Raw genomic sequence first — 71742 nt, forward strand, 5'->3', positions numbered from 1 at the left:
GAATGCTAGTTCATGATTTCACCCTTTTGATGGCAGATGTTGATCGAACTCCTTCGATCGATGTGTGCCGACTTTTTGGATACTCTGGATCATCTGCACAATTACTTGAGAGGCTGATGGATCTCTCTCTAAAATTTGGTGGACTCACGACACTCGTGGCACACCAATCTCACTTCCCGAACCCTAGGTAGAAACCCTAGGGTACACACCAAAAACCCTGCGCCCAATTTTCTCTCTTTTCTTTCTTTTTCTCTCGGAAGGTTTTGGACCTTCACCTTGCGCAGAAGCCTTCCTCACGCCCCAAAGTTTCTCTCCTAATTTTTCTACGCACGTCCCACCTTTCTCCTCTTTTTAAAACAACGTCGAACGTGTCTTATCGGCGTGAGAGGATAAAGACAAGATGTTACACATTTGAATTCAAATCAAATTTGAATTCAAACGAAAACCAACTTATCCCTATCCTTTTGGGCGTGAGAAGAGAAGGGGCGTGGCTCTTTGTGCATGAAAAAAGTTTCATGAGAAACCTTTTCTCGTGTAAGTAATATGGCGCACAAAATGGATAAGGATGAAAGGACAAGTGATAAGTTATCCATTCAAATTCAAACATGCTTTGAATTTGAATGGCTAACTAATTATTTTATCCATCCATATTGCACACAAATGAGGACGTGGGGAAGGGTTTTGCGTGAGAAAAATTTCATGAGAAGTTTCTTCTCGTGAATTCAAATGGGTGCAAGGAAGTTGGGTGACGCAGGGAATTTAAAACAAGGTGGTTTGATTCAAATTGAGCCAACCTAGTTTAAAATAGGTTGAGCACAATAAGACCAAATTAAACCCAACATAATTAGGCTTAATTAGGCTTAATAAAATTCTAATCAAATCAGGAATTAACTAAACCTAACCCCTGATCAAATCAGGGACTAAACCACCTTAGCGATTAGGTCAATATTTAACCTAATCGGGTCAATCCAAACTGAATCCAATTCAATTGGACTTGATCCAAAAATAATTACTCAATCAAATTGAGTTAATTAGTGGTTAAATCACTAATTAAACCTCTCATAAATGTTGAGTCCAAATCCGATGGGCAATCAGGCATCAGAGACCATCGATATGAAACCCTGATCAAAGAGTTCAAATTTCAAATTCAAAATTCGAAATTCAAAATTTTGACCCCGGTACCCAAAATGTGTGGAACTCATGATTAGAGAATCCTAATTCTCAATCATAGAGTTCCATATAGATAAGACTCATAATCAGCCATCAGATCAGAAAGGAACCTCTAATGTGTGTGACCCCGCAGGTTCGAACCTAAGCCGGTAGCACAGGAACCAATTTCTGTACTAATCGAAGTGACCATCTAGCAATGGTACCCGACGATCGGATAGGTCGAATAATCGCAATCGCAACATTCAGAACCTACGTGAATATGGTTACCGTATAATTCATCCCTTTTGACCCCTGTGTTTAGGATGACTCAGAGTTAAACTGTCAACCCTGATGATATCATCCGAATCGTGCTCAACTCAATTAGTCCTGTGACTCCTCACTAGGACTACCCTGGCCAAGGTTTTGCTAAATTGAAACACAACTGTACACAGCTCCTAAACTGGAGTGGTCAATCCCATCTTGACACACGCACCGACAAGTCAAGTACTTGACTACACCCAGCAACCTTCCGTCACTGAATTAAAAATTCAGGTAGTCCAGTGCCTAAGTACAGTGAGTTGCTTGCAAGTCACCGTGGCGGTCTCAGGTCGGAGGGACATTTATACCCATATCCCATCGGAGCAAATCTTGACAGCAGAAATAGCTCCGGAGTTGGTCACGTTCAGTGCAGATGTACCATTACATCTCACCTGTATGCCATACCAGTGTCTCCACACTCTTTGGTTATGAGGACAACCAACCCATATGGCACACAACGACCTATGCTCGATAAATATTGTCGTCCTTGGTAACAACGTATCATTTGGTCGCGAACATGTTTAAGGACTAAGCGACAAATCCTCCTTTGTCGAGTCTAAATAGTCCTAAGGACTTCACCACAACACAGGAGTACATTAGAAGATGAAACATTTGTGATGAAAAAATATCAAAATAACTTTTATTTATTTATAATTCATGTACTAATACAAAAGGAGCACAACCGTCAACAAGCTGACGATTGGCTTTGGGATACTATTCCCAACACTCCCCCCATCCGATCTAAGAGGAACCGGACCTTCGACTTTGCTCACGTTAGGGCGAGGTCCTCCTCCTGTCCCTAACGTGGCTGTGGGGGCACATAAGGGCGTTGTAGGGCCTCTCCCCCCATCCGGTCTAAAAGAACCGGGCCTTTGACTTTGCTCATGTTAGGGCGAGGTTCTCCTCTTGTCCCTAACATGGCTGTGGGGGCGCGTAAGGGCGTTGTAGGGCCTCTCCCCCCATCTGGTCTAAAAGAACCGGGCCTTTGACTTTGCTCATATTAGGGCGAGGTTCTCCTCCTGTCCCTAACATGACTGTGGGGGCGCGTAAGGGCGTTGTAGGGCCTCTCCCCCCATCCGGTCTAAAAGAATCGGGCCTTTGACTTTGCCTCTGTTAGGGCGAGGTTCTCTTCCCATCCCCAACATGGCCCAGGGGGCATCCAAGGGCCGTTATATGGGCCTCTCTCCTGATCCGATCTTAAAATAATCGGACTTTCATTTTGCTCATGTTAGGATGAGGTTCTCCTCCTGTTCCTAACATGACCATGGGGGCACTCAAGGGCCGTTATATGGGCCTCTCTCCCGATCCGATCTTAAAATAATCGGACTTTTATTTTGCTCATGTTAGGACGAGGTTCTCCTCCTGTTCCTAACATGACTTTGTTTTAATTATTTGAAGGGGTTGTCCCCAATCGTAACAAATCCATGCCAAAAGGGAAAGACATGCAAAGTCGAAAGGAATTTTGATTCAAAGCAAAGTCGTGAGCAGTATATTTACAGGTTTCTCGAGTTCCATGGTCGTGGAAGGTCTACTCCTCCTTGAGGTCCTCCGGTGATGGAGTCGATGGACCCGATTGGAGGCCGATCTCCGGGCTGCTCCTCCCTCCTTGGCGGTTCAGGTTGCGGCAGGGCCCTTGGCCGATCTTCTCTACCCTCAGGCCGGCGTCGAATGAACCTATCGAGTCAACCTCGCCGGATGAGCTCCTCGATCTCATCTCGGAGCTGGATGCATTCCTCCGTGTCGTGGCCGTGGTCGCGATGGTAGAGACAGAACTTGTTGGGATTGCGCTTCCCGAGGTGTGTGTGCATCCTCTCTGGCCTAGGAAGCTGCTCCCTGACCTCTATCAGCACTTGGGTCTTCGAGGCATTGAGGGGGGCGTAGTTGCAGAATCTTTCCGGTGGAGAACCCCGCCGAATCCCACGGTCCGGACTTCTCTGCCTACGTACCCGGGGAGGAGTATGGACACGCTTGTGCCCAGGAGGGATTCAAGAATGTGGCCGAGCTTCTCTCGGCCCTTTTTCGACTGCGGGCTTACTCGAGTTTCCCGCCTGCCGCTCTCTCGCAGTCTCCTCATCCTTCATTTTGAAGGCTTCTTCCGCTCGAGCGTACCCTTCAGCTCGAGCCAACAAATCAGCAAAATCCTTGGGGTACTTCTTCTCCAGGGAGAACAAAAAGTCATTTTTCTGAAGGTCGCCCTTCAGAGCGGCCATTGCTACTGATTGGTCCAAATTCCGGACCTCCAGTGCTGCGACATTGAAACGGTTGATGTAGGCCCGAATGGACTCTCCCTCCCTCTGCTTGATATTGATGAGGGACTCCGAACCCTTCCGGGGGTGCCGGCTGCTAACAAAATGGGCCATAAATTGGTGGCTCATCTGATCGAAGGAAAAGATGGTACCCGGCTTCAGCGCCGAGTACCAGTTTCTCGCCGCTTCCTTCAAGGTGGATGGGTAGGCTCGGCATAGAATGGCATCAGGTGCACCATGAAGCAGCATCATCGTCCGGAAGGCCTCCAGATGATCAACCGGGTCTGAAATCCCGTCGTAGCTTTCGAACTGGGGGAGTTTGAAGTTTGACGGGATCGGTTCCTGCATGATCATTTGAGAAAAGGGAAAGTCAGTGCAAATATCCTCACCATAAGCGGGGGGAGTGTGGCGGAGTTCTTCGATCCGTCGGTTCATCTCCTAGAGTCTCCGATCCAGAAAATCCTCTCGACTTCGGGTCTCGAGGGTCCTCTGGCAAAATGGGGGTAGAGATCTTCCAGGGGTGGAGTTGTGATCCGACTGAGGGCTCTCCACCCTCGGGTTCGTCTTCCTAGGAAAGATGGGGCGGCTGGCCCAAGTGGCCCGCCCTACCGTCGGATTCTAGTGTTTCGATGATGCTCTTTCCAGGCGCACTGATGCCTGCGACTGCTGCTGCTGCATGGCCTGCACAGCTTCAGTGAGGCCTCTGACCTGCTGTGCCAACAAATCAAATTACTCCGTGCCAACCGCCGTTGTCAGAGGAGGAGGAGGAGGCTGGAAAACTGGAGGTGAGGCCGGAGCCTGAGATCTGGCCATGGAGGTCGTGGATCGCCGTGTGGACGCCTTGCGGGGAGGCATCGGGCAAAGACTAAGTAGAGGAAGGAGGAGAGGGCATCGGAAAAGATGCCCGGGGGCAATCCCGTTGAGCGCTCCTTTAAGAACAAGGGTACTGCGAAGGCACACCCCTTCCTCTAGCGCCAATCCTGTTGGTGCAAAAATCTGCCTGCGCCGGAGAAGCTGGAGTTGTGGGGGTCGCGGTCGCCGCCGGGACCTGCAAAAGAAGTCTAAATCAGAGGTGGGGTTGCTCTAGCTCCGACGCTCAAGTTAGTTCTCTGCCTCAACAGGAATGGAGTGCTCGAACGAAAATTTTAGCAGAGTTTCTAGGTAAAAAATGAGAGCTTAGAGAATAACGTATCTGGGATCCTTCTTTTATAGGCGGAGGGGGCAACAAACTGATAGCGATGTCTGTAACCGTCTGGTAGTGGGCCGCCCAGAGTCAGGAGGAGTTTGTTGTGGAGAGTAGTGAAGTGGACCTGTGGCTATCACCGGGGCGTGCCACGTGGAGTCTGCCACAGGGAGCGGAGCGGCGTCCGTTGTCGCGACTTGCCAGAGAATGGAAGAATCGTGCGGTATCCATCGCAGGAAGTGAAGCAGGATCGTGGCCATTATTATGGCCTGTCAGGGAGTGATGGAGCCGCGTGGAATCCGTCGCAGGAGGTGGAGCAGAGTCGTGGCTGTTGCTGCGGCCTGCCAGGGGGTCCAGGCCTATCGGTCGGAGTTCGGCTGGGGTGTTTGGCGGAGAGAGGTGGCTAGCCACCCGTCTGAGAGGAGCTTGGAGTCCGGCTCTCGCAGAAGTCCGGATGGAGTCTTCCTTCAGTTGAAGTCGGGGACGAAGTCCGGCTCCCACAGGAGTCCGGACAGGGTCTTCCCGCAGCTGGGGCTGGAGACGAAGTCTGGCTCCCGTAGGAGCCTAGTCTACCTGCAATTAGAGTCAGGGGTGAAGTCCGGCTCCCGTAGGAGTCCAGATGAAGTTTACCATCAGTCGAGGTCGGGGATGAAGTTCGGCTTCCGTAGGAGTCCGGGCAGAGTCTTCCCGTAGCCAGAGTCGGAGACGAGGTCTGGCTCCCGTAGGAGTTTGGGCGAAGTCTACCTGCAATTAGAGTCAGGGACGAAGTCCGGCTCCCGTAGGAGTCTGGATGAAGTTTACCATCAGTCGAGGTCGGGGATGAAGTCCGGCTCCCGTAGGAGTCCGGACGGAGTCTTCCCGTAGCCAGAGTCGGAGACGAGGTCTGGCTCCCGTAGGAGTCTGAGCGAAGTCTACCTGCAATTAGAGTCAGGGGCGAAGTCCGGCTCCCGTAGGAGTCCGGATGAAGTTTACCATCAGTCGAGGTCGGGGATGAAGTCCGGCTCCCGTAGGAGTCCGGGCGGAGTCTTCCCGTAGCCGGAGTCGGAGACGAGGTCTGGCTCCCGTAGGAGTCTAGGCGAAGTCTACCTGCAATTAGAGTCAGGGACGAAGTCCGGCTCCCGTAGGAGTCCGGATGAAGTTTACCATCAGTCGAGGTCGGGGATGAAGTCGGGCTCCCGTAGGAGTCCGGGCGGAGTCTTCCCATAGCCGGAGTTAGAGACGAGGTCTGGCTCCTGTAGGAGTCTGGGCGAAGTCTACCTGCAATTAGAGTCAGGGGCGAAGTCCGGCTCCCGTAGGAGTCCGAATGGAGTTTACCATCAGTCGAGGTCGGGGATGAAGTCCGGCTCCCGTAGGAGTCCGGGCGGAGTCTTCCCGTAGCCGGAGTCGGAGACGAGGTCTGGCTCCCGTAGGAGTCTAGGCGAAGTCTACCTGCAATTAGAGTCAGAGGCAAAGTCCGGCTCCCGTAAGAGTCCGGATGAAGTTTACCAGCAATCGGGGTCGAGGACGGAGCCCGGCTCCCGTAGGAGTTCGGGCGAAGCCTTTCCGCAGTCGAAGTTGGGGACGAGATCCGGCTCCCGTAGGAGCCCGGGCGAAGTCTACCTGCAATCACAGTCAGGGGTGAAGTCCGGCTCCCTTAAGAATCCGGACGAAGTTTATCAACAATCGGGGTCGAGGACGGAGCCCGGCTCCCGTAGGAGTCCGGGCGAAGCCTTTCCGCAGTCGGAGTTGGGGACGAGATCCGGCTCCCGTAGGAGTTCGGGCTGAAATCTGGTAGTTGTAGGAATCTACCGTTGGAGAAGTTCAGCCGTTGGCGAAGTCCGGGGTAGTTCGGATTGGAGTTGAACCTGGTTGGAAGAAGTCTGGAAGGGATTCGGGGAGTAGCTGATAGTCGTAGAAAGTCGGCTGGCGGCGGAGCTTAGTGAGCGCTTAGGGCGGTTTAATAGATAACTGGGGGAACTCATGTTGAAGGAGCTCGGATGGTGTAGTGGGAGTTCGACCGTCGGGGGAATTCAGTCAGCACTGTGGGAATCCGGCTGTTGGAGAATCCCGGGGAGATACCGTTTGTGGTCGACAGCCGGAGGAGTTTCGGGAGGGTCAATCCTGTTAAGAACTTCGGCTGAGGGTATTTTATACCCAACACTTAACATATAAGTTGATTGATTAAAAAAGAAATATAGACTTACCTCTATAGTTCGGAGTTAGGAATACCACTCTTTAGTGAGTTCACCGCTCCCATTTTTAGCATTGTAGGACAGTTAGGATGACAAGCTGCCATAGTATATTTAACCAGAGCGACTAGGTTGGCTATGCCAACTTTTGTTAGTGATCCTGAACACTAATGTGAATCCAACTATCTGTTAAATTTTTTATAGCATTCCGAGCAGAAAATATCGAACCCGAGCTGGACTGGGTATTGACTTGAGCCCACCTTGCACTTTTATTGAGCCCTATTGTTATTTATACCCAAAACTGACTCAATATTTTCGGGCGAGGTCCAAAACCAACCCGAGGCCAACCTGGCCCAACTGGCCTCTGATCGGCCTGGGCCATCTACGCCCATATTCACGGCCCAATGTTTTCCGATGTTTTCCGGTACCCGTGAAATCGAACCATTTCGAAAAGCAAAGGCAACCAAAACCCCGTCTTCGGCTTCCCCTCCCCCTCTCCCCCTCTCTCTTCTCATCCCTCCCCAAACCCTCCCCGCCAGAAGATGGACTTGGATCCGGAAATCGCCCGTTGGATCCTCGAGTTCGTCCTCATCCAGCCCAATGTCGACGACTTCCTGGCCAACAGTCTTGTACTCGCTCTCCCGATCACGCGGCCTCTCGAGCCCCGCCTCAAGAAGACCATCCTTCTCCGGAGGATCATCTCAGAACTCTCCCGCGACTCCGTCTCCACCCGGACCCTCCACTCCCTCGAGCTTCTCGAGGAGATAGACCGCAATGGAGGCGTCGCCCCTTTGGAGTCCATGAGGGCTGCCTACTTTGAGGTTGCCGTGGAATGCACTGCCCGGTCCCTGCTGAAAAGCGACGAGCACTTTTTCAAGACGGTCGACCAAATCTGGAGCCGCCGTGTGGCCGATCTTGAACGGTCGGAGGCCGCGGGATTAGCGTGCAGCCGCCTGAAGAAATTTAGGAAGGAGATGGTGGAGGCCGCCCTACTAAATCCTGGCATTAGGGCTGACCTGTTGGAGAGGGGTACCGAAAAGATGACGTTTGATTCTGTTATCAGAGCCGAGCTGTTGGAGCGGGACACCAAAAAGGTGGCGTTGGATTGTGTTAGGGCTTATTTGGAGGACGCCATAAACATGATGGGTCCACCTCTTCTTGAAGTCACTGCAAAAGCTGTTCTTTCGGGGCGATTGGTGTTGAAAGAACAGTCTAGAGAACCTTCTGTTAGAACGGGCAAGAAGGAGAAGTGTGCGAAAGATGTATCGATCTCAATAGAGGAAAAGAGTGTGGATGAGCTGGGTCATTCAGAAATTGATGGAGGCACATCATCTCGATCGCATGTGATCAGTGAGTTGCCCTGCAAACTTAGTTAATATTCTCTTATGCCTTTTGAATCTTGCAAAATATCATGATAAAATTTGTGTTAGATTATGTAGCTCTGTTAAGATCTCTGTCTGACTTCTGCTTCACTCGTCTAACTGTACAATGCATATAGTGGAGGAGCTTGATGAGAGTGCAGCAGCTGGAGGACAAAATGTGCCCAACCAACTTGGATGCTTGACTACCAAGTCTGACCGACTGCCATCTCCAGAGGTTAACGGAGTGGTACAGGCTCTTAAATCAAGTTCTGCAGATCTGCACATGATGGTAGAAGACCCTCTTCCAAATGCAAGAACAGCTGCCGCTGAGGTAGTAAATAGCAAGCGTGGAATAATGATGAATCTTGAACAGGAGGAGCGTCAAGACCAGGGTGATCATATGGCACAACGTCTTGTAAGTGAAATGGGTTCTGAGGTTAAATGTGATAAGAGCTGTACTTGTCATACTCAGAAAAACAGGAACAGTGACATTTTTCAGTCAAAACTGAACCATTGTGGTGTGAAAGAAATGAAAGGAAATCATATTAGGGAAGAAGTGAATGCACCTGTTGGCGCTTCTGAGAAAGGGACCGACGTTTCAATTACTGCAGGCATTAGCAGAGGTGTTGAGATGAAGATAGGTTGTAATGTAGTACCAACACAACCTAGTTTGATGGATTGGAATTCAACTGCCCGTACTTATGAGGTGATCTCATAATCCTGTTGTCTTCTATGATTTATATGGTTTCTTTTTCATTATATGATGATAACATAAGAATTCTATTTTTGGTGAAGACTGGCATTTGTTGAAGGGTCGATAGATCTCCTTTTTCCCATTCTAGATCACATATGTGCTCAGTGGCCAAATTTTTTGCTGCTTTGTTTTACTCTTACAATTCATTTTGAGCTTGAAGTTTGCATCTCTGTTCCACACTTCTTTTGACATGACATGGATTTTGTAGTTGGCTTTTCTATTCTATGTTTCACTTGTAACATAAGTTTACATTTTTCTTGTTAAAAGATAAGCATAAGTTCAAATTTTTCTGTATGCTGAGTACAAATTCAATAATACACCAGTCTTGCAAGCTGTCTATAACAGTTGTTTTATTTGATAAACAATAGAGCTGTAAGCTAAGATGTTTCTTGTGGCAAGCTTTTAACTATTACATGTTTGATATCCCAATGAACACCTCAGAACCTTGCTAAAATGATACAATTTCTCTGATGCTAATCATACTATACAACCAATGCAATGCACAAACACTTTGTTGTCTTTTAATTGTGCAAATCAGGTTTGTCTCACCTAATAAGGGGTAGAGTCCCCTCCAGCCCCCCTTCTTTTTTTCGTATTCTGGGGCCTAGAGAAACCCACTAGGAATTTGCATTGCCCCCTTTTTCTTGTATTCTAGGCCCTGAGAAACCCACTGGAGGAGTTTGCACCACCCCCCATCCCTCCAAACTTCGATCGGAGGGTATTTTATACCCAACACCAATCCCCCTACTTCCGAGTTCGGGTTCCGAATGAAGGAAGTACATAGAAATTCTCACGGTCGAAGTTGCTTCCCTCGATTTCCACGCTCGATGGTTGTCAGATATTTTGACGTTCGGCACGCTGGTACTAGAAGCTTTTCGGAAAAGATTTCTTCTTTTTGGAATTCCCGTCGGAACGTGGCTTTAGGTATGGCGCAATAATGACTTTGTCAGCTGCCCGTCGTTTTCAACAGTCTGTCAAGGTGAGTGGGACACGCGACGAGTGCAGGCCGGTCAGAGGAGATCCGCAATCATTATTGCGCCGATCCTGGGGTCTATTTAAACATGTTCTTCTCCTTCAGGGGTCTCTTTTGCCTGAGAGAATCCCTCGGTTCCCCTCCTCTTCCCCGAGAGCTCCAGCTTCCTTTAGCATCCTTCTCGGCCTTAGGCGTCCTCCGGGTCGACTTCCATCGTCCTCGTCGTCTTCCTGCACTCCTGGGGCCGATCTAGGTTGGTTCCGGAACTCCTTGTCATTTTCCTATCCTTTCTTCTTCGTATTTTGTTCGTTTAGCTTCCTTGAGGGCCTGTTTGCTATTTTTCCTGATTTTTTCGGGATTTTGTGGCTTCTATTTGATCCAAAATGTCTTCTGATATCTCCTCTTCTAATAGTTCTAGGAGTTCGTCAGCTCCAATTCCCTAAAGTTCTGGTACCGTAGACGAACCCGTAGGTAAGACCGAACCTTGTTTGGCCTTTGCGCCGGACACCATCCCCGGCTCCTTGACTCTGGATGAACTCTCACTGATAAGGATTCTTCAGTATGGAGTTCCTCCGGAGTACGAGCTGGAGCTTTCCGGGCCAACTGACCGGGCTAGTGCCCCTCCTCCTGGCTGCTTCTGTCTGTACTAGGAGGCCTTCCGTGCCGGACTTCGGCTTCCACTGCCGTCCTTTGTCGTTGCTCTCTTCCGTTTTCTGAATATTTCTCTAGTTTCTGTCGTGCCGAACTCCTTTAGGTTTTTGATAGGGTTTCTTTCTCTTTGTAGTTTAGCTGAAGTTCAGCCGACGCTTTCTTTGTTGGAATTTCTACACCTTCAAGTGTCATTCCTCGACAAAGGACTGGTGGTACTTCTCTCCTCAGTTCGGTAGAAAGGGGTTGCTGAAAGGTGCCCCTTCTTCTATCCACAACTGGAAGGAGAGGTACTTCTATGTCCGATGCCCAACTTTGGAGCTAGGATTATCCCCTTGGGGCTCTCTGAGGGATTCCGTCCGTCGGACTTCTAGCCTGGAAAGGGACGACCTCGAAGCCTCCAAAAAGCTCGAGGCCTATCGAGCCCCCTCCTCTCCGAACTTCTGAAGGAACAACTTTTGTTCAACGTCGGTCTGAGTCCTCTTAACCCTGCCGGTACCATTATTATATATATATATATATTTTCTTTTCTTCCTCTTTCTCTTATTCCATCTCTAAGCCGTGTTGATTTTCTTTTATCGCAGACATGGACGCAAGCGGGGCTCGGAGATTAGCCCAGAGTCTCAAGACCCACAAGAGGAAAGACGCCTCGACTTCGGGGTCGGTGAAGAAAGCCAGGACAGAAGGGACAAGCTCGGCCGCGCCTGCTCTGGTGGCCGTCGCCGTTGAAGTTCCTTCCGACGTCGAACCAGAAGTCCCCCGAGCCCTTTCAAGGAGCCCCCCGACCGAGGATCCCGCTCCAGAGGTTCGTCCCGAGAGGGCACCCGGGGCCGAAGGGAGGAGGAGAAAGAAGACCCTGGTCCGGAGAAGCCGTAGTTGCAAGGTTGCCGTCGAGGGGGCCGGCGGCTCCGAGGAAGACCTGGGGGAAAATCCCTTCAACAACAGGGACTTAATAAAGAGGCTGGTCGAAGGGTGCATTCTGCCCAAGGTCGTCGAGAGGATCGTCCTAGCCGATCCCGAGCTGCGGGTCTAGGACTCTTTGGGATCTTTCCTCGAAGTAGGTTAACTTATCTTTTTCCTCCTTCCTGCTTCTTAATTTATTCTTCAGCCTTTATATTGACTCCCCGACCTTTCTTACAGATTGGGCACCAGCTTGTCGCCAACGTCGAGGCGGTGAAGATTGCCAAGAGAGAGGCAGCTCGTGCAGAGGAAGGTCGCCTGGTTGGGGCCGCCCACCTCGAGGAGAAGATCGCCAAGGCCTTAAGTCTCCGGGAGGCGCTGAAAAAGGAGGGACAAACCTCATCCGATCTGAGGACTGTCTTGGAGGAGGAGAGAGGGAAGGCTGAGGCCGAGGTCTCCGCATTGAAGGCGCAGGTTTCCAAGTTGAAGGCGCAGGTTTCCGAGCTGAAAGCGCGGATCCCGTCCTTGGTCTCGGAGGCAAGGGCCCGAGCAGTGGAGTTCAAAGCCTCCTCCGAGATGGAGGATCTAAAGGTCCAGTTCGGCTAGGACGCTTTCATCAAGGATTTCGAACTCTGCCAAGAGAAGATGGCTGGGAGGTTTTTCGAATTGGATCTCGGCTTCCTGAACGAGGCGTCCGATGATGAAGTCGGACCATCCGAAGCCGCTGCCGGTCCTCCCCCAGTCGGGACCTCGTCGACCACCGCGGCTGCCGCTGACGATCTTCCGGAGATGTCGAGCCCCTCTACTTCTGCCCCAGAGGTCCGGAACCTCTAGCTTTGTATTTTTCCTTTGTGGTGATTTTTCTTCGTTCCCTTGTACTTGAAAATTATTTAATCAGTGAAATCGGATTCTTCTTTACAGAGGGCTCTCTTTTTTTTTTGTATTCTTTCTCTTTTATCTTTTTGTACTAATCTGAGTTGTGGCGCTCTTGTCTCCCAATGACAGTGCCCTGTCGAAGCTCTCCCTCTGCCACAGGGGATTCCTCTGAAGTCGACGATCCGAGACCTCAGAAGGGAAGTTCGTTAGTTAACGAAGAAATCCAAGAAGCTGGAGGACGAACTTCACCGGCTGAGGAAGAGCCATTCGAAAGTCACTGCGGAGGCTGTTCGTCTTCAGGACCTCCACAAAAAGGGGCTTATGGAATTCATCCGGAAGAAGACCGACTTTGTTACGGAGCTCGAGGAACTCCGGAAACGTGCCAGCGACCAATCTTGGGCTCAGGCTTCCAAGATCAGCTCCCTTGAAGTCGAACTGGCGGCCGCACGGGAGAAGATCGGCCAGTTGGAAGGGAGCTCGTCCTGGCTCACAGTCCAAGTCGATCACGATCGAGACTGGTCGCAGAAGCTCTCCGACTTTCAAAAGCAGCTGCAGGACGCTGAGGCGAACTACGACGCCTATCGAGTTGGCTGGAGCGGGCAAGTAGAGGACTATCGAAGGAAGCTCCAGATGGCGACCGAAGTTGCCCACCTTCGGAGGCAGCTATCTGAGAGAGCCCAGCTCGCCTCTGCACAAGGCTCTGACGAGCTCCGCTCCTTGAGGGGGATCATGGCAAAGTTGTCTATGGCCCTTGGACGGGGGGAGGCTGAACTGCAGCGGCTGAAGATTCAGCTGGTCCACGAGCAGCAGGCGGTCAAAGATGCCGAGGCGGAGTCTGAGGTCCTGAGGAAGAGGCTTCGAGAGTCGGAGGGCGAGAGCCGACGGTTCCACCAGATGTATCGGGATATACTGCTGAGAAAGATGGAACTAGAGGAAGAAGTTGAGAACTTATGGCAATCCTTAATAAGGACTGAGACCGAGAGCTCGAAGTCGAAAGAAGTCGGACTTCCTTAGAGCTCCTTTCTTCTCTTTTTTATGTATTCGCTTTTTTTTTCCTCTGGTCGTTTCTCTTTTTGTTTTTGGCCTTCAGGGCTTTGTAATGTGTACTTCACCAATGAAATGAAAATGAAGTTGTCTATTACCTTATCCATTTTGGTGTTGAGTTGTCGATTACCGAACTTCTTTTGTCTTTCGTCCTGTTCGACGTCAACGTTGTTTGAAGATTCTTGGTCGTCGCTGTATTGATTCGCCCTTAGGGACTGGAGAGTTTCGACAAGGGTTTTCTTCTTCGTTAAGACGAGGTCCCTTGGGCCTTTGATGTAGTTCGTTTTTCACTTATCGCTGGTGTAGCTCGTCGTTTTCTCTTTTCATCTCCCTTTTTCTTCTGTATTCGAGTGAGGGTCTTCCCTCTGCTCTTGACGAGGTCGTGAGAGTGTAGAGGGGTCGTTGAGGAGGCTTTCCTCCTTGTCCGGTCTCGATCGACCGAGCCTTTGTTTGTGTCAGGACGAGGTTCTCCTCTTGTTCTCGATGGTCAGTTTCAGCTCATGTTAGGATGAGGTTCTCCTTCTGTTCCTAACAGGATTGTGGGGGCACGCAAGAGCCGCTGCCAGGGTCTCTCCCCCCATCCGGTCTTTACGTAACCGGACCTTCGACTTTGCTCATGTTAGGACGAGGTTCTCCTCCTATTCCTAACAAGGCTGTGGGGGCACATAAGGGCCGTTGCAAGGGCCTCTCCTCCCGTCCGGTCTTTAAGAAACCGGGCCTTCGACTTTGCTCATGTTAGGACGAGGTCCTCGTGTTCCTAACAAGGCTGTGGGGGCACATAAGGGCCGTTGCAAGGGCCTCTCCCCCCATCCGGTCTTTAAGAAACCGGGCCTTCGACTTTGCTCATGTTAGGACGAGGTCCTCCTCCTGTTCTTAACAAGGCTGTGGGGGCACATAAGGGCCGTTGCAAGAGCCTCTCCCTCCGTCCGGTCTTTAAGAAATTGGGCCTTCGACTTTGCTCATGTTAGGATGAGGTCCTCCTCCTGTTCCTAACAAGGCTGTAGGGGCACATAAGGGCCGTTGTAAGGGCCTTTTCTCCCGTCCGGTCTTTAAGGAGCTGGGCGTTCGACTTTGCTCATGTTAGGACGAGGTCCTCCTGTTCCTAACAAGGCTGTGGGGGCACATAAGGGTCGTTGTAAGGCCTCTCCCCCCGTCTGGTCTTTAAGAAATCGGGCCTTCGACTTTGCTCATGTTAGGATGAGGTCCTCCTCTTATTCCTAACATGCTTAATTTCGTTTGTATGAGGGAGTTACTTCCTGTCGTTATAAGCTTATGCCAAAAGAAAAAATACGCGAATACGAAAGAAATTTTTATTTAGGGCAAAGTTGTTAGTAATACATTCGTAGATTTTTCGAACCTTATAGCCACGGAAGGTCTGCTCCCCGTCGGGGTCCTCCTGAGATGGAGTTGATAATCCCAATCGGGGGTCGATCTTCAGGTTGCTTTTCCCTCCTTGGCGGCTCCGGCTGCGGCAGGGCCCTAGGCCGGTCTTCCCTACCTTCAGGTCGACGTCGAATGAATCTGTCAAGCCGACCTCGCCTGATGAGCTCCTCGATTTCGTCTCAGAGCTGAATGCATTCTTCCGTGTCGTGGCTGTGGTCGCGGTGATAGAGGCAGAATTTGTTTGGGTTGCGCTTTTCAGGGTGTGAGCGCATCCTTTCCGGCCTTGGCAGCTGCTCCCTAATCTCCATCAGCATTTGAGTTTTCGATGTGTTGAGAGGGGTGTAACTGTGGAATCTTCCGGAGGGAGAGCTCCGTCGAACTCTGCGGTCCGAGCTTCTCTGCTTACGAGCTCGGAGAGGAGTCCGAACACGCTTGTGTTCGGGAGGAGTTCGAGAACGCGATCGAGCTTCACTCGGCCCTTTTTCAATTGCGGGCTTGCTTGAGTCTCTCGCCTACCGCTCCTTCGCGGTCTCCTCGTCCTTCATCTTGAAGGCTTCTTCTGCTCGGGCATATCCTTCGGCCTGAGCCAGCAAATCAGTAAAGTTTCTGGGATACTTCTTTTTCAGGAAAAATAAAAGATCGTTCTTCTGAAGACCGCCCTTCAGGGCGGCCATCGCGATCGATTGGTCCAAGTTCCGGACCTCCAACACGGCGACGTTGAAACGGTTGACGTAAGCTCGGATGGATTCCCCCTCCCTTTGCTTGATGTTGATGAGGGACTCCGAGCCTCTCCAGGGACGTCGGCTGCTAACAAAATGAGTCGCAAACTGGTGGCTCATCTGGTCAAAGGAGAAGATGGTACCCGGTCTCAATGCTGAGTACCAGTTCCTTGCTGCTCCCTTCAGAGTGGATGGAAAAGCTCGGCACAGGATGGCGTCTGGCGCGCCATAGAGCAGCATCATTGTCCGAAAGGTCTTCAGGTGGTCAACCGAATCCGAGGTCCCGTCGTAGCTTTCGAATTGGGGGAGCTTGAAGTTTGGCGGGATCGGTTCCGGCATGATCATTTGAGAGAAAGGAGGGTCAGTGCAGATGTCCTCACCATAAGTAGGGGGAGCATAGCGGAGCTCTTCGATCCGTCGGTTCATCTCTTGGAGCCTTCGATCCAGGAGGTCCTCTCGACTGCGAGTCTCGAGGGTCTTCTGGTAGAGTGGAGGTAGGGATCCTCCGGGAGTGGAATCGTGATCAGATCGGGGGCTCTCCACCCTCGAATTCTCCTTGTCGGGGAAGACAGGACGACTGGCCCAAGTGGCCCGCCCCACTATCGGATCTTGGAGCTCCGGCGACGTTCTTTCCAACCGCACTGACACCTGCGGCTGTTGCTGCTGTTGCTGCATGGCCTGCACTATTTCAGTGAGGCCTTTGACCTGCTGAACCAGCAGGTCGAACTGCTCCATACTGACTGCCGTTGCTGGAGGAGGAGCTTGGAAAACTGGAGGCGAGGTCGGAGCCTGAGATCTGGCCGCGGAGGCCGTGGATCGTCTGGTGGATGCCTTTCGAGGAGGCATCAGGTGGAGATCTAATAGGAGAAGGAGAGGAGGTCGTCGGAGGAGATGACTGGAGGCAGTCCCGTTGAGCACTCCTTCAAGAACAAGGGTACTGCGAAGACACGCCGCCCTTCTTCTAGCGTCAATTCTGTTGGTGCAGAATTTCGTCGAAGCCGGAGTTGCTGGAGTCGAGATGACCGCGGCCGCCGTCGGAATCCGCAAGGGAAGTCTAAACCGGAGTTGGGGTTGCTCCGGCAAGATCCTCCGACGCTCAAGTCAGTACTCTGCTTCAACAGAAATGGAGTGCTCGAGTGAGAATTTTAGCAGAGTTTTGAGATAGAGTTTTTGAGCTTAGAGAAGAACGTAGCTGGGGTCCCTTTTTATAGACGGAGTGCGTAACTAATTGACAGCGACGTCTGCAACCGCCTGGTAGTGGGCTGTTCAGAGCCGTCCGGAGTTTGTTACGGAGAGTAGTGGCGTCAGGGGTTGTTCAGAGGCACGTGGAGTTTGTTATGGAGAGTAGAGTGGTGTCCGTTGTCGCGACTTGTCAGAGAGTAGTGGAGCCACACGGAATCCGTTGCAGAGAGTGGAGCAGGGTAGTGGCCATTGTCGTGATTTGCCAGAGAGTTCGGATCTGTCGGCTGGAGCTCGACTGGGACATCTGATGGAGCAGGATGGCTCTCTATCCCGTCAATCTGGGAGAAGCTCGGATGTCTCCGAGGTCGCTAACGAGTCTACTGTTGTCGGATACCTTAGGTGCTGATACTACAGGTGGGAGTCATCTGCTGTAGAAGTTCGGATGGAGACTTTCCGTTGGTGAAGCACGGTAGAAATCTGATCATTAAAGAAATCCGTCTGGGATTCACCTGATGTGGAAGCTCGTCTGAAGATGATCTGCAGGAGTTCGGTTTCATGAAGGATCTGGCGGAGGGTCGGCCGGCGATGGACTTCGGATGGCGCTGGGAAGGTTCGGCAGACGTCGGAGGTGATCGGTCGTTGTAAGAATCCAGTTGCCGGAGTCCGTCCGTTGTAGAAGCTCGTCCGATATCCATTCGCTACAGAAGTTCGGTCGAGGTCTGGTTCTTGCAGAAGGCTGAAAGGAGATCGCTTATTGTAGAAGCTCGATCGAAGATCGGTTGTCGTGGGAGCTAGTAGCGATCTGGCCGGTGGGTCCTGTCCCGCTGTAGAAGCTCGTCTGGGATCCGGCTACGAAGAAGCTCGGCTGAAGTCTACCTCCCGCTATAGGAGTTCGGAGTAGATCGCTCGCTGTAGGAGTTCGGAGTAGACCGTTCGCAGTAGAAGTTCGGAGTAGACCGCCCGCTGTAGGAGTTCGAAGTAGATCATCCGCTGTAGGAGTTCGGAAAATGGTTGGTCACTGTAGAAGGTCGGCTGACAGTGAGGCCTAGAGAGCCTTTGGAACGGCATGGTAGATGGATGGAGAAGCTCATTGTCAGAGAAGTCTGGAAGCTTGGATGGTCGGGGGGGGGTTCAGAGAGACGCCACACAGGGTCGGAAGCCGGAGAAGTCCTGGAGGGGTCGGTTTTTTACAAATTTCGGCTGGAGGGTATTTTATACCCAACACATGGTTTTCGGAACCGTTTCGAATTGGCCAGTTTAGGACGTACCAAACCGTACCGACGGAGAACCGGAATGGTTTCAACGGAGAAAACGGCACACGCCGGTGTCGGAGAAGAAAGAGAGGGAAAAAGAGGCAGAGAGGAGGAGAGGGAGAGAGAGGAGGACACCGTCGGAAGTCGGCGGTGGCGGAAGCTACTACGGCTCGGTTCGTCCGATGGAGCTGCCGCAACGAGCGAGAAATAGAAAGAGAGCGGAGAGACCACTGGAGATGGGAGGACGGGACGGCGGAGAGGCCGTTGGAGGTCTCTGGGTGGCTGCCATGGCCACCAGACAGTGGAAGCGGCGCAGGCGGCATCGCCATCGTGGAATAGGGGCTGTCGCCCCTATTCATGCGTCGGCTTTTTTTTTTAAAAATGGAGATGAACAGTGAAGCCAGCAAACCATTTGCTGGCTTCACTGTTTAAGAGGTTTTTAAAAAAAATTAAAATCAGTAAAGTCGGCAATCGGATTGCCAGCTTTATTTTTTTGAATTTTTTTAAAAAAAGCAAAAACAGTGAAGCCGGCAAATGGTTGCCGGCTTTATTTAAGTTTTACTTCAAAAATATCCATGAAACAGGGGCGTCGCCCCTGTTTCACGCCTGTGGCACCGCATGCGTGGACTGTGCCGTCCAGCGGCCCCTTCGACTCCTTTCCCTCTCCTTTTCTTTCTTCCTCCCTCTTTCTCTATTTCTCTCTCTTTCTCTCTTTTCTTCTCTCGGTTAGCTTTCTTTGCCTTTGTCGGTTCGCGTTGGTGCGGTATGGTACGGGGCCGTACCATACCGTGCCGCCTGCTGGCCAAAATGGCCACCGATACCAGTATTGCAAACCTGGGTACCAAATGCTGGTATGATATAAGATTGCATACTAGTGTGGTATTAGTATAGTATGGTATTGAACGGTACGACAAACCTTGATACGATCCAACTTGATTATACTAATTTGCATATTACATCATGGGTGTGTCCATTTTTCATGTTTATGTGACTTATAAACAAGAAGTCTCTAGCAGGCAATTTAGCAAGTCTATTATTGAAGTTCACAGTGTTAAAAACAAGATGCCGATTTTTGTATTTTTATAGCTATATGTTAAGGTCTTTTCCCCATTTTCTAATAAATTCTACCTGAATGATTAAAAATTGATAGATAATATACAAATTTCTTGAATAACCAAACAAATTATTTGTTTCATTAGACATGCTATATATGGCTCCATATTTATGAAAATTAGATGTTTTGTATGTATAGCTTTCTATTCACCATTCATTTACTTTGTAGTTGATCATATCTCAAATACTAGCCCTCTCTACGATTTATGACTCAATCCTGATCTTAACAACAATGTCCATTACTCATAACTTCTTCCCTGCAGTTACTTCTTGGCTTGTTTGACCCTTTCTTAATGGAATGATGTAACTTGGGTCATATTTATGGAGCATATTATGGAACAATCTGATTCACCTTGTAAAGAATCACATATCTATTGTGTACTTTCCAGTATCAATTTCTTCCTAACAAACAAGTAGAGATTTGTATGATCAATTGTAACTTCTTCATGCCAATTGATCATCTCTTTTGCACCATTCCTTCGCTTTCTTCCTCTCCACCTTGTTTATTCATTGGGTATCATAAGTCAATCTTCTTCCTTGATCTTCATAACTAATATTTATTTAGAATGAGAGTAGAAGTCACCGTTACTTAGAAATATTAGTGATGAGAAAACTTAAGAGAAATGATGATTTCACTGGTTGACAAATTTAAGAGTTCTTTAGGCATTTCGGCTGAATTTGATATTTGGCATTTTTCTAAGAGCCCAATTAATCTTATCATCTAATGCTTTAGTCATCATGCCAACCAGAAACAATATAATACAAAAATACTTGTGGTAAGTTGGATTTTTTTATTTTGGTGACGGCTAGCTTTTTCCATTCTATATCAAAGCTGGTTCAGATGCCTTTGTTTCAAACTTTTGGTTTTGTAAGTCATTATTTAATAGTAGATGATGGATGGTAATGGAGCTCTTTGGATAGTTAATACAATAGAAGAGATTTATGAATGGCAGTCTGCTAGATAAATTGTTAGACTTTGTGATACTTTTCTCAATTGAAGATTTGTGTTAGTAATTCCTTTTGGAAGAATTCTTAAGAAACAGTAAGGTATCTAGTTAGTGTTTTGTGGGGCCCTGCTTGAATTTTCTACACAAATTGTCCCTATGATAGGGCATGTGGGAGGGATGGCTTGATGAGAGGACATTATCCGCATCTCCTTCTAGGTCTCATATCTCACTTCCTAATGTCCCCTAATTAATTACTTGATGAATCTAGGAAAGAGAAAAGCTGTCCTATTGAAACAGCCCTTTGAACTTGTTATTCCAAATTTTTGAGATCTAATCACCTTTTAGTTGAATTCAGCATTTGGAAGATTGGGGATTGGTGGTTTAATGGGTTCTCTTGATCCCACAAAATTTGGTCCTTTGTAGCTACTTCTCCACACTTGTTTCACCCGCATGAGTTTATTAGCCGGATAAACAAGATGCCTATTCATATAGGCTTACAAACTTAGCTCTTCTCAATGATGGAGGATCATGAAGCATGAAAATGGATATAGGATGTGCATACGACATGATACAGAACCTCATATAGGAAAGAAGCAGGATCTGATACAACTAGGATACGCCAATTAATATGTATATCAAGGTTCTTAGTATTGGAATTGGCACCTATGTTGGTAGGCTGGCGGTATGGTATGGTACGATGCTGTGCCGTTTTGGAGTGTCCTAACGATGGGAAACTAGAGAGGGAGGGGGAGAGAGAGGAGAGAGAGGAAAAGAGAGGGAGGGAGGGATATGGAGGGGGCAAGAGAGATGCTGGTTGAGGGAGAAAGAGGGGGCTTGGATGCCCTTCTCTCCTTCCCTTGTCGTAGGTCCTGTTGGGCAAAGCCCTTGTTTTGAACAAAATAAGAGCTTGGTTAAAAGAAAGGGAGGGAGAGAGAGATGCCGAGAGAGAGAGAGAGAGAGAGCAGGGGTGGCTTGGAATTAGGGGTGGCAATACTTAACCATTTAACCTTTTAACTCATTTCAATCCATTATTAATTGAGCTATATTTCTTGTTTAATAAAATGGTCAAGTTTAGATCTATATTTTTGACCGTTTAACAATTAGGTCGGGTCTAGGTTGATAGATTTTTGATCTATCATGTAACTGACTGGATCCGTATATTGTTCAAACCGACCCAATTGCCACCCTACTTGGAAGTCCTCTCATCTGCTCATTTGCAGTGCCCTCTAGGTGGAGCCCCTCTTTCAAATGAAATAGGTGCTCGATCCCAAATTTTTTAATTTTTTTTTCTGTTCTTTAAGTGAAGCCGGCAAAGAGTGTGCCTCTTTCCTAACTTCACTATGCCGACTTCACTTGAAGAATAGAAAAAAAAATCAAAAATTTGGGGTGGAGCCTCTATTTCATTCGAAATAGGGTCTTTGCCCAATGAGCCTTGCGGACGAGCAGAGGAGTGTAGGGCTTCCGAGCCCCCTCGTTCCCTCTCTCGACATCTCTCTCCCTCCTCCCTCTCCCTCTCTCTCTTCCTCCATCTATCTCTCTTTTCCTGTTTTTTTCTCCTTCTCCCCTTCCCTTGCTGGCTTGGTATGCCCCGAATCAGGCAATTTGTGGTGGTACAATGGTCCATGATGCATATATATGTATGTATTTATATTTTTATACATGCGTATGTACATACATACATAAGTATATATATATGTATGTATGTGTATAAAAAGGTATATATAGAAGTGTATATATATAGACAGAATTATGTATATAATGTAGGCTAAGAGATGTATCTGTAGGAATGAGTGATCTGACATTTGCGGAAGGAATGACAAGTGTAAAGGTAAACCCAAATCATATGAGATGTAGTAGTAAAGGACTTGATATTTTAACATCTTTTAGAAACGATGACCAAAAATCGAGCAAAATGAAAGAGAAGCATTCATATAGCCGACTCCAACTAGTTTGGTTGTTGAGTTGATTTGGAGCAAGGATCGCCGATCTGACTCAAACTAGGTGGTTTAGCCCGTTCCAATTGAATCGACACCATGTTAGGATGGTTCGGCAAAGCAGGTTGATTTGGGTTATAAAACAACACCCCCCTATTCAAACCATCAAGTGTTCGAGAGTCAATGATGGTTCTCTCACACATTCTCTCTCTCTTTGCAGGATGCTCTCTCTCTCTTTCTCTCTCCATTGGATGCTTGTTCTCTCTTTCTCTCTTTGTTGGATGCTCACTTTAGGTAAGCCTTGCCCCCTCTCTCCCCCTCACTCTCTCGTCGCTGGATGCTCACTTGCTCTGTCTCCTTCCTAGATGCTCACTCGCTCTCTCTCTCTCTTTCTCTCTCTCTCTTTCTCGCTCTTTCTCTACCATGTGCTCGCTCAAGATAAGTCTCCCCCTTCTCTCCCCCCACCCTCTCTCTCTTTGTCTCGCTCTACCCCCTACTGAGTGCTTGCTCATGCTCTGCCAAACACTCACTAGAGGTAAGCCTTTCCCCTCTTTTTCTCTGTCCTTCTCCCTCCCTCCCTCTTCTCTCTCCATCCCTCTCTATCTCCCTATTCCTCATGGTTCGGTATGGTACATACCAATTAAGTACCAAAGCAATTTTTTGCTAGTACGAGCTCTTGGTACTAGTTTGACAGGCTTTGTATTGTAGTTTTATGTGTGCAAGAAAGTATCCCTAAAGCATGGTAGGCTATCAAAATCTAATCCATATTGCATAATAATGTTACAAGCTCATCATGTAGTCATCCTTCCAATCCTTATTCCATTTCATACTTCATATTTACATATTAACATCATAGACTACAAAATTCAGTATTCATCATTTAAAGTTTAATTTTAAAAGAATGAAAATGCCTCCTGCTCATTTGTGGACTTTTCAGGAAGTATCTCAAACATATCTGAGAAGTATCTAGGTTTTTTTGGAATTTTGAAAATGGGATTCTTTGCAAAAGTATTAGGCACATATTCGAGAAGTGTCTGACAAGTATCAGTATCCCAATATGTATCCAGTGTGGACAAGGCAAGTGATTTGATATCCGTGCTTTATAGATGATGGATTATAAGCAATCTTGGATATTGGTAAAGCATCAGAAAATGTTATGATTTGGATGTTGTGAAGATCTTGCTTGAATTATTAAATTTGAGAGGGCATCCATGGTTCGTTTTTCATTTCAGTGAAGATAGGTGGCGATTCCATTGCATATGTTATTCTATGAATTGAAGGAAGTGGCTTGCTTTGAAAATTATGGTGCATGGAAAATAGAATATGGAAAGAGGTGTTAGGGGGTTCTAGTGGTGGTTTTCTATCGAGGAATTCAACATAGAAAGTGAAGACTCCATTTCCTATGGGTTCCTCTAAAGTGGCATCTGATCTTTTGAGATGGGTAATGGTAGGGTTGAATTTTGTTATAGGAATTATTTAAAAGATTTCTCAAGGTTTTAAATTGTTGATAGCGAAGTTCATAATGCTGCTTGGTAATGTTTTCGTAGGTTACCTAGGAAAGCAAATTAGGTGCCAGCTCTTTGTTACTTAATTGATCTCCTCTAGCATTTTATCTTTTCTTCTGTTCAGCCTCCTAGTTTGTCAAGGGTCTGTTGAGGATGTCAGTTCAAAATATCCTTGAAATTTTTTGTTATAAGGTTGCTGTTGCTGGTTACAAATTAGTTAATGTTGGGAGGGGAAGAATCCTTCTAATTGGAGAATCTACACGTGAGGTTGCCAAAAAATTGGGATAAGAAAAACCACCTTTCTAGTGGAATCAGGTATTCCTTTTTTCTCCGATTGTGGGCTATATGGACGCTTTGAGGTGATTTTTATTCCCTGAAGTTCCCTCGTTGCTTGCCTTCCCCTCTCTTCCGGCTGAAGTTGTGTTTACCAATCGCCACGTATGGGACATACCATACCATATTAGCACCATACCGGTATGCCATACTGGTACACCATACCATATCGATACTTTTGTACTGTATCATACCATGTATCGACACTATAATATGATGGTATTAGTATGGGGTCTGGTATTGAGATGGTGAACATTGAGCTGAAGTATTAGTTTATTCAATGATGCTTTATGCTTGCATCTAAACAGGCCTTAAGTAGTATTTTTTTTTTCTGGTACAGCAAGATTCATGTAGTGACTTTAGTAACTCAAAAGGCATAGGCAGCCTCCCTCCATCAACTAGCAAGCTACTTGGGTTTATACATATGTGGACTCTATGCTCCCTCCATAAAATAGCAAGCTACTTGGGATTTGTACATATGTGGACCCTACATAATAGTTTAGGGAGAGGACCCCTGAATCATAAGGAGGATGGTAATTGTCATGGAGGAAACATTGTAGGCTTGTAAAGTGGATGAAACACTAAGGTTGTCTAGAATATTATTTTTTTATTGGTTTAACAATGTTAAATCATCTCTCCTTGATTCTTTGAAATTGGAGGAATTCTTTAGGAAGGGGAGACAATCTTATAGATGGCAGATCGAGTTGTATAATAATATAGAATGTAATGTATCACTTAGTAAGTTTGGTAGATTGGGTATGAAAGTTTTGGGTATCTTCATAAGTATATCCCTTCCACTAAGCTCGAGGTAGTCAAAGGCAAAAAGGCATCCTTAAGGCGCTTGGGAGGTCTGGTGCTTGGGGGGTCTAGCGCTTTGAGGCTAGAGGCATTAGAAAAGCACTCGTCCGAGTGAAGTAAGGTGCTAAAATTGGAGAAAAAAATTAAAAATATGATATATAGATAAATAACAACTAGAGATAACTATTGTAACATGAATTATCATATAATTAATAATTTAAGCATAAAACATATATAAAATAGTAAAATGCTCAACTAGTTCAAGATAAAGTATATGATAACAAGCCATAAGCAGCTCTAAATTCATGAATGAAATAGAAAACATAACAATCTTAAAGTTCATTAATGGAGTCTCATAAATAAAACAGAAAACATAAACAGTCCTAAAATGGAATCATATAAATGAAACAAAAAAGATAGCTCTAAAGCCTAAAGTTTTGTTGGATTTTGATGTCTCGAGTTCGATCCACAGCAGAGAAGTCCAAGATGGAGAAGCCCACGGTGCAGGCTCACAGGCACGTAGCCCGCAGCGTGCGGCTTAGCCAAGATGCGCGGAACACCATGCGGTCTACCGCTCGATCCAAGAAAGGGGGCATGCGGTCTAGCGTGGTTACACGCGGTCCACCGCATGACACGGTCTTTGTTGCGGTCCACTTATGGATGTATGCGATCGGGCGGCCATTGGTGTGTGCGGGTGCGATCGGACGGCCATGGGCGCATGCAGGGGTGATCAGATGGCTAGAAAGGTTTGGAGTCCTAACAGGAGTCATTTTTAGGTGTTTTTAAAGGTTCTGACAGCCTGTGGGTGAGGTGTAGCGGCAGAGGATCTTCTTGAGAGTTTTTGAGAGAGGGTTTTGAGAGTTGAGAGCTTTTTATTGAGAGAGAAATTGATGTATGGGGTTGAGAGGGTGTGATCTCTTCTTGTATTTATTTTCTCTCATAGTGAAGCTTGCATGCCCTGTGGAAGTAAGTCTTGGGTTGATCTACATTATTTTGATTGTCTTTTGTGCATCTCTTTTCTTCTTTCCTCTTATGGTATCTACACTAGCATTTGTGATCTTGGGCGGGGATATATTGTGCACTCACGAGGGATCCTTCCAACAAGTGGTATCTGAGTGCGTGGTTGTCCAGATTATGGCGGTGTTGATCGAGATTGAAGAAAGAGAAGACAGGCTCCATTAAGGTAGAGATCAATCGATATGATGGAAAGAGCAATTTCTCCTTATGGCAAGCGAGGGTGAAGGATGTGCTCATCCAATAAGGGTTGATTGATGCTCTTTTGTGGGAGAAGCTGACTATCATGGAAGAGAAGAGTTGGAAGCGGCTTCAGATGCAGGTGGTGAGTATGATCTGCTTGTACTTGACACGGATGATGTGGTGATCTATATGCTTATTGAGACTTCTTCGACAGCGATGTGGATGAAGCTGGAGATGTACATGGCGAAATCACTCTCCGATCTCTCGTTCTCTGAAAGTAGTTCTACCAGTTATGAATGAGCGAGGGGTAGAGCGTGCAGGAGCATCTCAACAACTTTCAGAAAATTTTCATTGATCTTCTCAGCGTTGGTGAGAAGGTTGAGGAAAAAATCAGGGTGTTGGTCTTGCTTTCGTCGTTTTTTTTTTCATTTGAGTCTTTGATCACTGCTCTTCTTATGGGGAAGAGCACCATCAAGATGGATGAGATCACTTCTGTACTTCTTCAAAGCGAGATTCTCAAGTGGGAGAATCGAGCTTTGAGTTTAAGCGGTGACTCGGTTTTGGTGGTGACTGGAGGTGATGGTGGCAGAAGATGAAGCGGTAGAGGATCGTAAGCGGTCGAGAGACTTCAGCAAGATCAGATGCCACCGGTGTGATGAGTCGGGGCATCGAGTTAGAGACTGTCCACAGCTCAGAGATCGAACGAAGACTACTGCAGCAGTGGTGGTCCATGGTAGCGACACTGATGAGATTGATGATGTGCTTATAATCTCAGATGAGGTATCTACTTTCCCTCAGTGGATTTTTGAATGGGCATGTTCGCATCATATTTGTTGCATAAAGTTGTTTGACTCTTTAGAGAGTAATGAGGGTCCTGTTCATTTACCGGATGGATCGAGTTATGCGATCAAGGGTATTAGGATAGCTTGCAGATACATGGAGCAGTAAGAAAGTTGGATGAGGTTCGATACATATCCAACTTTAAGAATAATCTGATTTCATTGAGCAGATTGGATTCAAGTAGCTACAGATGGAGAGCTGATGATAGAATCCTGAAGGTTATGCATGGCAGTAGAATTGTTACAAGGGAAAGAAGTGTGGAGGACACTATCTTTTGACGGAAGCTCAGTGCGAAGTGGAGCTTCCGATGTCAATAAGAGTTTAGCATGAGGTGGAGCTCCAGGTATAGTGGATTGGGCACGAGATGCGAGATTCGAAAGAATGACAAACGATGTCGTAGGGTGAAGTTCCTATTGCCACAGGAGGCTATCCCGAGTAGGTCTCAGGTCAGGCAGGTTACAGCATATGATGGAGATGGGATCGAGTGGCCTGATTCGACTCTCATGTTTGTCCATCCATGAGCAGTCGGACATTTGCCTCAAAGCATGGAGGCGAGATCATCCAGAAGCTCTCAAAGTTATATGGAGGTCGAATATCGAGTCGAGATGGAGATTGTTGGGTTTTGACGTCTTGAATTCGATCCACAACAGAGAAGCCCACAGCAAAGAAGTTCAAGATGGAAAAACCCATGACGCAGGCCCACAGGCGCGTGGGCCCGCAGGCATGCGGCCTGCAAGCGCGCATGGTCCGTAGGCGTGCAGGGGGCCCGCAGTGCGTGGCCCAGCCTATATGCACGGACCACCGTGCGGTCCAGGAGAGGGGGTGAGTGGTCCATGCATGGTTTCACACGGTCCATCGTGCGATGCGCGGTCTTTATCACAATGCATGCACAGATGTGCACGATCGGGTGGCCATAGGTGCGTGCAGGAACGATCAGACGGCCACAAGCGTGTGTAGGGATGATCAGGCGGTTAGAAGGGTTTGGAGTCCTAATAGGAGTCATTTTTAGTCTTTTTTAAAGGGCCTGATGGCCTGTGGGCGAGGTGCAGCGGCTTGTAGCAACAGAGGGTCTTCTTAAGAGTTTTTAAGAGAGGGTTTTGAGAGTTGAGAGCTTTTTGTTGAGAGAAAAATTGATATATAGGTTGAGAGGTGGTGATCTCGTCTCTTATAGTGAAGCTTGCATGGTCCATGGAGATAAGCCTTGGGCTGATCACGTTACTTTGATTGTCTTTTGTGCATCTCCTTTTTTCCTTTTGTGGTATCTACACCAACGTTTACGATCTTGGACGGAGATCCGTATTCTGCACTCATGAGGGATCCTTCCAACAAGTTCATTACTAAAATCATCAGATTTAGTTCCATTTTCATAGTTATCACTTTTATCTTTTCCATACTAATTGACCACTTTACCCCTATTTGTAATAGAGTTGAGGAGTTAAATGGGTGGCTTTTAGGTTTTTTTATACTTTTTAGCCATTAAAAAAAATAATCGTAGAGTTCACTGAGGCGCTAAAGGCACTACAACAAAAAATGATATTTGTAATGCAAAAAAAAAGCATCGCAAATACTAAATTTTCATCGTAAATAATTATTTGCGATGGTAATTTCGTCGCTAATAATTAGTCGCTAAAAATGGGATCGCAGATAATATTTTGCGACGGAATAAAAATTTTCATTGTTAATAATATTTTTTACGATAAAAAATTTTCATCAAATTTTTTTTTGTTTTTTAAATTATTTGTGATGGAAAAATTTCATCGCAAATAAATGATTTTACGATGAAAATTTTCATCGCCAATAATTTAATAAACAAATATACTATTTTTTAAAAAATAAAATAAATTATTTGTGATGGAAATTTTCATTGTAAATAATCGTATTTAAGATGAAATTTTGTTTCTATCGCAAAAAAAATATTTGCAACGAAAATATTTGATCATAAATAATTTTAAAAAGAATTTTTAAATTTAAAAAAAATAAATTATTTGCGATGGAAATCTTCCGTCGCAAATAAGCTTATTTGCGATGGATATTTTGTCGCAAATAATTTCATTGCTAATTAAAATATAATATTTTTTTTAAAAAAATTATAAATATATATTTTTTAATTTATATTTTACTATTTTATATTTATAATTTATAAAATTAAAATAAAAAATTCACATAATAAACCCACAAATAAATTTGATCATTTCATTATATTAAAATATAATTACAGAAAAATAAATTTAATAATTTATAAGATGTCCAAAATAAAAATAAAAAAAATAAAAATAAGCCGCTGGTGGTCAAGCATCAACATTCGAAGAAGGGGAACGGGTGGAGTATGATGGATTGATCTGCTGCTGCCTCATCAGTTCCATCCGTTCCATTTGCATTTGAAACAACTGGTACAAATTGACTCCTCAAGGGTAGGTTGGGATCTAATCTCTATTATACGATCTTAAAAATTAAAGTTATAGCTGTTCTAAGTTTGTACTGAAAATCAAAATGCCAATAAAAAAAATAGTTAGAAAAACTTATATAAAGCTTCTGGCTCCTCGCCGTCCACTCTCCTAAGCGTCACTGGTGGATCCGCTGGTAGATCTCGATTCTATTAGGAAGCTCGTCACTCTATATCTCTCAGCAATTTGAAAACAATTAATAATTTTTTTTAAAATAGTTAGAGTTAAAATTTGCTAAATAGAAATTACTTACCTTCTGCTCTATATGGCGAGCGAACGATCTCGAATCCCCATAGTGCAAGACGATCTGTCTTGCCCGATTCACGGCATTTCGGGCACATCGATCCTGTACAGTTAATAGTCAAATTAGTAACTAACTGAATTTAAGAATAAATGATTCAATTATTAAATTTTAAAAAAAAAATTTGGATGCTTAATTTGATATGCCGGGTCTTCATGCTTGTGGCATATGACAGTCCAGTCCTCGATACTGATGTTGTCATATGGCTGCCTCCACCCCCTGGTCCTACACTACAGCGTGCTAGTGGCTATGAATGCGATGTCAGTAATCTTTGAAGTGCGAGCATAGATGATCATCTACAGCTCGTCGCACGTAATCGTGCTCGAAATCAACAATATCAAATATAGCCTGTCAATAACAAATATTATAAGAATATAGTGCTAATTAAATATTTCACTAAATATTATTTTACCTGTAAGTGGTTATAGAAGACCTCCCTTTGAGCTGGTGTAACGTAATGCCAATCGAAGAGTCACAGGGTATAGTTGCGGCATGTGATGCTAGCTCAGTCTGTCATGGCTCGCACCATCTCTTAATAGGCGTGGTGAAGCCGGACGGAATCTTGATACGGAGACACTGTCCCTCGTGCTCGCGTCTCCAACACTTCAGGATAAGGTTCTTCGATGAATCTTGCCCTCACCTCACCATCTGTAGAAAATGGCCTGAAACAATAATGAATAAATCATTAGTATGATAGCTATCTATATATCTAACAGATACAATTAAAATCAAATTTTATTATATAAAAAATATTAAAATACCACTCAGACCTGCCTTTGCAACACCCTCTGGCGGCTTCAATGGTGCGGCAGTGGAAAATGGGGAAGGCTCATCCTCAAGGATAGGTCGGGAACTCGAACGTGATCGTCTCTCTCTTGGTGCTATACTTGCAATGCTTAAACCATGCATATAAATGGTCTCCTTCCACCCCTCGTGGCACCCATTTGGCCCTAAAAATGGGCCAGACCCCATGGGTTAGCCCATTTGGCCCATGGGCCGGGCCAGTCCAGCCCATTCAGCCCGTGGGCCGGCCCCTCCTGTCAGTGCCCCCTCACATTTTTCAAAATTATTTTTTAAAAATAATATTTTATCATTAGTTTAAAAATCTAATTATTTTCATTACAAAAAATAATTTATTTTCAAATATTTTACTTTATTTTATTTATCATTATTATTTTTTAATACTTATTATTATTATTATTTTTATTAATAAATTATTAATTTTTAAAAAATAATTTTTTAAAAAAATTCTTTTTTTTCCTTCTCCCGCACACCACAACCCCCCAACCCCCAGCCGCTCCACCCCCGACCCCTCGGTCCACCGGCTGTCTCGTCTTTGGCACCGTCCCCAACCCCTCGGCCATCCGCAACCACCCCCTGCATCGGGCCTTGGTCCCCCGGCCTGCCTCTGAGCGACTAGCCCCCCTCCCCTCCCCCTCTGGCCCCGACGGCCGTCCGCGGGAACACAAACTCCCCCGTCCACCCCTCAGCCACCCGCTCGCGCCCCCCGCCCCCTGCGGCGCCCCTTCGCCCCACCCCGTGGGTTCGCGCCGGTCAACCCCACCCCCACCCCTACCCCACCCCCACCAAACACCCCCTCTCCTTCCTGCTCGGGCACCCACCCCCCCTCCCTTCCCTGTGGAGCCAAAAAAATAGGGGTTTACCTTTGAAAGGCGGCGGCAGCGGTGGCGACGATCGACAGCGAGAGAGGGAGTGAGAGCCGAGGGAGAGGGAGGGAGAGAGGGAAGTGGGGAGAAGGGCGAGAGTGGCTTCGGCTGGGAGATGGGTTCGGTGGGGAAATAGGAGGGCGGGAGATGAAAATGCATGGAGGAAAGTGGGGAGAAGGGTTTGGGTTTTTTTTTTTAAATTTGAAAATATTTGCCGATGCTAGGTGATTTCTGTCGCTAATAATTTGTCAAATTTTTCTCTAAAATTTTTTTCCTCTCAAAAAATTAACCAAAAAAATTCTATAAAAAAATTAATTTGTGACGAAAAATAAATTTCTATTGCTAATAAGCCTTATTAGCGACGAAAAATTTTTTTCGTCGCTAATAATGCTCGTCAAAAAATTTTTTTTCCCTCTAAAAATTCTTCCGTCTAAATTTTTTTTTAATTTTTCATCGATTATTTGCAATGAAAAGTTTTCGTCGCAAATAAATTATTATTTGCCATAGAGATAAATTTTACGCCGCAAATATATAATTATTTGCGAAGAAACATTTTCGTCGCAAATAATCTATCATTTATTTTTTTTAAAATTTTTGATTTTTCGTCGATTATTTGCGATGAAAATTTATGAAAATTTTTGTCGGAAATAATTTTATATTTGTAATGAAAAATAGATTTTTGTCGTAAGTACAAACTTATTTGCGACGAAAAATTTCCATCGTAAATAATCTGCCATTTTTTTTAAATTTCTTATTTTTCGTCGATTATTGGCGAAGGAAATATTTAGTTGCAAATAAGTTCATACTTACGATGGAAATATATTTTTCATCGCAAATATTCTATTATTTGCGACGAAAAATATTTTTCATCGCAAATAATATATTAGTCGCAACGAAAATATTTTTTTGTCGCAAATATAGGTATTTGTGATGAAAATATTTTCGTAGCAAATAATTTCGTCGCAAAAATCTTATTTTTTTGTAGTGAGGCAAATGCTTTGCCTCACTGAAAATGGCCCTAAAAGGCACTAATGGCGTGCGCCTAAGTGAAGCGGCATTGCCTGAAGCATCAAGGGGTGATGACCTCTTTTGGCGCCTCACCTGAGCACCTGAGGCGCACCTTTTGGCACCTTTGACATCGCTAAGCTAATGTTAAGCCTCAAGCACGTAAAAGTCTGAATTGTTCCTTTTGCTATGCTACCACAAATGGCCTGTTGCCTTTTTTCAGAAGCATGGAATTTTATATTGCCTTCTACATTGACTGGTCTGAGAGGATAAAAAGAACTCTGTATATTGAATAGGTGGGAATGTGAATATTCAATCTTTACAAGAGTTGGTCCAAATTTGGAATTTGCTGTACTTATAAGGTTCATTTGGTTGTCGAGAAACATTATGAAAAGGAAAATAGAAGAGAGATTTTTTTTCTTTTTTTGGTTTGAAAAGGAAAAGTCTATTTTTTAAGGTGTTTGGGACTTTTTGTTTTCTAAAGCACATAATAATTTTCTTTCTACTTTTTGGATGTAGGAATTAGGAAAACCAATAGTTGGCTACCTCTTTGGAGGGTGGTGAGATTGCCACTCAATTTCTTATTAATAGGATTGGAAATATATCTGAAGTTTTTTGGGGCAGTGATTGTGATGCTTCCAAGATGTTATCTTTTAATGTAGAAATTGGCTAGGTTGGTGGAGGTTCTTGTGCAAGAGCAGTTGGTGGAGACAATAGACGTTATTGAAGTTCTTTAGTTTTGGGATCTTCTAAGTTCAAAGACCACTAGCTATCATGCTCCCAACACGAAATTGCGAGCTCGGGTCACGATAGTTGCTGTATACTTATAGAAAACTATCCCCACAAGCATACTAGGCATCTCATGATAATATCAAAAAGCAAGCAGCCATATAAATAATTAATTAAGTCTAAAATTTAATTAACTAAAAATTGAATTGAATATATCATAAAATTATAGTAATGTCTAATAGTCTTACATTAAACTTTAATAAATTCTTAATCTAAAATAAAGAGACCAAAACTCTGCTTCTCATTAATCTCCTGAAACATATCCCATTGCCATCTTAGCTCTTAGGATCTATAAAAATAGTAAGATATTAAATAATGGGCTACACAGCCTAGTAAGTAAGAAACATATTAACTAAATAAATCAGACAATAAAATAAATAATATGTTAATGAAAATAAGCCTCTAGATCAAAACTAAGCTTAAACATGCAGCATTATCAAAATATTATGCATGTGAATTCCATTTTTTCTCAAAATTATGTCCTTAAATCTAATTTCTTTCAAAACATCAAGTTCATCTCATCAGCCATAAATTATCTCCACATTTGTATCCTATGGCTAGGCCAAATAATGGGCATAGAAATGTCAAAGTGCCAACATATAGCCCTTACTGGTAGAATATCAATGTGCTAATATATAACCCTTACTGCTAGGATATTGATATATTGGTGTATAACCCCATTGGCAGCGTATTGATGTACGAGCACACAAGGTCTAGTGGCAGGGTATCTATGTACTGGAGAATGACCCCCATTGGTAGGGTATGGATGTACCAATGCATAACACCCACTAGCGGGGGTATCGATACATAGGTTGTGAGTCCAAATCCATCTTGAATCAAAGCTTTTTTATTCAAAAGCAAGTTTTATGTTCTAATTCAAGAAATATATAAAACTATACTATATTGAAATTAATCAAGAATAATCTATATTGAAGTTGACATAAATAAGACATAAAGAAGAATAATCATGAATCATATAAAATTCCAAAATAAGACATATTCATGAATCATAAATTATATGATTCGGAGTTAATAATTTATAATTTACTGATAAATATAGAAAAAAGGGTTTCTTATCTTGCAAGCACAACCAGTTGAAAAATCCACCAACTTTGAAAATCTATCTCAAAGACTAATATTGAAGAATTATATTTCTATAAGAATTTAGCCATGATTAATTTTAAAATAAAAATTCTAAGTGTTGACACCTCGACAAAAGGTGGAGACTAATAATAAAAGACTTGTGATAGATACGGTGGACAAACATAAAAGGTGGACGAAGGATAAGATTGGCCAAGCGATAGTACCGACACCCTCAAGTCGGTCTAATCAAATAATTTCATTTGATCAGGGTTAGATTAGAGTATAAGTGGCTTAGTAGAGACCAAGGGTAATCAAATCTAGTGGTGTCCGATAAGGACTAGGGTAGATATTGACATGTTATCCAACGACCAAGGGTCAGGACCCCTTATGGTGGTCAATCTATGTGCAGGAGGATCCACTGGTGCAGCCCTTAGGCCATGAAGAAGAGAAAAGAAGAGGGAGAAATAAAATAATATTACTTTTGCCCCATTGTTTTCCTTTTTTTCTTTTTCGCCCTTCTTTCACTTTAATAAGATAGGGGAGGATGCTGATGTCACCTTTCTAAAGCAATGAGGAAGGAAAGGGGTGGTGGTGGTCTTGTGAGCTGTGGTGGTCCAAATCGGAGGTTCAGCGGTGGTCAAGTGGGGAACGGTTGATGGTGATTAATGCAAAAGAGGAAGAAGGGAGTTGAACAAAGGGGTACTTTGGCTCTCCAATCCTGTGTTCTAGCCCGCTTGTCGATGGTTGGGGGAGAAGTCAAAGCCTTTGGTGATGAACGCCAATGGTGGGATGGTTGGAAAAGTAGGGTCGAAAGCTTCAAAATAAGGAAAATGGGGCACCCCATTTTGAGATGAAATCCGACACATTGTTAGTCCAATCCTGACCAATGATGGCCTCATAGGAAGGGGTAGGTCGGAAAAGCCAAATGGATGAGGGAGAGAGCTCGTTACCTTACTGTCTGTAAGGGATTAATCATTTCACTAGGGATGGTTGGAGATTGTATTTGGGATGAAGAAAAGGGGAAGAAATTGACGATGATCGACTTTGAGGCCCAGCTAGGAGTTGGAAGTTGAAGGGAAGCCTCGGCTGCTTAAATAGAGCCAAGATCCAGCTTTAAAGCCCTTCTCAACATTGGACTCCTATCAGAGTTGCGGGAGAAGGCAACCCCATCGGGAGTCTATCTTCTCCTTTGCACATGCGGCACATGTGCGCTAAAAAAAAAAAACCTCCCCACCCCTAGCATGTGCAAAGCATGTGTTGGGCTTTTTTTTTTTTGTTGGGTTCCATTGCTGGGTTTAGGCCATCCAAAGGCGGGGCCTGGATTCTCCCCTCCTAAAGAAGATTCTATCCTGGAAATTTTCTTATTTGATAATTCAAAGAGTTGGGGATACTTCTATCTGATTCCATTCTCCAATTTCTAAATAATTTCACTTTTCTTTGTAATAAAAGCCACCATATCAGGTCATAATACTTTTCAAATCAAAGTTATTTTTCTTACCATTTTCAAAATAATTTAGTTCACCATGCTTTCGCTATGCAATTCTGTTCTTAACCCACCAACACACCTATGTCAAATCTAGCTTTCTAAGGTCTCCTACTTATTAACACAACATGAATTTATTCTAGCATAATTATGAAATCTCATATCTCTAACACTGTTAGCTATGCAAACAACTTTTCTGTCTTGTATTTTGACCATACAAGTCTTATCTACAAAATCATTACTCCATGTATCCCCTACTAAAGATTCAATATATAACTTAATTTTCATAGACTCACAAAACTTAATATGTCATTTAATAAAAGCAGTGGGTATGAGAAAATGAGTAGCACTTGAGTTAAACTACATAAGAATAAATATTGGAATTGGAATAATACTTGTCACCATTGCATTGGAAGCCTTCGTATCGTATTATGTAAGAGCATCAATCCTTCCTTGGGTCTGGATTTTCTGCCTTTTATCCTTATTTTGTTCAGTTGTCGAGCAGATTGGTTCTTCCTTTGTCGACATTCTACTATTTTGCAGCCTTCGTGATGAAAACCAAAATATATACCGATATTCCAATTATAATCATTTACGGCATGATTTCCGCCGTATCTGGAATATTTGTTGCTCTATATGCTTAGAGTCATCCTCGCTGATCTTTTGTTGGAAACTCTGATGTTTTTATTGCTTTGCCCTTGATATTCGCTTGATCTTTTGATTGCTTTTCCTTTCCACCTGTTCTTCATTGACTTTCCTTTCAATTATCAATACTTTGTTTACCACAGCCATATAAATAGTAGATCTCACACGGCACCACTTGCTTCCTAATTTATGCCCTTAGTCCTATCTTGAATTCCGGAACTCGATCTTTCTCATTTTAACTAACCTCAAAACAAAATTTAGCTAGCTCAATAAATCTAGCTTCATATTGTGCTATAGACTTACCCCATTATCTCAGATAAATTCTTGCTTTTTTTCAATGCTTCGAGGGAAATGCTTATCATAAAATGCCACAAAATCTTTCTCGAGTGGCTCTTTGTCTCACTCGTATTTTTGTTATAACGTCTGCCGCTAGTTGAATGTCCACCTTGTAATTATATAAGATGTATATAGGATCATTTCATGATCGTAGCATTGGAACATCAAATTCTTTTCCTATCTCCTTAAGTTAATTTTCAGCTTGTAAAGGTTCTGTAGTCACTTTGAAAGCTAGATCCATAAACTCTGCAATATTACTTTGTTGCTCTTGTTGCTCCTTATGTCCTTGCTAATGGTAGGTATGCTGCTACAGTTGCATCTATTGTCATATCGACTACTATTGTAGCAACTGTTGCTACAAGTACTGCTATATTTGCATCATTCCAGCTAACGTCTGCATTAATTGAGCAATATTAGATTTTGGTTGCTTCGTTTGATGGTTTCTAGTAGAATCAATGACTCTCTTTTATTGAGTGCCATTGACCTGCTAAGGAGTACCACCAACCTATTGGTTTGATGCCTCGCGGCAAGTTTGGCTATGCTTCTACTTAGACATGGAGGCATCTTAACCTATATCCATCAGACAACAACAACCTTAATAAATTTATCAATTAATTAGAACTTCACTATGATAAACTATTAGGCAAGATTTTACATCTCGATGGGATGAGGGTGTCCTGGCCGTCCCATCTTGTTCGTGTGAGAAAACGGGACTAGGATGTACTTGAGACCCAAAACCCACCGTGCAGGGAGAGAAGAAGAAAGAGAAAAGAAGGATAGAAAGGAAAGATGAAGAAAAAGCAAAAAAATGAAAGAAAAGAAAAAAGAAAATGAAATAAAGAAAGGAAGGGAGAAGAAAAAGGATGAAAAGGAAAGGAATTAAAGTAAGGTAGAGAAAAGAAAAGAAAAGAAGGAAGAAAGAAAGAAAAAAGAAAGAAAAGAAAGAAGGGGAGAAAAATGGAGGATATCCACTAGCATGTATGATCGGAACTGCTCTTGGGATAAGAAGGGATGGGACACGGGGTGTCCCGTTCCATGGAGAAACCAGGACATCTTTGTCCTAGGGACTTAAAACCTTGCTATTAGGTTTTGATTGCTTTATTTGATGGTTCCTAATAGAATCAATAACTTTTGTTGAAGAGTGCCATCGATCTGCTAGGGAGTACAACCAACCTACTGGTTTGATGCATCTTTAGTAATAATTTTGGCCGTCCTTTTCCTTAAATGTGGAGGCATCGTAACCTATATTCATCAGACAACATCAACCCTTAATAAATTTATCAATTAATAAGAAATTCATTATGATAACCTTTATCATAATCACATAAATTAGTATCCGAATGTTTCTAGTGTCTATCCATCTGCATTCATCCTATATCTTATCCTATGTATTATGATTTATCCATTTATGCTTTGATATCATATTAATTATCACGCCTCTGATCTAAAATCGCAAGCTGGGGTTACAGGAACCGTTGCATGCTCATAGGAAATTATGCCCACAAGCATGCAAAGCATCCGATCACCATATCAAAAAGCAAGCGATTAGATAAATAATTAATTAAGTAGGCCTAAAATCTAATTAACTTAAGACCTCAAACCTAATGTATCACAATATTTCAGTAATAACCATTAGTCTTACATCTAACTTCAACAATAAATTTCTAATCTAAAATAAAGAGACCAAAATTTTGCTTCTAATCACTCTCTTAAAAAATATCTTCATGCCATGTTTGTTCTCAGGATCTGTAAAAATAGTAAGATGTTGAATAATGAGCTACACAACCCAACAAGCAGTGAATGCTTTAATTAGATAAATCAAGCAATAAAATAAATTATATTTTATTGAAAATAAGTATACGGAATATGTCAGATCAAAACTAAATTCAAACATGGAGCATTATCAAAATATTATGCGTGCGAATCTCAATCTTTCTCAAAATTCAAATTTCGTTCATAAATTCAGTTTCTTTCAAAATGTCAAGTTTATCTCGTCAACTATGAACAATAACTATACTTATATCCTATTGCTATTGTAGATAATGAGCCCAGACTAGTCAAAGTCTTAACGTATAGCCCACAACTAATAGAGAATCGATGTGCTAACATATAATCGCGTTGGTAGGATATTGATGTGCTAATACATAACTTGTTTTAGCAGGGTGTCGATGTATTTGCATATAACCCTCACTAGTAGGATATTAATGTGCTAGCATATAACTTTCACTAGTAGGATATCAATGTACCAGCATATAATCCTCAGTTGTAGGATATCGATGTACTAACGCATAGCCCACACTTGTAAGATATCGATGTACTAGCGTATAATCCATACTTGTAGGATATCAATGTATCAGTACATAATTTCTACTAGTAGGGCATCAATATACTAGCATATAACCCCCATTAGCAGAATACCGATACATAGATTGTGAGTCCAAATCCATCTCAAATCAATTCTCTTTTTATTCAAAAATAAGTTTCATGTTTCAATTTGAGAAATACATAAAACTGTATATTGTTAAAATCAATTGAGTATAATCCATATCGGAATCAATACATTCCATCATGAATTATATAATATTTGAAAATGAGACATATTCAATAATAAAGTATTGCATATCAAATTCATGTATTACAAATAATACGACTCAAGAGTTATTAAGCATCAATATTTTATAATTTGCTGATAAATATGGAAAAGGATTATATTATTTACTTTGTGAGTACAACCGGTTGATAAATTCACTAACTTTGAAACTCTTCCTCAAAGCCTAATATTGAAGAATTATACTTCTACCAAAGTTTAGCCATGATTGATTTTAAAATAAAAATCTGAAGTCTCGGCACCCTCATAGAATCAAATCTAATAATTAGAGAGTATTGTGATATATATGTTGGACAGATGTGAAGAAAAGGTGAGGGACAAGGCTGGCCAAGCAATAGTATCGACACCTTGGGTTTGTTATATCAAAGTAATTTCATTTGATCAAGGTTAGATTAGGATATAGGTGGCTTATTAGAGACCGAGGACGATTAAATCTAGTGGTGTCAGATAAGGATCAAGGTAGAGGCCAACAAATTGCCCTAAGGGTCTATTACAGTGGTCAACCTATGCTGCAGGGTGTTTTACTGGTGTAGCCTATGGGTCATGAAGAGGAGAGAGGAAGAGGGAGAAATAGAATAATATCATTTCTTCCCCTTTTTAACTCTCCTTTTTTTTTTTCTCTTTTCTATTCTTTTTTCCCTTCTCTCTCTTTGGGAAATAGGGGAGGACAGTCATGCCTCCTTTCTAAAGCAAAGAGGAGGAAGGGAAGGTGTGGTGGCACAATTGGAGGTTGGACAGTGGTTGAGCAGGAAATGGTTGGCGGTGATCAACATAAAAGAGGAAAAAGGAGGCTGAATAGGGGTTTCTTTTGGCTCATCAATCCTAGGTTCCAGCTTGCTTGCTAGCAATTGGGACTTTGGTGTAGGCATGGAGCCGATGCTGGGGAGAGATTTAGGCCTTAGATGACAAACGCCGATGGTGGAGACAGTCGGAAAAGAAAGTAGGGATGTGAACTTCAAAAATAGGAGAAACAGAGCCCTCTATTGGATATGAAATCTGGCACGTCATTGGCACAATCCCGACCAGCAATAGCCTCATAGGGAAGGGGCAGGTTGGAAAAAACAAATGGATGATGGAAAAGAGCTCATTACCTTATTGCTGGCCAGGGATCCATCATGGTGATAGGAATGGTGGCAGGTTGGTTTCGAGATGAAGAAAAGAGGAAGAAATTGGCGATGGTTGACTTTGAGGCCTAAGCTAGGTGGTGGAAGTTGAAGGGATGCTTTGACTGCTTAAAAAGAGCCAGAGATCCGGTGTTAGAGCCTTCCTTGATGTCAGACTCCTATTGGAGTCAAGAGAGAAGACAGAGTCAAGGGAGAAGACGGACTCCCGATGAGAGTTGTCTTCTTGTCTGCAAGTGCAGCGCATGAGCGCTACATTAACATGCACCCCCCCTCCCCCCAAAACCCAACCAGCATGTGGGAAGCACATGCCGGGCCATTTTTATTTTTTGTTGGGTTTGGGCCATTTCCTGTTTTAGGCCGGTGCTAAGGGCTGGGCCTCACAAATAGCTGACTATGGATAATCCTTCTACTATACTCTATAAGAAGGAAGAAAATTTGAATGGAGTTTTGCTATTATGTATAGGCCCAGTGTGGATTATAAGTGGTAGGGCATGCTTATTAGCTATGGATAGGGAAAAGACCCACAAAGTCTTCCTCAATTATGCATCAAGGAGTTTTAAGCATGGACAGATGTGTACCATGTCCAACAGATGCTTTTTATGCATATTTCAATTCAGAGATGGCTACAGAGGATATTCAGAGTGGGGATCTTGGATCTGTTCAGAAATTGGTTGTAAGAAGCATGGCTAGGAGGGCTGGCAGCCGTGTAGGAACGAATCTGTGCTGGACTTTAATGCCTGTTTGGCAATGTATTGGAGAAGTGAGACATGACATGATGGCTGGTCCTGTGTATTCATTCTATGTGGAACGAGATTATGACTCAAAACTGTTCAAAGTGACTGGAGAATAAACTTAGGCCGTCCGCTTGTTGAAGGCCATAGGCCTGTAACACCAAGTGCTACGGTTGTGTGGATTGCTTCTACTTACAGACATGGAAGAGATTCACCAATAAGGAACTTGGTAAGGAAGACTGAAGCTCAGATAAGGGAATCTAAACAATACTGGTTTCTACAGCAAGGAGAATCAAAGAATGAAGAACCTCTGTTGATTGCAGGTGAAACCTATGGCTCTAATATCATGAACTTGAGATGTAATGTTGGTAATGCAACCAAAAGTGCCGGCATAGCCCAAAGAGACTTTCATACAGCAAATGTTTCATCTACAAATATGAATATACAACTAACCCTATACAGAAAAGGGTATATCAGATTGTGCATAGCATAAAGATCTGGAATTGCTAGATTTCTCTAACAAAAACAAGTATGCTATGATGACAATCGGGCATGCTGCATTTTTGAAACAAAACATATTTGGGTGAAATACTATAACAAGATTCCTCCAGCCTTCTATTGATGATTTGATCAAGTGCTATTTGCTTTGTCCCCTGCTTTTGTATAAAAATCATTCATTATTTTGCAACCACCTGTACATATGTTGTGTTGCTGCTAATCTACCCGCGTGAGGTCGGTCGTCGAGGTGGATGTGGCCAAGCTTCGGTCGAACACCTACAAAATAAGTCCTCACCGGGGGTGGTCTTTTTCGATGAAGATCCTTCGACGCTCAAGTCAGGAGATAGAGAATAATGAGAGGAGAATGTGTGGAGTCGATTGCATACTTTGGAGGGTTCCGGAGCTTTAATTTATAGGGGAGGAGTTTGAGTCGTATCCGTTTCGGAGTCCTGACGGTTTTCGGATTTGTAGCACAGATTGATTCGGAGAAGATATTTGCCTTTTATGGGAAACTCGATCATGGAGGAGTTTTGCTCTATCTGGACTTTCTCAATTTGAAAGAGAGATGGAACTGGTGAGGAGATTAGGTCGGCCATGGCCGAGCTATAATAGGTCGTCTGAGGTCGAGGTATTGGAGTGTGGAGCAGATGCTTGTCCTTCAAGTGATCTGGAGTAGATTGGCCGAGGACGATCTAGAATAGATCGTCTAAGGCCGATGAGTTGAGAACTCTTGCTGACGGGATGTCCGTCAGCCTCTATCATATCGGCGTTCTTATCGAGCGTCCATCTCCTATAGCTTGGCAGGAGCCGAGGATGTCACAGCCGAAGTTGAGGTATAGATCCACAACAGATGCCCCCTACTCTCGAGGCCGAGCTATCCATAGGTCGGTCGAAGAGAGTACCAATCCAAGATCGAGGCTGATCTCGTCGAGTTATCTTCTGCTAGCACATGTTGAAGATCGACAACCTGAGATGAACTATCTTTAAATCTGAACCGTTCATTCCTTGGATCCATCGGAGCGACGTTTTAACCAACCAAAAGCTGCCATTTGTCGAACATCGATCGAGGAAAGTAAATTGTCAGTAGATCAGAGGTCGAGGCCCCGGACGTCAGGAAGGCCATTGGCTACTATAGGCTCGCCTGGTCTCTGCTCAGGTCGGCTTTACTTTCGGCCGATGTTGATGCCTTCAACTCTGAGGGCGGGGCATTTCGAATCCATGACTCGTGGGACTCCTTTCTTCGGATAAGTGATGATCTATTGAGCTTCCTTGTCTGCGTGCGATCTTTCTTTCTTAAGTATTTCCTACTGACTTGCTTCTCTCTTTTTTTTTTTTTGAAACAAGGCCTTCATTAAGTTCTTTTTTGTACTTCAGCTCGGACATGTCTGAGCTTAATGTTTGGTCGGTCCACTTTGGCGACCTCAGTGTGTGCCGGGGTATTTTGTAATGGATCGAACCGGTTTTGTAAAAAAATTTTCTTTCAATGATAATGTTTTTTCTCCATTGTTGAGGTTTTAGAGTTCAGTACCCGATTAGGATGTGATTGCTCTATCCTCGACCGCAGTCGAGGAGCGCATGTGGAGAGCAGCATGGAGATGCATACCGATCCTCAACCGCAGCTGAGTGCGCACGGAGAGCAAAGGCGGAGAATAAAGGCGAACAAGAACATGTGTATCCGAGTGTGTTTGGAGATTTGCATGGTGAACATGGAGAACACATTCAGGCGAGGTGCGCCTGTCGAAAAAACACCATTCGATAAAAGAAATACTTTATTATTTAATTTAACAAAACATACAATTTACAGGTGGTAGATATGTAAGTTGTCGGCATTCCAGGTTCTGGAGGTCGGAGTTCCATCTAGTCGTAGAGTCGATAAACTCTCAGTCGAGCTATCTCAGCGACACGGTATGAACCTTCCTAGTTTGACGCAAGCTTCGATCGTTCTGTTGGACAAAAAATTTCAGCTCGGTGGAGAACTAATTGTCCAGCCTGGAATGTCTTCCCCTTGACTCGGGAGTTATAGTATCGAGCTACTCTTTGTTGATAGTTGCCATCCAAAGCCGTGCTTGCTCCCGGGTCTCCAACAAATCTAGGTTTGCTCTTAGCCCAATAGAATTACTATCTGCCTCGAACTCTACTCGTAGTGTGGGCACATCGATCTTAAGAGGTATGACGACTTTAGTTTCGAAAGCTAGCTTGAAGGGAGTCTCTTGTGGGAATCCGTTGGGTCGTTCGATACGCCCAAAGCACATGATATAGCTTTTCGACCTATAATCCTTTAGCTTGGCCCAGTCGAGCCTTTAATCCTTACAGCAAGGTTTTGTTCGTGACCTTGGCTTTATTGTTGCTCTGAGGATGAGCTACCGAGGTCAGCCAGTGGGAGATGTCCAGTTCATTGCAGAATTTTGGAAATTTCGGATTGTCGAGCTGACATCCATTGTCGTTGATAATGGCCCGCGGTAAGCCAAAATGACAGATGATTGACTTTCATACAAAATCACGAACTTTAGTCTCGATGATAGTTGCTAATGTTTTGCCTCCATTCATTTGGTGAAGTAGTCGATCGCGACGAGCAAGAATTTTTTCTGTGCCGTCGTGATGGGGAAAGATCCAAGGATATCCATTTTTCATTGAGTAAAGGGCTAAGGCGTGGTGATCAGAGCTAGAGGGGCTGAAAGTCGGCATTGGATATTTGAAGTTCTTTAGCACTGTTCACACTTGCTTACCAGAACAGCAGCATCTTTCTACATGATCTGATCGGCTAAAAGTACCTTTGGCGTAGGACTTTAAGAGCAAGGGCCTTCCCCCTAAGTGATTGCTGTAGATCTCTTCGTGAGCTTTTCGTAGTGCGTATTCAGCTCTGAAGGACGAAGGCACCGGAGCAAGGGTTGAGTGAAAAGACCTTTTGTATAGCCTCCCATCATACATGATGTATTGAGGTGCGAGGTGTCTTATCTTTTTGGCTTCATCTCGATCGGCAGGTAACACCCCGTCCTGCAAATAATGTAAAATAGGGATCTATCCAGCTCGGCTCGAATCTGAGGTATGATGGTCGAGCTGCTCCCTAGAGATCATGTGGATCTCTCCTGCTACTGGTTGGTCTCTGTGGGGATCTTCCGGTCGAGGAGGCTCATTGCGTTGGTTCCTCAGGATCCGTCGTTCATTAACATACCGACGAAGGCATTCACATCGGATGAGTGCTTCTATCTCCTCCATGAGTTGCCAGCATTCCTCTGTATTGTGCCCGTGGTCCCTATGGAACTGTAGTACTTCCTCAGGTTCTTTGTCCGTGTCGGGACAAGAATCTTCTTCGGTGGGGGTAGCTCTTTTTGCCGCTCTACCTCCATGAGAATTTGGGCTCGGGGGGTGTTCAGCGGAGTGAAATAATAAAACCTCCGCAGGAAAGTCCTAGATCGGTGAGGTGCTGCAGGAGATCTAGGTTGGTTGTTCCGAGGTGGGATTCGAGAACGGCGAGGTTTTGGCTTCGGGCATCGATGCTGCACTTGTTGATAATTTTTCTCCTGGCAGGTGCTTTAATGTGACACTCGACCGAGGTTCTCCCCTTGTCGGTCCCATGCTTCCTTGGCTTGAGCATAGTTCTCAGCTTGTTCTAGCATTTCAACGAAGTCTTTTGGGTAGCTCAGGTTGAGCGAGAAGAGATCATTCTGTTGGAGCCCGACCTTAAGTGCAGTCATTGCCACGGACTGATCCAGATTTCGAACTTTCAGAGTTGCAGCATTGAATTGGCTTATGTAGTCTCGCAAAGATTCGTTCTCTCTTTGCTTGATGCTAACGAGAAAGTTCGAGTTACGTTGCTGTCGACGACTGCTGATGAAATACGTGATGAAGAGTCGACTCAGTTGATGGAAAGTCTATGGAGCTCGGTTTCAAATTGGAGTACCAGTGGCGAGCTGCCTTCCTCAAAATTGAAGGAAAAGTTCGGTAGAGAGTAGCATCACTGGCCCCTTGTAGAAGCATCAGAGTTTGAAAATTCTTCAAATGGTCCACTGGGTTGGCAGTTCCATCATAGGGTTCCATTTGAGGCATCTTAAGCCGAGGTGGGAAGGGCTCATCCATTATTTTCTGAGTAAGTGGAGGATCAATGTTGAACCCCAGATCATCCTCTGATTGCTTCTGCGCTTGAAGTGCATCAATCCGCCACTGCATTTCTCGAAGCTTCTTTTCCATCTCATCTTCCTGGGTTAGTCGGTGCCGAGGAGAAGCATGACCCGAAGTAGAATTCCTTCTAGAGATCGAGGTAGGAGACCGCCTATAATGATGACGAGGTGGGCTGTTATGTTGGCTTTGACGACTAGCCCCCACCTTTGGGCTACGGGGAAGCCGATTGGCCGATCTCCCTCTGGCTGGCTGTGTATTTTCCGTGGCATGTGGTGGCTTCGTGTTTTGTTGTATCCCTCTCACCACGGCTGAAAGTGTCCGCACCTGCTGAATAAGATTGTTGTATTGATCATGGGAGATTGCTAGTGCCACCGATGGAGGATTCTCCAATGTCGATGGCGGTGGTGTGTTGGTCGGCTGGATGTTATTGGCCCGATGACCGTTGGAGTATTGCGATGCATTTGATGCACCCCTTCACATCCTCATGGCGGTAGATAGTAAGCTTTCTCCTCTCGAAATAGGACCTCAAGACTAATCCCGCAATAAGATCTCAAAACTAGCCAAAGAGGTCCTTCCTCTAGCGCCAAGTGTTGCTGTCAATCTCCCCGCCTGAGGTCGGTCGCCGAGGTGGATGTGGCCAAGGTGAAACTGCTGCTGGAGCTTTGTCCGAACACCTACAAAATAAACCCTCACTGGGGTGGTCTTCTCCGATGAAGACCCTCCCATGCTCAAGTCAGGAGATGGAGAACAATGACAGGAGAGAGCATGAAGTCGATTGCGTACCTCGAAGGATCTCGGAGCTTTAATTTAAAGGGAAGGAGTTTGAGTCGTCTCCATCTCGGAGTCATGATGTTTTTCGGATTTGTAGCACAGATTGATTCGGAGAAGATATTTGCGTTTTATGGGAGACTCGATCATGGAGTTCTGCTCTATCTAGACTTTCTCAATTTGAAGGAGGGACGGAACCGGTGAGGAGATTAGGTTGGCCACGGCCGAGTTATAATAGGTCGTCCGAGACTGAGGTACCGAAGTGTGGAGCAGATGCTTGTCCTTCAAGTGATCTGGAATAAGTTGGCCGAGGACGATCTAGAATAGATCGTCCAAGGCTGATGAGTTAAGAATTACTGTTGAGGGCTTCTGTCATATCGACGTTCTTATCAGGCGTCCATCTCCTATGGCTTGGCAGGAGTCGAGGATGTCACAGCTGAGACCGAGCTACAGATCCACAACATATTGCATTAACCAAACTTTGTTATCTAGATCATGTTTGATTAAAAATATCATAAGCTTGTATATCTTTTCTTCTTTGGCTTTTTGGTGTGTAAACTTCTTCCTGTTTGCAGTGGGATGATAGTTCAGTTGAGTCTCCATCTGGAATGTCACCATCCCTGTTGAAGGATCTTTGCTTACATAGCCCAAAGAGAAGGATGGTTTCTCCCTTGAAGCTAATAGAAAACAACAAACTTACTAAACGGAGAAAAATTAAGCGATGGAGTTTACTGGAAGAAGAAACTTTGATAAAAGCTGTGGAAAGGTATGGACTTTGTGCCTTCATAAACAATTCCAGTGAAGTCTTTGTATTTGTTCCTTTGGGAAACCCTTTTTTTTTTCAAAAGAATAATAGCAACTATTTTTATACAAAGTTGAGACTGTGACTTAAATTTAGATTACATCCATCAGACCTTTAAGCTGCATTTGTTACTCTCTTACATGGTGTTGATGCGTTAGTTTGTATTATGCTTTTATCTTTCATGTGAAGGCATGGGAAAGGTAATTGGAAAATGATTCTAAGCTGCCATCCTGATATTTTTGAAGAGAGAACAGAGGTATGTATTTGTTGCTTCATTTCTCAGCTTATCCTGTTTGCTTGTCCTCCACTGAATTAAAAATTAATAAGCTATTCCATGAGCAGGTTGATTTGAAGGATAAGTGGAGAAATATGACCAAGCACTAGCTTGCTTTTCTGCACCACGTTGTTGTGAGTTTGTCATTTTCTTTTGCCTATGACTGGTATTTCACAAAGTTATTTCACATAGGCCTTTTGATTTTGAATGAATGGTTGGGCCAGTGTTCTGTTGATAGTTATTTCTCTAAAGTAACTTTGTGCACCTTGTTTCTTGCTTCTTTATGGGCTGTTTGCATTGTTTTTTTATTTGTCTCTACAAATTGGTGAAATAATGAAGATTGATGTCAAAGATAGCATTTACCAAACTGCTGTTTTTTTTCATGTTTACTCTTTCTTGAAAGCAATAAAGCATTGCTACCAAAAGCTCAAAAAAGTTTTATAAAAAAAATCCAAAAACCAAGAGTTTCATCGCATGTGTGCCGCCTGGTGCATTTTTTTTCTTCTTTAGTTTTTGAAATAAAAATAGAAAACAAAAGCAATTACAGATAGGCTATTACATTTTTGCTTAATTTTGAGAGAAAAATATTATTCTTTATATTAACTAGCATTTTGCATGTGCTTATTTAGAGAGAAGAATCAAATGAGGATCATCCATGGATGGTTGTGCTCCGAAGGATCAAGAGAAAATGGAATGGTGAAGTTGGAGAATGAGAGTGCGGCTACAAGAATTTAGTCAAAAAAGGCAATCCATTTAAATGATAGATGCTTGCTTGTCTTCTTCCATATTAAAGTTGATTCTTTTATTTGTATTAAATAAACTTTTTTTTTTTTTATTTTTGAAATAGAGAGGGAGATAGATCCATATGTATTATAATTACTCAGGTCTAAATGTTTCAGGATGTGCTGTCCAAGATTTGCCCTTGGTATCCTTAGTTGCTAAACACCGCGATGTGACTCTTTAAGACAAACCCCAATCGACACAGATATCCTTGGCAGAAAAAAGAGAAAAAAAATACAACCTTGAGGCCATCTCAATAAATCATATTAATTGATTTAAATTTCTCTATATATACAAGAAAATAGGTAGATGATAGAAACTTGTTTTTTGGGTAGGAAAAAAGATCTTAAGCTTAAAATAACATAAATATACATAGGCACTGGGCCGTGCTTGGCATAGCCCGGCCTAGGCCTATCGGGCCATGGTTCAAATGGGCCGTTTATTTCGAATCTTGGCTTGGCATGGTTTTACACCCGGGGTCCGACGGGCCGTGCTAGTCCGTCAAGCTTGGGGTTTGATGGGCAGTTTTTTTTTTTTTTTTTTAAATCAGCTTAAATGGGTGTCAGGCATGATTCGTTTAAGCTCGTTATAGGGTGTGTAGCTCGTTACGGGGTGTGCCACGCACGGCCTGTTTAGCATCGTTATGGGTTGTGCCTGGTATGGTTTATTTAATGCCATTATGGGTCACAGTTCGTAATGGTTTTTTTTTTTTTTTTTAAGTTGATAACATCTATTTTTAGATTTTTTATCATTTTAACCTTTTCAAATATAAAACGGCTAATTTGAGGGATATTTTAAAAAAATAAAAATATTGAATTTTTATAAGTATTTTTTTTCTTTTCTATTTTTACCATATCAAATCAATTTTTCTCTCCTTCTCTATTATTATTATTTTTTTTAAATAAAAATATTCAATATTTAGCAATTAACAAACGTTCAAATGTTATATAAGAGGAGGATTAGTTCATCTATTGAAGTCTTAGAGGTTTTTGTTGAGGTCCTAAGGAGGAGTGAGGAGTATAAGAGGAAGCTCATAAGCCAAATCTTCCATCATTACAAAGTAGTTTTTTATTTTTATAAAAAAATTTTTACATCTATTTTTAATTTTACTTAATTTTTTTATAATTTATAAAAAAAATTATATTTTTTAAATTAAAAAAAAAGGGTCGGGGTGGGTTTGGAATGGGTTGGGCTGTGCTTGGTCCACGAGCCATGCCAGCTCAGGCCCTTACGGGCCGTGCCGGGCCTAGGCTGCGGGTTGCAAACCCTTAATCTAGCCCGGCCCCTTCTAATTGGCCATGCTTGGCATGGTCTGTTTCATGCTGGGTCGGGCCGTGTAATAGGCAGCTCGGCTCATTGCTCATGTCTAAATATAAAGCAGAACATGTGCATGGTAAGACACATCCCAGTGGGGCTGGAAATGGATTGGGCCATATTTTTATTCAAGCTTAGTTTGAAACTTTTTTCTGGCTTGGGGTCAGGTTTAGGCTAAAAAATGTTTTAAAATTTAAGGTTTGGGTTTAGTTTGAGCCCAAGCCCGAGCCTTGCATGAATCCAATCGGATCGATCCAAGCTCGAGCTCTTGCCCAACCCCTTAACTTTCCTCCTGCTCTCTTGATCCTCTTTCACTCCCCCCAAACCCAGTCTCCTCCCCTTTTTCCCCTTGTGTGCTTTCTTCCTCCTTTTTCCACTGTGAGTACTCAGTTCGACGCCATCATCGTTGTGTCGACTTTATCAACCTTGTTGTCACAACCCACCACGTTGCTGCCACCATCCCCTTCCTCCTCCTCGAGGCCTTTGATGCTGTCGGTGGTCGTGTCTGCACCGACTCTGTCGATGGCTTTCAGATCTTCTTCACCGTCTATTCGGAGGCCCATCGCCTCCTTGACTACTCCTCCCTTCTATCCTGATGCCCTCATCTACCATGCTTGCCGCTTCCATCGCATCGCCAACCCCTTCCACTGCCCTCTTCATACCCTTGTCTTTCTCTCCAACCCCATTGACTCTCTCCCCGACAAGCTCCTCATTGGCCTCACCCATTTCCAAGTCACTTTCTTCTCGGACTCCATCCTCCTCTCCGCCCTCGAGTCCTCCATCTCTGTTCGTCTCCATGTTGCCGGCTTTTCCCCCACTATCGTGGACCGTTTCTTCTGCCTCTTCTTAGTTGGCATTTTCCTCGATGGAAGATCGGCATCGATGATGGATGATTGGCATCGACGATGGATAATGGGGGTCGCATGTCTAATAAGATAGAATTTTGGGATTGGAATGGTGACAATGGGAGAAGACAAAAGATGGAAAGATATTTGGGCTCTGACTTGGTTGGAATTCAGGCTCGGGCTAGACCAAAGTTATGCCTGAGTCTAGCCTAAAAGATAAATGTTTTTTATATTTAGGCTCAAGCCCGATTTGAATTATTGAAGGTTTAGCTCCAAGCCTGACTCGAAGTCGGCCCGGCTTGATGGGCCTCGGCCCGGTCTAAGCCCAGTTCCGACCCTACATCCTATGGATTATAAGCCAGTTTGGTATAGATTGGAACAGCCTATCAGGATGTAACAAATATAGAAGAAAGTACTACGACAGACGTAGCCCACTTAGCATGATAGATGATGGAAACTTGTTGATACTAAGTAAGTGTACTTTCATCATTATGATTTTGATATGCTATGCATATTTTTACCTTTATCAGCACTTGATCCTCCAACCAGTGGATTATGAGAAGGGGAAAAAAGTTGTGCCATTGATACAAGGAGAAATGTGATTTAGTAGATGGGATTTGAATTTTCTCTTGTATTTTTATTTTATTTTCAGTTGTTTGATTGTTTGAACATGGTGACCGGGAAACTGGTTACGTTCTCCTGCAAGCCCGTTACCTTAATATCTTGGCAAAATTCTTTGTGCACTGCAGGCAGTATAAAAAATTCGATGTGGAGTACACCGTCTCGTCTGATTGGTCCACATAGTCATTACTTTTCAACGCACATTTAACGTCTATATATCAGTTTTTTTATTTAAAAATTTTATATGATAAAAATATCTCTATCTTTTGAAAAATTTACGATATTCTATGTCCATATTATAACATCATGCATCCATAATATGCATAGGATCTCATAATTTTTTTTAAAGAACAAGAGTATTTTCATCATTCAAAATTTTTCAATGAAAAAGCCGACCTGTTAAATGCACGTTGGAAAGTAGTTAGATAAAAATGTCCCTATCATATTATGATATCTTAGGCCATATTATGGTATTTTGGACTATATTATGCCACAGAATGTCATATATTTTTTTTTTCAAAAGATAGAGATATTTTCGTCATACAAAATTTTTAAACGAAAAAATCGACCTGGTATTAAATGCGCATTGAAAAATAGTGATTACATGGACCAATCGAACGAGATAGTGTACTTTACATCGGATTTTCTACACCGCCACAGTGCACAGAATTTCTCTAATATCTTGTGGCATAAAGATGGAAGGGCTATTATTTTATTTATTTATTTCTTTTACCCATCCCGTGGGGATTGATATCGATCAGAATTGAATCCACGTCCTTGCACAAGTGTCAAGGGTTGATACAGTCCGAGCAAGCAAATAGTAGTTACTTGATATGAAAAACTCATTTCCCTTTTATTTGAATCCAAGTCTTTCCTTGGTAAGGGACTAATTATGAGGTTGTTAAGTTGTATCAGATCAAGTCTAACTTGACCAACAAAATCAAGTCTACGTATGAGCCAATTAAACTACCGCCAGAAGGATGATGGAAAATACACACCACTAAGGACTGGCATGGTTGATGGGAATAGAAGGAAAAATATAGTCAATGGGACAATAAATTTAGTCTTTTGTTTGGTTAGAATTTTCAAAAGTGAGATTGAGCAACATTCTTATGGGAATAAATTTCTCATATTTCAAGGCAAAAAAAAATCTATATGGGATATGGATTTTTGGCTTTGCCATGAGAAGGAAATAGAGAGTTTTTTTTTTTTTTTTTTTCTTTTCAAAAAGTGCCTTAAAGTCACGAATGGAATGATATAAGATTTTTTTATGATAGGTATAATAAGTATTTTATATAATTGTTTCAAAAAAAAGTAAATGCTCAATCAAATATAAAGTACTATAATATGTACCACTTTTCATGATCAACTAAACATATCTAAAATATCTTTTTAGACATCATGTTCTTGGGAAATAGCTTCTTAGAAAATATATTTCTATGAGAAAATTTTTTCTCCAAACCAAATGAGCCCCGAAGGAAATGCTTAAACACAAAGCTAAGCCATTCCTTCTAGTGGGGTGACTTTATGTTGGTTCACATCAAAACCAATTAAAGTTTAAGTTGACCAACAAAATATGCATCCTAACCAAATATATTGATCCAACTAATAAAACTTGAACCAATCCATCCCAAATATTTGATGTCAAGTAATGAGCTCAATAAACACGGTTTAAATATTGGCTGGGTCAATTAGAAATTCCTAGTTAGGGGCTAGATAGGGTCGAATTAATAAGCTAGTTTTCCTTTAGTGTCTTCTTCTTTTTTTTTGTTTTGCGAAATTCTTTGTATACCGCCTGTGGTGTAGAAAGTCTGACGTAGAGCGTACCACTTTATTTGATTGATTCACATAGTGCTATCATGGCATGACGTGATGGATGTCGTTTTGTATCAAATTGGACGTCTGAAGGCTTAAAAAAAATAGAGGCAGTGCGTTGTTCCATCGCCGAATACATTTAATGTACGTCATAGTTTGCTTTTCAAATTAAACATGACTAAATATCATTTCCCTCCAAAACGAAGTATTTTTACTATTTTGAAATCCGGATGGACATTATGAATGCTGTTATTCTCTCTCTCTTCTTCATTTTGTTGAGCTTCTACCCCAGCATCTAAGTGTCCAGCAACATGTCCCAACTATCAGGAAGTAAAATACCATTTGCAGATCCTTTATTACAATCTTTTTATAGTTCCTTTATTATAGCTAGGGGTGCAAATGGTGAAGCAAAATTTGAGTGTAAGGATAAAATGATAATTTTAAAATTTTTTCAAAATCATTATTTTACAGTGAAAATAAATAATTAATCTAATTAATTAACATATAAATACCCTACACTAGGATCTAAATATGATATATAGCATGCATGCATTTAAATTTGAAATTCAAATTTGAACAGTAAACAATTTACTGTTCTGTGTTCAGAACACAATACCTTTGTGCGGGTAGTCGATCGCTGCAATCTGATCACCGTCGGAAGGATCTGATCATCGCAATATAGCCACACAGTATGTCTGGTCTCTGCGGATCGTCCACACGAAGCTCCCGGTTTGATCGGCTCCTCACGAGTGCTAGCTCGTTGTAGAGCCCTTTCGACGGCCGATGCTGATCGAACTCCTTCGATCGATGTCTGCCGACTCTTTGGATGCTCTAGAAAGTTAGCAAGTGTGCTTGAGAGGTTGATGAATCTCTCCTTGAAATTTGGCGGGCTCACGACACTCGTAGCTCACCTTCTCACTTCCCGAACCCCAGGCTAAAACCCTAGGGAACTTACTGAAAAACCCTGCGCCTACTTTTCTTTCTTTTCTTTCTTTTTCTCTTGAAAGTTTTAGACTTCCTACTCACGCACAAGGGTTCCTCATGCCCCACTTTCTCTCTCAGAAAATTTTTCCACACGCCCCACTTCCCTATCTCTTTTAAAACAGTTCAAAACGTGTCTTATCCATGTGAGAGGATAAAGATAAGTGGTTGCACATTTGAATTCAAATCAAATTTGAATTCAAATGCAAACCAACTCATCCCTATCCACTTGGGCGTGGGAAGAGAAGGTCCGTGGCTGCTTTGTGCATGAAAAGGTTTCACGAGAAACTCTTTCTCGTGTGAGATATGGGGCGCTAAAGTGGATAAGGTCATGAAGGCACAAGAGATAAGTTATCCATTCAAATTCAAACACGCTTTGAATTTGAATGGCTAACTAATCAATTTTATCCAAAGATTGGTGCACAAGAGTGGGCGTGAGAAGGGCTTTGCGTGAGAGAAAATTCATGAGAAGTTTCTTCTCGTGAATTCAAATGGGCGCAGAGATGTGAGGTGGCACAGAGATTCAAATTCAAATGGTGGTTTAATCTTAATTGAACCAACCTAATCAAAATAGGTTAAGCACAATTAGACTAAATTAAACCCAACTTAATTAGGCTTAATTAGGCTCAATAAAATCTTAATCAAATCAGAAATTGACTAAGCCCAATCCCTGATCAAATCAGGGACCAAACCATCTCGATGATTAGGTCAACTCTTAACCTAATCGGGTCAAACCCAACTGAATCCAATTCAATTGGACTTGATCCAAAAATAATTACTCAATCAAATTGAGTTAATTAGTGATCAAATCACTAATTAAATCTCTCATAAATACTGAGTCTAAATTCGATGGACAATCGGGTATCAAAATCCATCGATATTGTTGGTGCAAAAATCTGCTTGCGCCGGAGAAGCTAGAGTCGGAGAAGCCGCGGTCGCCGCCGGGACCTGCAAGGGAAGTCTAAACCGGAGGTGGGGTTGCTCCGGCAAGACCCTCCGACGCTCAAGTCAGTTCTCTGCCTCAACAAGAATGGAGTGCTCGAACGGAGAATTTAGCAGAGTTTTGAGATAAGAAATGAGCTTAGAGAATAACATATCTGAGTCCCCCCTTTTTATAGGCGGAGGGGGCAACGGATTGATGGCGACACCTGTAACCGTCTGGTAGTGGGCCGCCCGTGGTCAGGGAAATTTATTGCGAGAGGTAGTGGAGTGGGATCATGGCCATCACCGCAGCTCGCCACGTGGAATCAGTTGCAGGGAGTGGAGCAGCGTCCGTTGTCGTGACTTGCCAGCAGATGGGAGAATCGCCCGGTATCCGTCGCAGGAGGTGGAGCAGGTTCGTGGCCGTTATCGTGGCCTGCCAGGGGGTGGTGGAGCTGTACGGAATCCGTCGCAGGAAGTGGAGCAGGGCGGCGACGGTTACTGCAGCTTGTCAGGGAATGATGGAGCTGTGCGGAATTCATCACAGAAAGTGGAGCAGGGTCGTGGCCATTTTGGTGGCTTGCCAGGGGGCGCGGATCTGTTGATTGAAGCTCAGTGACGGTCGGAGCCCGGCCTCTGTAGAGGTCCGGGAGAGGTCCTCCTGGCGGCTGGGGCCGTGGGCGGAGCCTGACTTCCGTGGGAGTCCGGGCGGAGCCGTACTGCAGAGGATGTCGGAAGCGGAGCCCGGCTCTTGTAGGAGTCCGGGCGGAGCTGCTCTGTAGCTGATGTCGGAGGCAGAGCCCGGCTCCCGTAGGGGTTCGGGCGGAGCTGCTCTGTAGTTGATGTCGGAGGCGGAGCCCGGCTCCCGTAGGAGTCCGGGTGGAGCCCTCTCGGAGCTGAAGTTGCGGGCGGAACCCGGCTCCCATGGGAGTCCGGGCGGAGTCCTCTACAAGCAAAGTTAGAGGTGAAGTCCGGCTCCCGTAGGAGTCCGGACGGAGCTTACCAGCAGTCAAAGTTAGAGGTGAAGTCCGGCTCCCGTAGGAGTCCGGACGTAGCTTACCAGCAGTTCATACTGAGAGCGAGGCCTGGCTCCGTAGGGGTCCGGGTGGAGCCGTGCTGCAGGGGATGTCGGAAGCGGAGCCCGATTCCCATAGGAGTCCGGGCGGAGCTGCTCTGATGTTGCGACGGAGCCCGGCTCCCGTAGGAGTCCGGGCGGAGCTGTTCTGATGTTGCGGTGGAGCCCGGCTCCCGTAGGAGTCCGGACGGAGCTGTTCCGATGTTGGCGGTGGAGTCCGGCTCCCGTAGGAGTCCGGGCGGAGCTGTTCTGATGTTGTGGTGGAGCCCGGCTCCCGTAGGAGTCCGGGCGGAGCTGTTCTGATGTCGGCGGTAGAGCCCGGCTCCCGTAGGAGTCCGGGCGGAGCTGTTCTGATGTTGCGGAGGAGTCCGACTCCCGTAGGAGTCCGGGCGGAGCTGTTCTGATGTTGCGGCGGAGCCCGGCTCCCGTAGGAGTCTGGGCGGGGCTGTGCTGATGTTGCGGAGGAGCCCGGCTCCCGTAGGAGTCCGGGCGGGGCTGTGCCGATGTTGCGGAGGAGCCTGGCTCCCGTAGGAGTCCGGGCGGAGCTGTTCTGATGTTGCGGTGGAGCCCGGCTCCCGTAGTTGTCCGGGCGGGGCTGTGCCGATGTTGCGGAGGAGCCTGGTTCTCGTAGGAGTCCGGGCGGAGCTATTCTGATGTTGCGGCGGAGCCCGGCTCCCGTAGGAGTCCGGGCGGGGCTGTGCCGTTGCCGATTCCGCCGAGGGTTTCGGCTGTGGGTATTTTATACCCAACACCAGTCCCCCTACTTCCGAGTTTGAATTTCAAGCGAAGGAAGTACACAGAGAGAAAGATGGGTACAGCCGGAACCATCCCTTCGAATCCTGCGCACTGCCGCCTCCAGATATTTTGGCATTAAATGAGCGCGTGCTGGAGTCTTTTCGAATTGGAGCGGTACGAGTGGATGCTTCGAAAATCTCGCAGGTACACTGGCCTAGGTACGGTGCAATTATGATCCTGCCAACCGTCAGCCGCTTTTAGCCGTCTGCCAGGGGGAGTGGGACACGTGTCGGATGTGGACTGGCCAGGGGGATTCACGATCATTATGGCGTCGGATCCCAGGGTCTATTTAAACCCGTCCTCCCCCCTTCAGGCGTCCTACTTCATTCCTGAGTTTTCGCTGGTGTCTGTCTTCTCTTCGAGAGCCTACTCTAGTGAACGTCTTCTCGAGCCGTAGGCGCCTCCCGTTTCTCGTTCCCCAGGTCCCCAGAGCAATATAGGTTAGTGCCAACCTTCTTCTCACCGCCTAGGGGCTTCTCCTCTCTTCATTACTTTTGTGTCTCCTTCCGAGTTAGCCTTCGACGTCTCGTTCCCCTTTCGGTCTGCCTTTTTAGGATCCTTTAGGTTCTCCCTCCGAAACTGCTCAAAATGTCTTCCGACTCTTCTGCTCCCGTCAGTTCTGAGAGTTCTTTTGCTTCGAACCCCCAGGTCCCTGTCTCTGCGGACGAACCCGTGTCCGGGGCAGGGCCTCGCCCGATTTTTGCTCCGGGCGCCATTTCATGTTCGTCGACTCTGGATGAACTCCTTCTGATAAGGGTTCGGTATGGAGTTCCTCCGGAGTACGACCTGGAGCTACCTGGCCCCTCTGACCGGGCCAGCGCTCCTCCTCCTGGTCGCTTCTGTTTGTATCAGGAGGCGTTCCGTGCCGGACTCCGGCTTCCGCTTCCTGTCTTCGTTGCCGCCTTCTTCCGCTTCTTAGACATTTCTCTCGCCTCCGTGGCCCCGAATTCCTTTAGGTTTTTGATAGGGTTTCTCTCTCTGCCACATAGCCGAGGTCCAGCCATCCCTCTCCTTGTTCAGGCATTTTTACACCTTCAAACGCCATCCTTCGACGAAGGACTGGTGGTACTTCTCCCCCCAGTTTGGTAAGAAGGGGTTGCTGAAGGGCGCCCCTTCTTCGATTCACAATTGGAAGGGGAAATTTCTCTTTGTCTACTGCCCGACCCTGGAACTGGGCCTGACCCCTTGGGGGTCTCTGAGGGATTCCATCCGCCGGGCTCCCAGCCTGGGAGAGGACGACCTCCAGGCCGCCCAGAAGCTTCTAAGTTATCCCGCTCCTTCCCTTCCTAATCTTCTGAAGGAGCAGCTTCTTTTCAACATCGGCCTGAGCCCTCAGGATCCAGCAAGTACTTATCTTTTCTTTTCTTGCCTCCTTCTTCTTCTCTTTACTTTTTCCTTCCCGCTCTTTTCTTTCCCTTTCTTTCTCTCTTCTTTTCTCTTCCTTTCTTTTTTTTTTTTCTTGACTCTGGACTGATCGGTGTCGCTTCTTCTTTCTTTTTTCTTTTTCTCTCTTTTCTTCTCTTTTTTTTTTTTTTTTTTTAGCAATGGACGCCGAAGCCACGCGGATGCTCGCCAAGGGCATGAGAGCTCAGAAGAGGAAGGACGTGATGGCCTCCAGATCGGCGAAGAGGGCCAGGGCGGAGGAGATGAGCTTGGCTGCGCCCGTCCAGGCGACCCCGACCATCGACATTCCTTCGGATGCCGAGCCAGCGGCCCCCCGGGCTTCCTCAAGGAGCCCGCCGACTGGGGCCCCCGTTCCGGGGGCTCGCCCCACAGAGGCGCCCGCCGCGGGGAGGAGGAGGAAATCGATGGCTCGCAGGGCGAGCAGCCACCGAGCTGCTGCAGACGAGTCCGTCTGCTCCGAGGGGGGATCAGAGAACCCCTTCAACGACAAGGACCTGATTAGGCGGCTACTTGATGGCTGCATTCTGTCCGACGTCGTGGAGAGGATCGACCGTGCCGATCCCGAGCAGCGGGCTTGGGATTCTTTGGGGTCCTTCCTTGAGGTAAGCGGATGTTTATTTGCATGGTCACTCGGCCTTTGTTGTAATTCTCTATCCGTCTTTGCAGATTGGGCACCAGCTCTTTGCCTATGTCGAGGCGATGAGCCGCATGAGAAGGGACCTCCTTCAAGCGGAGGAACGCTGCCAGGCCGAGGTTGCTCGCCTCCAAGCGAAGACGGCCGAAGTAGCCGCCCTCCAAGAGGCCCTGGAGAGAGAGAGGCAGGCCCGGGAAGAGGAGAGACAAGCCCGGGAGGAGGAGAGATGAATCTTGGAGGAGTCGGCGAGGAAGGCGGAGGCCGAGGTCGCCCATTTGGTCGAGCAGACTCCGGTTCTGGTCTCGGAGGCCAGGGCCCTTGCGGTGGAGGAGTTCAAGGCTTCCGCAGAGATGAGGGAACTGAATGTTCAGTTCGGCCAGGAGGCGTTCACCAAGGGGTTCGAGCTCTGCCAAGAGAAGGTGGCTAGCAGATACCCGGACCTCGATCTCGACTTTCTTGAGGAATCTGAAGACGAGGTCGGCCCTTCGTCCGCCGCCACCGCAGTCGCACCCCCCGCGCCGAGTCCTCCACCTCCTGCCCCTGAGGTCTGAGACCTCCGATCTTGTGCCCTTATTTTGTCGCCATATTTCTTTTCTGTTTGTCTTCAAAATTAATCAATAAAGTCGAATTTCTTGTTGTGGATGGTCTCTCCTTCCCCCTCCTCCTCCTTTCTGCCTTTCTTCTTGTAATGAGTCGGTCTTTGACACTTGTACCTTCCGATGGCAGTGCCCTGCTGAAGCACTTCCCTTGCCCCTGGGGGTCCCGCTGAAGTCAACTATCCAGCGGCTGAAAAAGGAGGTCCTCCACCTGACGAAGAAGTTGAAGAAGTCGGAGGGCGAGCTCCGCAAGTCGAGAGAATGTCATTCCGAAGCCGCCGCTGAGGCCGCCCACTTTAGGAGTCTCCAAGTGAAGGCCATCATGGATTACAGCCGGAGGAAGGCAAACTTCACAAAGGAGCTCGAGGAATGTAAGAAAAGCGCCAGCGACCGAACTTAGGCTCAAGAAGCCAGGATCAGCGCCCTTAAGGTGGAGCTATCAGCTGCGAAGAGGAAGATCGGCCAGCTGGAAGGGAACTCATCCCGGCTCTTGGCACGGGTTGATGATGAACAGAAGTGGTCGCAGAAGGTCTCCGACCTCCAGAAGCAGCTTCAAGACGCTGAGATGAGCCATGATGTGCAGCGGGCCAGCTGGCGCCGGCAAGTGGAAGAGTACAAAGGGAGATTTCGGAAGGCGGCGGACGAGGTCGTTCGTCTCCAGAGGCAGCTGGTTACTAGGGCGCAGCTTACTTCCGCCCAAGATACCGAAGAGCTCCAAGCCCTGAGAGGCACCGTCGAAGGGATTTCTGTCTCCCTTGGGGAGAAGACAGCCGAGCTGCAACAAGTGAAAATCCAACTGGCACTTGAGCGGAAGGCCATCGCGGATGCAGAGGCAGAGTCCGAAGTTTTGTGGAAGTGGCATCGAGAAGCGGAGGCTGAAAGCCGACAACTTCGTCAGGCGCTCCAGGATACGCTGCGGAAGAAGGAAGAACTAGAAGAAGCAATGGGGAACCTGAGGCAGTCCTGGTTGAGGGATGGAGGTGACAACCCTAGGTCGGAGGGAGCAGGGCTTCCTTAGAGCTCTTTTATCTTTATGTAGTTACTTTCTTTTTGTCGTTTTATCGTTCTTTCCCTGGCCGTCCTGGCCCTATAGTACGTATATCGAAAATGGAAAAAAAGCGCTTTGTGTTACCTTGTCCACGCGTAGCACTGATATTGTCGTCTGTTGACCCTTTCTTGTCGTTTGGCTTGTTTGACGTAGATGCCGTCGTGGGGGGGGCTCTTTCCTTTCATCCGACCTTGTCATGCAGCTGAGTCTCGCCACCATTATTAACCCTTGCTGCCGAAGTAGCGGATGGAGCCCGGCTTCCGTAGGAGTCCGGGTGAAGTCTTCCTTGGCGGCGGAACCCGGCTCCCGTAGGAGTCCGGGTGAAGTCTTCCTTGGCGGCGGAACCCGGCTCCCGTAGGAGTCCGGGTGAAGTCTTCCTCGGTGGCGGAACCCGGCTCCCGTAGGAGTCCGGGTGAAGTCTTCCTCGGCAGCGGAACCCGGCTCCCGTAGGAGTCCGGTTGAAGTCTTCCTCGGCGGCGGAACCCGGCTCCCGTAGGAGTCCGGGTGAAGTCTTCCTTGGCGGCGGAACCTGGCTCCCGTAGGAGTCCGGGTGAAGTCTTCCTTGGCGTAGGAACCCGGCTCCCGTAGGAATCCGGGTGAAGTCTTCCTCGACGGTGGAACCCGGCTCCCGTAGGAGTCCGGGTGAAGTCTTCCTTGGCGGCGGAACCCGGCTCCCGTAGGAGTCCGGGTGAAGTCTTTCTTGGCGTAGGAACCCGGCTCCCGTAGGAGTCCGGGTGAAGTCTTCCTTGGCGGTGGAACCCGGCTCCCGTAGGAGTCCGGGTGAAGTCTTCCTTGGCGGCGGAACCCGGCTCCCGTAGGAGTCCGGACCTTCCATTTTGCTCGAGCCGGTGCGAGGTTCTCCTCTCGTTACCAGCCTGGCTTGTGGGGGCGCGTTAGGGCGCTGTAAGGCCTCTCCCCCCTCCGGTCTAAAAGAATCGGGCCTTCAACTTTGCTCATGTCAGGACAAGGTTCTCCTCCTGTTCCTGACATGGCTGTGGGGGCACATTAGGGCATTGCAAGGCCTCTCCCCCCATCCGGTCTAAAAGAACCGGGCCTTTGACTTTGCTCAAGTTAGGGCAAGGTTTTCCTCCTGTCCCTAACAGGGCTGTGGGGGCACATTAGGGCGTTGTAAGGCCTCTCCCCCCATCCGGTCTAAAAGAACTGGGCCTTTGACTTTGCTCAAGTTAGGGCGAGGTTTTCCTCCTATCCCTAACAAGGCTGTGGGGGCACATTAGGGTGTTGTGAGGCCTCTCCCCCCATCCGGTCTAAAAGAACCGGGCCTTTGACCTTGCTCATGTCAGGACGAGGTTCTCCTCCTGTTCCTGACATGGCTGTGTTTTTGGAGGGATCATATCCAGTCATAATACATCCACGCTAGGTGGGAGGAGCATGTTAGCTAAAAAGAAAAGTAGATTCAAGGCGAAATAGTAAGTGATACATTTACAGTTTTCCCGCTCCTCCTTGAGGCCCTCCGGTGATGGAGTCGATGGTCCCGATGGGAGGCTGGTCCCTGGGCTGCTCCTCCCTTTTCTGTGGTTCAGGCGGTGGGAGGGCTCTTGGCCGGTCTCCTCTACCCTCAGGCCTGCGACGGACAAATCTGTCGAGTCGACCTCGCCGGATGAGCTCCTCGATCTCGTCCTGGAGCTGGATGCATTCCTCCGTGTCGTGGCCGTGGTCACGGTGGTAGAGGCAGAACTTGTTGGGGTTGCGCTTCCCGGGGTGTGTGCGCATCCTCTTCGGCCTAGGGAGCTGCTCCCTAACCTCCATCAGCACCTGGGCCTTCGAGGCGTTGAGGGGGGCATAGTTGTGGAATTTCCCTGGTGGGGAGCCCCACCGAAACCTGCTGTCCGGGCTCCTCTGCCTGCGTGCCCGGGGTGGAGTATGGGCGCGCTTATGTCCAGGAGGGGATCGGGAGCGAGGCCGGGCTTCCTTTGGCCTCTTCTCAACTGTGGGCTTACTAGAATCTCCCGTCTGATGCTCCCTTGCTGTCTCTTCGTCCTTCATTTTGAAGGCTTCTTCCGCTCGAGCGTATCCTTCAGCCCGAGCCAGTAGATCAGCAAAATCCCTAGGGTACTTCTTCTCCAGGGAGTACAAAAGATCATTCTTCTAGAGGCCACCTTTCAGGGTGGCCATGGCAATTGACTGGTCCAAGTTCCGGACCTCCAATGCCGCGATGTTGAAGCAGTTGACGTAGGCCCGTATGGACTCCCCCTCCCTCTGCTTGATGTTGATGAGGGACTTCGAACCCTTCCGGGGACGCCGGCTGCTGACAAAATGGGCCACAAATTGGTGGCTCATTTGATCGAAGGAAAATATGGTACCCGGCTTCAGAGCCGAGTACCAGTTCCTTGCTGCTCCCTTCAAAGTAGACGGGAAAGCCCGGCACAAGATGGCGTCAGGAGCGCCGTGAAGCAGCATCATCATTCGGAAGGCCTCCAGATGATCAACCGGGTCCGACGTCCCGTCGTAGCTTTCGAACTGGGGAAGCTTGAAGTTCGGCGGGATCGGTTCCTGCATAATCATTTGGGAGAAGGGAGGGTCAGTGCAAATATCCTCACCATAAGCGGGAGGCGCGTGGCGGAGTTCTTCGATCCGCCGGTTCATCTCCTGGAGCCTCCGGTCCAGGAAATCCTCTCAACTTCGAGTCTCGAGGGTCCTTTGGCAGAACGGGGGTAGGGATCTTCCAGGGGTGGAGTCGTGATCCGACTGAGGGCTCTCTACCCTCGGATTCGCCTTCCCGGGAAGGACGGGGCGGCTGGCCCAGGTGGCCCGCCCCACCGCCGGGTTCTGGCATTCCGGAGACGCCCCCTCCGGATGCGCCGACGCCTGCGGTTGCTGCTGCTGCATCGCTTGTACGGCTTCGACGAGGCCCTTGACCTGCTGCGCCAGCAAGTCAAATTGCTCCGCGCCGACCGCCGCCGCCGGAGGGGGAGGAGGAGGAGGCTGAGAAACTGGAGGGGAGGCCGGAGCCTGAGATCTGGCCGCGGAGGCCGTAGACCGTCGGGTGGACGCCTTGCGCGGAGGCATCGAGTGCTGATCTCGCGGGGGAAGATTAGGAGTGGGTGACGGAGAGACGGTCGGAGATGGCTCCGTTGAACACTCCTTCAAGAACAAGGGTGCTGCGAAGACACAGGGCCCTTCCTCTAGCGTCAATCCTGTTGGTGCAAAAATCTGCTTGCGTCGGAGAAGCTGGAGTCGGGGAAGCCGCGGTCGCCGCCGGGACCTGCAAGGGAAGTCTAAACCGGAGGTGGGGTTGCTCCGGCAAGACCCTCCGATGCTCAAGTCAGTTCTCTGCCTCAACAAGAATGGAGTGCTCGAATGGAGAATTTAGCAGAGTTTTGAGATAAGAAATGAGCTTAGAGAATAACGTATCTGAGTCCCCTCTTTTTATAGGTGGAGGGGGCAACGGATTGATGGCGACACCTGTAACCGTCTGGTAGTGGGCCGCCCATGGTCAGGAGAATTTATTGCGAGAGGTAGTGGAGTGGGATCGTGGCCATCACCGCAGCTCGCCACGTGGAATCAGTTGCAGGGAGTGGAGCAGCGCCCGTTGTCGTGACTTGCCAGCGGATGGGAGAATCGCCCGGTATCCGTCGCAGGAGGTGGAGCAGGTTCGTGGCCGTTATCGTGGCCTGCCAGGGGGTGGTGGAGCTGTGCGAAATCCACCACAGGAAGTGGAGCAAGGTGGCGACGGTTACTGCGGCTTGTCAGGGAATGATGGAGCTGTGCGGAATCCGTCATAGGAAGTGGAGCAGGGTGATGGCCGTTTTGATGGCTTGCCAGGGGGTGCGGATCTGTTGATTGAAGCTCGGCGACAGTCGGAGCTCGACCTCTGTAGAGGTCCGGGAGAGGTCCTCCTGGCGGCTGGGGCCGTGGGCGGAGCCTGACTTCCGTGGGAGTTCGGGCGGAGCCGTGCTGCAGAGGATGTCAGAAGTGGAGCCCGGCTCTTGTAGGAGTCCGGGCGGAGCTGCTCTGTAGCTGATGTCGGAGGCGGAGCCCGGCTCCCGTAGGGGTCCGGGCGGAGCTGCTCTGTAGTTGATGTCGGAGGCGGAGCCCGGCTCCCGTAGGAGTCCGGGTGGAGCCCTCTCGGAGCTGAAGTTGCGGGCGGAACCCGGCTCCCATGGGAATCCGGGCGGAGTCCTCTGCAATCAAAGTTAGAGGTGAAGTCCGGCTCCCGTAGGAGTCCGGACGGAGCTTACCAGCAGTCAAAGTTAGAGGTGAAGTCCGGCTCCCGTAGGAGTCCGGACGGAGCTTACCAGCTGTTCATACTGAGAGCGGGGCCTGGCTCCGTAGGGGTCCGAGCGGAGCCGTGCTGCAGGGGATGTCGGAAGCGGAGCCCGGTTCCCGTAGGAGTCTGGGCAGAGCTGCTCTGATGTTGCGGCAGAGCCCGGCTCCCGTAGGAGTTCGGGCGGAGCTGTTCTGATGTTGCGGCGGAGCCCGGCTCCCGTAGGAGTCCGGGCGGAGCTGTTCCGATGTTGGCGGCGGAGCCCGACTCCCGTAGGAGTCCGGGCGGAGCTGTTCTGATGTTGCGGAGGAGCCCGGCTCCTGTAGGAGTCCGGGCGGAGCTGTTCTGATGTTGTGGTGGAGCCCGACTCCCGTAGGAGTCCGGGCGGAGCTGTTTCGATGTCGGCGGCGGAGCCCGGCTCCCGTAGGAGTCCGGGCGGAGCTGTTTTGATGTTGCGGCGGAGCCCGGCTCCCGTAGGAATCCGGGCGGGGCTGTGCCGATGTTGCGGAGGAGCCCGACTCCCGTAGGAGTCCGGGCGGGGCTGTGCCGATGTTGCGGAGGAGCTTGGCTCCCGTTGGAGTCCGAGCGGAGCTGTTCTGATGTTGCGGCGGAGCCCGGCTCCCGTAGGAGTCCGGGCGGGGCTGTGCCGATGTTGCAGAGGAGCCTGGCTCCCGTAGGAGTCCGGGCGGAGCTGTTCTGATGTTGCGGCGGAGTCCGGCTCCCGTAGGAGTCCGGGCGGGGCTGTGCCGTTGCCGATTCCGCTGAGGGTTTCGGCTGTGGATATTTTATACCTAACAGATATGAAACCTTGATCGAAGAGTTCCAAACCAGTGGGACTCTTGACCTCGGTACCCAAAATGTGTGGGACTCATGATCAGAGAATCCTGATTCTCGATCACAGAGTCCCAGACATATAGGACTTATAGTCCACAAACATTAGGACTCTTCATCAGCCATCAGATCAGATAGGAACCTCTAATGTGTGTGACCCCGCAGGTTCGAACCTAAGCCGGTAGCACAGGAATCAATTCCTGTACTAATCGAAGTGATCATGTAGCAATGGTACCCGACATCCGGATAGATCGAATAGTCTTAATCGCAACACTCAGAACCTACGTGAATGTGGTTACTGTATAATTCATCCCTTTTGACCCCTGTGTTTAGGATGACTCAGGGTTAAACTGTCAACCCTGATTAGATCATCCGAATCGTGCTCAACTCAAACAGTCCTGTGACTCCTCACTAGGACTACCCTGGTCAAGGTTTTGCTAAATTAAAACACGACTGTACACAGTTCTAGAACTGGAGTGGTCAATCCCATCTTACACACGCACCGACAAGTCAAATACTTGACTACACCCAGCATCCTTCCGTCACTGAATTAGAAATTCAGGTAGTCCAGTGCCTAAGTGCAGTGAGTTGCTTGCAAGTTACCGTGGCGGTCTCAGGTCGGAGGGATAGTTATACCCATATCCCATCGGAGCAAATCTTGATAGCAGAAAAGGCTTCGGAGTCGATCACGTTCCGTGCAGATGTACCCTTACATCTCACCTGTATGCCATACCAGTGTCTCCACACTTCTTGGTTAAGAGGATAACTAATCCATATGGCACACAACGACCTATGCTTGATAAACATTGTTGTCCTTGGTAACAACGTATCATTTGGTCGCGAACATGTTTAAGGACTAAACGACAAATCCTCCTTTGTCGAGTCTAAATAGACCTAAGAACTTCACCACAACACAGGAGTTCATTAGAAGATGAAATAATTTATGATGAAAAATATCAAAATAATTTTTATTTATTTATAATTTATATACTAATACAATAAAGAGTACAACCGTCAACAGATTGACGATTGACTTTGGGACACTATTCCCAACAATCTCCCACTTGGCCTAAAGCCAATCGGTGCAGTATCTAATACCCATCTTCGACTTAAAGTCATCGAACTCGTTCACCGCAATGGCTTTAGTGAATGGGTCGGTCAGGTTCTCCTTCCCATCGATCTTCTGAAGGTCGATGTCACCTCGATCCATAATTTTTTGGATGAGATGGTAGCGATGCAGAATATGCTTCGTCCACTGGTGTGCCTTCGGTTCCTTTGCCTGAGCAATGGCTCCAGAGCTGTCACAGTAGAGCAGAACTGGACCAACAAAGGAGGGTGCTACTCCGAGCTCGATGATGAATTTTCTCAGCCACACCGCTTCTTTAGTTGCATCTGATGCAGCGACATACTCTGCCTCGCAAACTGAATCAGCCACTGTGGCTGCTTGGAACTCTTCCAGCAGACAGCCCCACCATTAAGGGTAAAAATAAATTCTGACACACTCTTGCTGTCATCGTGATCAGACTGAAAATTAGAGTCTGTAAACCCTATAAATCTCAAGTCCGATTCACCATAAACAAGCCACTGGTCCTTAGTATTTCTTAAATACTTCAGGATGGTATTAACAACCTTCCAGTGATTCTCTCCTGGATCAGATTGGTATCTACTCACTACCCCTAGTGAGTATGCCACATCTGGTCATGTACATGTCATGGCATACATGATAGATCCCACTGTCGAAGCATATAAAATTCTACCCATACGCTCTTTCTCTTGAGGTGTTGTCGGACAATCTCTCTTCGAGAAAAAAATTCTATGGCCTATCGGTAGATAGCCTTTCTTGAAATTCTCCATGCTGAACCTTTTCAGCATAGTATCAATGTACGTGGACTGGGATAAGCCAAGCAACCTTTTAGATCTATCCCTATAGATCCTCATCCCTAAGATGTAGGAAGCTTCTCCCAGATCCTTTATGGAGAATTATGACGACAGCCAAATCTTTATTCCCTGTAATGTAGGGATATCATTTTCGATTAAGAGAATATCATCTACATACAATATAAGAAATACTACTACTGGACCATTAGCCCACTTATAAATGCAGGGCTCTTCTCCGTTCTTAACGAAGCCATACGTCTTGATCGTCCTATCAAAACGTATGTTCCAACTCCGAGATGCCTGCTTAAGTCCATAAATGGACCTCTGTAGCCTGCACACCTTAGACTCATCTGTGGATGTGAATCCTTCAGATTGTATCATATACACCTCTTCATCTAGCTCTCCATTTAGGAAAGCTGTCTTCACATCCATCTGCCAGATTTCATAGTCCAGATGGACAGCTATCGCAAGCATAATTTGAATAGATTTGAGCATTGCCATAGGAGAAAATGTCTCGTCATAGTCTATACCATAACGTTGATGATATCCCTTGGCAACCAGACGGGCTTTATAGGTTTTCACCTTTCCGTCTGCGCCCCTCTTCCTCTTGAAGACCCACTTATACCCTATGGATTTTACTCCTTCGGGTGGGTTAACCAATGTCCACACATCGTTGACCTTCATGGACTCCATTTTGAATTTCATGGCCTCTAGTCATTTCTCAGAGTCAGATCTCTGCATTGCATCCATGTAGGTGATCGGATCTTCATCATTTTCATCAAGTTCGATAGGATCTCCATCTCGGACCAAGAAACCATAGTATCTGTCCGATTGACGTGGTACTCTACCAGATCGCCTTAAGGGTACAGGAACAATGGGCTCCGAATCTGATCTAATCAAATCTGGTTCAGGTTCAGCTACTTGTGTCGATTTTTTCACCTGTCGAATTTCCTCAAATTTGACCTTAGAGGCAACAGTCCCTTCACCAAGGAACTCTTTTTCTAAAAAGATTGCCTTAAGGCTGACAAACACCTTTTGCTCATCAGCTAGGTAGAAATAATTTCCTTTGGTCTCTTTTGGGTACCCTATGAAATTACACTTGTTAGACCTAGGTCCAAGCTTGTCCGTAATTAAACATTTAACATAAGCCGGACACACTCAAATCCTAAGGTGCGAGAGTACTGGCTTACGTCCTATCCATAACTCATATGGCGTTTTGGTTACAGACTTACTCGGAACCCTATTTAGAAGGTAACAAGCCGATTCGAGCACATATCTCTAGAGGGAGATCAACAGACCAGCAAACCCCATCATGGATCGGACCATGTCTAACAAGGTTCAATTCTTCCTTTCAGACACACCATTATGCTGTGGTATTCCAGGAGGAGTCCATTGAGAGAGAATCCCATTCTCCCCTAAATATGTTAAAAACTCATTGGAAAGGTATTCACCTCCTCGATCAGATCGAAGAGTTTTAATATACTTCCCTGTTTGTTTTTCTACCTCATTTCAGAATAGTTTGAACATTTCAAATGACTCTGACTTATGCTTCATTAAATAGATATACCCATATCTCGATAGGTCGTCTGTGAAGATTATGAAGTAGAAATATCCACCTCTTGCACTTGAGCTCATGGGTCCACATACATCAGAATGTACCAGACCCAAGAGTTCACTGGCTCGCTCACCTTTTTCAGTAAAAGGTGACTTGGTCATCTTTCCAAGAAGACAGGACTCACAGGTTGGAAGTGATTTACAATTATCAACTTCAAGAATTTCTTCTTGAGCCAACCTGTTTATCCTGTTCTTATTGATATGACTTAGCCTACAGTGCCAAAGGTAGACTTCTGACACATTATCTATTCTAGGGCATTTACTGGAGGTTTGAACCATATTAACAGGCTGTGACAGTAAGTAAATTTCATTATCTAGTTGTCCAACAAACATTGTAACACCATTCAAAATGATATTGCAAACATTTTCTTTTATTATAAATTGATAACTGTACATGGCCAAAAGGCCAACAGAAATAATATTTAATAAAAAGCTTGGACAATAGTAACATTCACTCAGAATTACATTACAAGAATTGATTATAAGGTTCATGATTCCTAAAGCTAGAACTAAAATTTTGCTTCCATCTCCAACGTTCAGGAATCTCTCACCATCATCAAATCTCCTACTGACCTATAGACCCTGCATCGAATTGCAAATATGATAAGGGCTTCCGGTATCCAATACCCAGGCAGTAGTATCACAAATGAAAAAGTTGCAAGGTGTTATCATATAATTACCTTGCTTCTTCTTCGACCTGTTTGGGTCCAGGGAGGCAATGTATAGAGGACAGTTCCTCTTTCAGTGTCCCTGCTTCTTGCAAAAGCACTCCGCCTGGCTCTGGTCGGGCTTGCACTTCTTAGTCTGACCCTGTGCAGACGTCCCAGCATGCGGTTGCACCTTCTTGTTCTTCTTCTTCTTGTTCTTCTTCCCTTTCTTAAAGGGTCGACGATCAGAAGAAGACCCTCCCACAACATTCACTGACTCCTTATGGAGCTGGTGGTCCTTCTCAAAGTTCTGCAGTAACCCCAACAAGCCGTAGTAGTTCACTGCAGGCTTTGTCATTCGAAAATGAGCAAGGAAGGGGAGGAAGGACTTGGGCAATGAATTAAGGATCGCATCCTTACCGAGCTGCTCGTGCAGGGGAAAGCCCAGTTTACTTAGACGCTCAATCATTTCGATCATGTACAGTACATGATCAGTGACTGAGGCCCCATCCCTCATTCGAGCATTGAAAATGGCACAACTAGTTTTGTGCCTTTCAACGTCGTCAGGTGTGCCAAATGAGTCGCTCAACATTTGAAGCATCTCCTGTGGCTGGGCATTCTCAAACCTGTGGCTAAACTCATCATTCATTGCCGCTAGCATTATGCACCGAACAGTGGTGCGATCATTGAGCCACTTCTGGTAAGTATCTCGGACCGTGCCTCTAGCGTTCGGGGCTGGCTCCTCTAGTGTCGGATCCGTTACTACATAAAGGATCCGCTCATGCTCAAGGATGATTTTTAATTTTCGATATCAGCTATCGAAATTAGATCCCATGAGCTTGTCATTATCTAATAATGATCGGAACGACAGGGTAGTTGCCATAGCTGCATAAAGAAAAACCAGACCTCTATTAGTACATGAATTATTAATACTAAAGACTTGGACTTTAGTCTAAAGTTTCTCCTAATATTTTTACGAACTGGTAGCCTCAACCTCCAATTCGAGAAATTACTTTAATTCCTTAGTGGGTACTAGAATCCACACAGACTACACACGAGCCCAACTTTGGTTGGTCAACCCATGTGCATCTATGGGTAGGTTCATAATCAGTTATTTCTCTAAACGACTTCTAGTAATCAATTTTGCCTCAGAACTTAATCAGTAGGCTTTGGCCTCCACTGAAAAGATCTGGTTAGGTCCAACCATTAACATGACTTGATTTGGTGAATCGGACCAATAAATGATCAGGCCCGACTTTGGCCGGCCAACCTGACCACCATCAGAAAGACTCAAACCAAATTATCATGCTATGAATGATAATTTCATTAGTCAATAAGCACCAAGCCTTTGGGCCTCCAATGATTATTAAACTAATGGACTCATTATCACTCACTTAATGGGAGGCTATGACTTAGTTATCACTATAACTTAATCATTTTAGGGACCTAATAATTTTGAGGATTTTATTAAAGGATAGAAGAGAAGAAATTAACTAGCCAATTTCAATCCTCTCACTGACTTCACCAAGTCAGATTAAAAGGATTTAATTAAAGCCGGCATTAGGAGCACCTAAATCAGTCACACTGATTTACCTAATGACATGGGTGAGCCCTAATCACCAAGTGATCTAATCAAAATCTAACTCAACAGGTTGGTCAGGTAAGTGAGATCAGTGGTGGGGATAAGCCATTAACTCGACAGAGATTGAATCAATGCGAGTAGCTCCCACTTAAGAACCACTGGTCAAACTACCGAACTTACGTTAGACACCAATCGGTTCATTAGTTTTAATTTGATCAACTTAGTAAATAGGGTTCCACCGAGTAGCTATGAATTAAGTCCATCTTGGTCTAGTTAAAGATATGGACCCATTCAACTACAACTATTGGAGTTGAGTCTAGAGTGTCCTTGACCTAATCTAATTCAACTTTTGATTAGATTTGACCAAGTACTCTAATTTAGTCCATTTCTTTAAGCTAACCTTAGGTCTAACCCAATTATGGATCTAATCCATCTAACCCATTGACCCACAAGTTTATGCAATTGTCTTAGGTCTTAATTGACAATTTCAGACCAACTTGACAACACTTAATTCTTTTAATTAAGTATTTGGACTGATGGGTCAAGGTTTGGCTTTTCGAAAATAATTTTTAAATTTGAAAGATTTTATTTTCTGTTCACCAAACATGTTGACTCATTTCACAAATAGATCAGCA

General features: G+C 45.7%; 1 protein-coding gene across 1 annotated transcript; it reads left to right on the forward strand.

Annotated features, from left to right (window-relative positions):
* The first annotated feature begins 7531 nt into the window (after window positions 1–7531).
* LOC105035614 (uncharacterized) lies at window positions 7532–48348 on the forward strand. The gene is made up of 6 exons (XM_073257938.1): window positions 7532–8414; window positions 8563–9131; window positions 47001–47191; window positions 47417–47483; window positions 47570–47635; window positions 48131–48348. The coding sequence occupies exons 1-5, from the start codon at window positions 7607–7609 to the stop codon at window positions 47609–47611; spliced, it is 1677 nt and encodes a 558-aa protein (XP_073114039.1). The 5' UTR covers window positions 7532–7606; the 3' UTR covers window positions 47612–47635; window positions 48131–48348.
* Window positions 48349–71742: the final 23394 nt, after the last annotated feature.

The sequence above is a fragment of the Elaeis guineensis genome, chromosome 5 (genome assembly GCF_000442705.2).
Source record: "Elaeis guineensis isolate ETL-2024a chromosome 5, EG11, whole genome shotgun sequence".
Classification (NCBI taxonomy): Eukaryota; Viridiplantae; Streptophyta; class Magnoliopsida; order Arecales; family Arecaceae; genus Elaeis; species Elaeis guineensis.

Bases quoted from the DNA above. Each gene is read 5' to 3' on its own strand.
- LOC105035614 (XM_073257938.1), top strand. From the start codon at position 7,607: ATGGACTTGGATCCGGAAATCGCCCGTTGGATCCTCGAGTTCGTCCTC. The intron at 9,132-47,000 runs GTGATCTCATAA...TCCTGTTTGCAG, and splicing joins CAACTGCCCGTACTTATGAG to TGGGATGATAGTTCAGTTGA. The intron at 47,192-47,416 runs GTATGGACTTTG...TTTCATGTGAAG, and splicing joins TTGATAAAAGCTGTGGAAAG to GCATGGGAAAGGTAATTGGA.